Source organism: Populus trichocarpa, chromosome 4, assembly GCF_000002775.5.
Source record: "Populus trichocarpa isolate Nisqually-1 chromosome 4, P.trichocarpa_v4.1, whole genome shotgun sequence".
NCBI lineage: Eukaryota > Viridiplantae > Streptophyta > Magnoliopsida > Malpighiales > Salicaceae > Populus > Populus trichocarpa.
This window is the reverse complement of record NC_037288.2, coordinates 17,055,810-17,116,757: the sequence shown is the minus strand read 5'-3', so window position 1 is coordinate 17,116,757 and position 60,948 is coordinate 17,055,810. Positions and strand designations below refer to the sequence as shown.

General features: G+C 32.9%; 4 protein-coding genes across 6 annotated transcripts; all 4 read right to left on the bottom strand.

Moving 5' to 3' along the window:
• Positions 1-3,859: 3,859 nt before the first annotated feature.
• LOC7480605 (allene oxide synthase 3) lies at positions 3,860-5,709 on the bottom strand. The gene has a single exon (XM_002305369.4). The coding sequence runs from the start codon at positions 5,638-5,640 to the stop codon at positions 4,195-4,197; it is 1,446 nt and encodes a 481-aa protein (XP_002305405.1). The 5' UTR covers positions 5,641-5,709; the 3' UTR covers positions 3,860-4,194.
• A 3,349-nt stretch (positions 5,710-9,058) lies between these two features.
• LOC7480604 (allene oxide synthase 3) lies at positions 9,059-41,036 on the bottom strand. Its single transcript, XM_002305368.4, has 2 exons — positions 40,221-41,036; positions 9,059-9,875 (listed from the first exon to the last, which is right to left on the bottom strand). Exons 1-2 carry the CDS (start codon positions 41,034-41,036, stop codon positions 9,261-9,263), a joined length of 1,431 nt encoding a protein of 476 aa, XP_002305404.4. The 3' UTR covers positions 9,059-9,260.
• Positions 30,028-33,241, bottom strand: LOC112327304 (uncharacterized). Of its 2 annotated transcripts, XM_024599853.2 has the most exons (7): positions 33,074-33,241; positions 32,789-32,954; positions 32,597-32,655; positions 31,755-31,873; positions 31,125-31,362; positions 30,786-30,909; positions 30,028-30,405 (listed from the first exon to the last, which is right to left on the bottom strand). In XM_024599853.2, the coding sequence occupies exons 1-7, from the start codon at positions 33,131-33,133 to the stop codon at positions 30,329-30,331; spliced, it is 843 nt and encodes a 280-aa protein (XP_024455621.1). In that variant the 5' UTR covers positions 33,134-33,241; the 3' UTR covers positions 30,028-30,328. The 2 variants fall into 2 exon arrangements, with proteins under 2 accessions (XP_024455621.1, XP_052308061.1); XM_052452101.1 differs by lacking the exon at positions 31,755-31,873 and having other exon boundaries at positions 31,125-31,352.
• On the bottom strand, positions 30,028-58,174 carry LOC7461186 (uncharacterized). Of its 2 annotated transcripts, XR_008058983.1 has the most exons (8): positions 58,007-58,174; positions 57,722-57,887; positions 57,529-57,587; positions 56,686-56,804; positions 56,055-56,292; positions 55,716-55,839; positions 55,083-55,335; positions 30,028-30,151 (listed from the first exon to the last, which is right to left on the bottom strand). XR_008058983.1 is itself a non-coding variant. In XM_002305367.4 (7 exons), exons 1-7 carry the CDS (start codon positions 58,064-58,066, stop codon positions 55,259-55,261), a joined length of 843 nt encoding a protein of 280 aa, XP_002305403.1. In that variant the 5' UTR covers positions 58,067-58,174; the 3' UTR covers positions 54,958-55,258. The 2 variants fall into 2 exon arrangements, 1 of the variants encoding a protein (XP_002305403.1); XM_002305367.4 differs by lacking the exon at positions 30,028-30,151 and having other exon boundaries at positions 54,958-55,335.
• Between the last annotated feature and the right edge of the window lie 2,774 nt (positions 58,175-60,948).

The window sequence follows — 60,948 nt, the reverse complement described above, 5'->3', positions numbered from 1 at the left end:
AATATTTCTTTTGAGATAATATTTCTGATATGTCTGGCCTTGCATAATATTTTATTTTATTTTATTTTATTCACTCAGTTTCATATATATTTCTATTTCTGTTATCTTTTATTGGTTGTAAGAAATAAATTTGGTAGATACAAACAAGTAAATATCTCATTTTACGAGATTAAATATTTTGAACTACATGTACCTCTTAATTTGTCTAGTTTCTCTTTTAGTTATTGTTAACAATAAGTTTTTGTTTATTTACATTGATAATTATCTATTGGTTTGATTAGATGCTTGGATAAATTTTTTGATTTACACTTTAAATTTTTTATGTAAAAAAAAATATCAAAATAGTCTATTTATCTATTTTTTTAAAAAAAAAATTACAACTCACAATAAAGCACGAGTCAAATATATATTGTTTTTTCAATTGTCATCGTCACTGTTTGTTTAGCCTGTGATGGTGTACAAGAGAAAAAAGACTTTATTTCCCAAGATAAATTGGGAAATAAGCACATAAAATTAAAATACATTGCGAAATAACATGGAAATAAAAAGTTTTAGCGAAATAGCATGCTTTTGGATATCGTGATTGAAACCGTGATATTTATTAACTTTCTATGAGAGATTTTATTTTTTTCTGATGTCATTTCTCTAATGATTAAAGAGGAGTATAAATAATTGACTTTGCACAATGTATGTTTTCATTTCATATTATGTGCTTCTCTTTATACCTTGATAGCACATAGAAAAAAAAAACTTTTGTTGGAAAGCTAGAATCTTGGAATAAATGGGGCTAAAAATTAAGTAATTATCCATCATCTCATGATATAATTCTATGTTTCTCATAGATAATTAATAAATGTCACAATTCGGAACTATGATATCCAAAAGTGCACTATTTAGCCAAAATTTGTTTGTTTTTTAATCATTTTACCATTTATATTTATTTTATGTGCTAATTTTTCATTTTATTGTCACTGTGTGTTTGGCCTGCGATTGTGTGTATGACATAAGAAACACTTTATTTATGAGGATAAATTGGGATTAACACATAAAAATAAAATAAATAGTGAAATGACATGAAAGCAAATTTTTTTAATAAAATAATATACTTTTGAATCCACGATATTTATTAATTTTGCATGGGAGACTTTATTTTCTTTTGAAGCCATTTCTCCCATGATTAAAGTTGAGTATAAATAATTAACTTTGCAAGATGTATGTTTTTTTTTTTCTCTTGTATCAGTTCACTATGTATTTTAATTTTACGTGATAATTTCCCATTTTATCGGATTTCCCGGCTCTAATTGATCTTTGCGACTTTACATGAAATATTTTAACCCTTTTTTTTTTTTATATAACTTTTTGGATGCAGAAGACGTGAAAGCAATGTTCCTACACCCTACAATCCCAGCTACAGTTCCATTTTAATAATGTCAGTGGCTACTGTCTGTGGTGTGCAAATCTGAAATCTCTGGAAGAAATATTCTGTAGCTTTATCAACACGAGCTAGCTCAGCATTTGAAGTCAAAGCCGCCTCAGAGTCTTCCCTTGTTGATTTTAAAAAATGCCTTTTAAATCAACAAGATAACGTTTGATGGGAGATAATTCTTCCATGGTCTGCGCTTTGGCCTATGAGCTCCGCTAATTAACTTCTTCTGTTGAAAAAAACTAGACCAACCCAAAGCTTTGTTAGGTATCAGACTGCCAGCCACGTTCTTCTACTTCATAAAGAAGAAATCAGATTTTTTAGATATTAATGGTGGCGAAAGCGAGACTTCCATTAGTCGCAGAATTCTATCAGACTTCATGAAGGATTTACTCGAACATGCAATTCAGAGGTTTCCGGTGGTTTGTAGCTGTTAGACATTTTTTTCTTTCTTTCTTCCTTTCACTCTTCCAGCAAAAATGCATGTTTGTTTTCTTTTCTTCTTTTTTAATTTTAGTTTTTATGTTTTTTATTGCTTATTTTAGTTCTTGATTTTTTTGGAAAAGTTTTTGATGTTTTCATCTTAGTCCTTAAATTACAATTTGTCATATATTATTGTTTTCAAGTCGGTCCTTATTCTTTTGATTTCTGATTTTTTTTGGTTTTTTTTATTAAAGCTTTATTGTTTTCAATTTCATCCTTTAATCAAAGTTTATGTTATTTTATTTTTTTCAACTTAACCCTCATTCTTTTGATATATATTTTTTTCTTTTGTTAAAGATTTTTTCTTTTCAATTTAACCCTTAAATGTTAAGTTTTTTGTGCGCTCTAATTTATTTTTTATTTTTATTTTTACACTCATTCTTTTAATTGTAGTTTTTTCTGATATAAATGTTTTCTTGGTTTCATCATTTGGCGTTTGGTTTATTGAGAATTGAGTTTCATGATTTTTTCATTTCTCGTGCCACCGATCTAATAGCACGAGTCACAAGTTTTAAGAATTGATACAAATAGAGATTGTTTTTTTTTTCTGTTTTTTTTTATGGTTTTATCATTCTATATTATTTAAAAAAAGATTGGTTTTATTGTTATCTTCAATTTCTTATCTATCGGTTTATCCCGGTCTCATGACCTAGGTCACATGTTTTCTAGAGCTTTTTTATATAGGGGTTTTTTTTATTCGTTTCGTGTTTAATTTTTGAAGAATTTTTTTATACAGATAAGCTTTATTTTATAAAAAAATATTTCTTTTGAAAAAATATTTCTGATATGTCCGGCCTTGCATAATATTTTTTTCCTTTTATTTTATTCACTTAGTTTCATATATATTTCTATTTCTGTTATATTTTATTGGTTTGAATAAATAAATTTGGTAGATATAAACGGGTAAATATCTCATTTTACGAGATTAAATATCTTGATTTACATCTACATCTTAATTTGTCTAGTTTTTATTTTAGTTATTGTTAATGATTTTTTTTGTTTATTTATATTGATAATTATCGATTGGTTTGATTAAATGCTTGGATAAACTTTTCGATTTACACTTTGAATTTTTTATATAAAAAGCACAAGTCAAAAATCTATTCTTTTATTAATTATTGTCGTCCCTGTGTGTTTAGCCTATGATAGTGCATAAGAGAAAAAAAAAAGCTTGATTTCTCATGATAAATTAAAAAATTAGCACATAAAATTAAAATAAATGGTTCCATTTGAATGCATGAGACGTGAAAGCATAAAATTAAATTAAAAAAAGTTTTAATTATTTTTTTCTCATTGTAATTCCCTGTAAATACTGAGGGAATATTTATGTTTGTAAAATCCATCGGTAATTTATCAATGAAAATATTCTCTCGATATTTCTATTTGTATTTATCGATTTTCTGGTAGTTAATCCTAGCTATAGTTCCATTTTAATAATGTCACTTGCTACTGTTTTTGGTGTGCAAATCTCTGGAAGAAATATACTGTAGCTTTATAAACACGAGCATCCGCATTTGAAGTCAAAGCCGCCTCAGATTCCATTGTTGATTTTAAAAAAATGCCTTTTCAAATCACCAAGATAACTGTTTGATGGGCGATAATTCTTCCATGGTTTGCGCTTTGGCCTATGAGTTCCGCTAATTAATTTCTTTTGTTGGAAAAAACTAGGTAAACCCACAGCTTTGTTAGGTATCAGACTGCCAGCTAGCCACGTTCTTCTCCTTCATAAAGAAGAAATGATTGGTTCATCATTTTGATAAGGTTTTTTACATATTAATGGTGGCGAAAGCCAGACTTCCATTAGTCGCAGAATTCTTTCAGACTTCATGAAGGATTTATTCGAACATGCAATCCAGAGGTTTCCTGGTGCAGAATCTGTATGGAAAGCCAATACTTATTTGCCTATTAAGAGATATGCCACTGCCACGCAAGAACAGCTAAAAGATTCAAGAATGCACACGAGAAAATGGAAATTCAAATAGCATGAAGAAAGGGTATACAAACTTTGAACGACGACAATACACTACAAACCAACGTCAGATTTGTGCACAAAAGGAAGAGCTATTAGAAAATGATACACTCCGACTTGTATGAAACTGTGACATATATAAAAATGATTATTATATATAACGATGAGGCTTTCAAGCGAGTGGAGGAATAGTTTATTTGAAATACTTTGATGATTCGCCCAAAGCCAATGTAGTGGGTATTAGCCACCAAAAAGGAAGGGCAGCTATCGAAGCAGCCCGCAAAATAGAACTTGACAAGAGGCAGCTGGGTGACCATCGTCAAATGCTGGTGGCTTTACCCAGCGAGGTTAAAGTCACGGATGATCCAATCGGCAAAACTGCCGTCTCCACGGTAAACGTGTCGTAACGTAGGAAGAACTCCACCAACAGTAGCCTAGACAGAAGCACTACCATATCCTTCCCTGGACATTGCTTATCCTCCACCGTTGGATCCACAGTCTCACGCCCATTTGACCAATAAACATACTTCAATAACTTCTCTCCCTCCCCCACAAACCTATGCCCCACAAACTCCTCAGCATCATCAAAAACCTCAGGATCCTTCGTGGCGAACGGCTGATATCCAAAGATCATTTCACCTTTCTTGATCTTATAGGCCGCGTGATGACTTTCGACCACAATATCTTCCTTGGCCTTAGCGTACTGGAATGGAACCGGAGGTTCAATCCTGAAAGCTTCATAAACAACAGATTTTGTCAAAACCATCTTATCCATCGCTTGGATAGTGACCCCACCTTCTTCTTTAACAACGGTCCTGATTTCATCTGCGAGCTGACGGTGCAGCTTTTCTCCCGACAGGCCAACCCATTTGATCAAAGCAGGAAACCAGACTTTTAAGCCTCCATAAGTACTAAAGCAAGCGAGAAACACAAGATTATGGCAAGCTTCCTCTCTTGTAACCCCGAAACTCTCAGCTTTGTCCAAAATGGGACCCGAAGACGCATAAAACACATCGTAAAGCTTATAGTAATCAGATTTTACTAAGAAAAATGGTAATTTAAATGTATGCAGCAATAGATCATCAACATATTTCAAGAACTTAGGTAACCCTAGGGTAAAAAGTGGTCCGAGTTGTAGAGCCAGCCATTTATCAGCAATGGCTGGTCCCTTCGACCCAATCGCGGTCTCAGACGGGTCTTTACCGCAAAAGAGACGAAAAATGTAGTTGAAAGACATGACCTGACAAACGTTGTTGAAATTTGCTTTCTTTTGAGACGCTATGCCATCCTCAATGCTGATGAACAGTTGTGACAAGCAGGTTCTAAAGAGAGGAATAAACTCACTGTGCTTGGACGCAAGCACAGACATAAAGTAGGATTTGAGAGCGGTATGTTTGGTCTCAGAAGGGTCAAGATAGGCACAAACACGGTATCCTCCAGAGTAGGACAAGGAAGGCAAGAAAGTGCCATCAAGAACGTTGTACTTTTCAACTTTAGAAGTGTCAAAGAGGATCGGAAATGAAATTGCGTCAAGGACAGCAATAACTTTGGGGTTCTTGGCAATGAAAGGGCCGGGAGGCATGTTGGTTTTGATGACCGTGGAGTTGTGCTTTTGGATGCGTGTTTTAAAGAACTCATCTTTACCTTGGTTATAGAAATAGTCTAGACGATCTCTAATTGCACCGAAGAAAGGGGTGCCATAATCACCAGGGATTGGCTTCATCGGGAGTTTTGATTCAGAAGAGGAAGAAGAAGAAGGAGACATCTTTCGATTACTATTTGCGTTTGGATTTTCTTCTGGTTCGTGGTGAATCAAGGGATTGCCATGTATCAATATATATTAGCTTAAAACATTCTTGTGATTAATTATTGTTATCAAGAAAATTCATTAATTAATGCTAGTTGCATATTTGTTGAATTAAAAATGCACTTGCTTTTCAACGCGATTTGATTCATCTGCTTATTAAATGCTTAAAAATTTAAAGCACACACTCATTATTCAACTACATCATGGGGGCGATGATGGTTGTGGGGCACAGAACATGTCACGCAAGGTAGTAACGGATTTACATGAGGAAAAATAATAAAACAAATTCAATCCTGTACAGTTGCGTGTGGCCTTTAGAACGAATTGAAGGAACAGAAGACTAGATAAATTAGCTTGGGTAAGGTGGGCTGGATTATTTATTTATTTCTATAATATAAAAAATATTCAAATATTGTTATATGTTTACAATAAAAAAATATAATTAATATATATTTGATAATATTTTTTTTTAAATATTGATACGATAATATATTGAATGTTATAGATTTCAAATGATGTATTGAATCGACCTGGGCTCACCAATCAAATCTGCGATTTGTGTAATAAGACCGTAATAACTTCATAGAAAGCAAATAAAAAAAATTGAAACTCAATTTCTAATCAACCGAATGTTGAAAGACAAAATTGAAAAAAATAAAAAAGAAAGAAAAAACTATCCGAATCAACCGGAGTTAATCTGTCAAATCTGCAACCCGGGTCATGAGATCGAGATAACCCCATAAAAAAAATTAAAAACAATTATGAAGCTTGATTTTCAATTAACCAAATATTAACGGGTAGAATAAAAAAATACCAATTAAAAAAAGGATCAAACGAAAATAACCCTAGTCAGGCCACACAAACCTGTTAAATTCTTGACCTAAGTCATAAAACCATAATAACTTCATAAAAGGAAAATAAAAAAAGTTATGAATATCAATTTTCAATAGACCCAATGTTAAAAGTTGAAATCAAGAAAAAAAAAACTAAATTTATGAGACCGAGATAATTCCATAAAAAAAAATTAAAAAAATTGCAAAGCCCGATTCCCAAACAACCTAATATTGAAGGATAAAATTGAAAAAAAATAAAAAAGATTGACTAATTTGAGGGTGAAATTGAAAAAAAAATCAGTAAAAAAAAATTAAAATAATGAACTAAGTCAATCCGTCAAACTTGCAATCCGGGTTATGAAATTATGATAACCCCTTAGAAAAAAAATAAAAGCCAATTAGAAAAGGATAAAAAATGAATAAGGTAAACTTGCTAAACTCGCGATTCAAGTCTTGGGTTTAGAATAACCCCATGGAATATAAAAAAAATTACAAAATCTAATTTCCAACCAATTCAATATTCAAGAATGAAATTAAAAAAATTAATTAGAAAAGATAGCGAAAAAAATAATCTAAGGCAACCTGGGTTGACATGACTTGTGGTTTAGATCAAGAGATCAAGATAAGTTAAAAAAAAAAAAAATTTACTTGGCCTCACTTCTAACTAATTTAATATCAAGAAGAAATCTTTAAAACTAGCATATTATGAAATATAATTTTTAAAATAATTTAATTAATATAGAATGATGAGATAAAAAAAAATTAACGTAAAAAGCAAAAACAAAAAAGAAAAGAAAAAAACTCAAAACAAGTACTGTTTTATGGGTGTGGTTACTAGATCTTTTATATTTTATTAATTTTGTTTGTTTATTTAGCCATCCAAGTCACTGATTAATCAGAATTAATTAGATATCTTTATCCAAATACCCAAATCGTTAACATGTCTTATTCCTGGTATTTAATTTCTTATAATTAATTAGATGAGCTTAAAAATCTTTGGATAAATTGAAAATTAATTAAGTTCTGTTTTTTTTAGCAAATAAGTTAAAGCAATGATCATCATCTTCATCGATCCTGTATTTCATCCAAACCCACAAAACTAATATAATCAAAATTAAGTTATAATTAATCAGAGATTTGCTCTATCTGTGATCTCAGGTTCGAGCCCTGTAGTTGCTTATATGATGGCCATTAGAGACTTACATTGTCGTTAACTTCAGGGCCCGTGGAATTAGTCGAGGTGCGCGCAAGCTAGTCCGGACACCCATATTAAACTAAAACAAAAAAAAATTAAGTTGTAGGTAATTCCAACCAGATTCTTGGTTATTTCGAGATCGTAGAGAGTAATTAGAGAACCAACCTCGCTTGCAAGGGTGATCGGAGGCTGCTTTCGAGAGTTCATGATTCTATTGAAGCACTAAACTATTCGTGTTTTAAAATAAAAATATTTAGTAAAATAATTAATGTGTTAGAAACGTGATTAAATTCTTTTTAAAGTGTTATTATTTTATCAAATCTTTTAATTTATTATAATATTTTTTTTTAAATCCAAATCTTGTCCTATCCAACTCCAATATAAAATATAGGCTTCCCACCAAGACCTGGTTTCTGCGTTCCTCCATGTCGGCAGCCGCCCAAGAAGTTCTTCTCCTTCCTCCTTCTTCACCAGCCGCCCAACACTTAATAGATTAATGCAAATATGATTTCTCATGTTGGTTTTATTTTTCTTTGGCACAGAACAAGAGGATTTATTAAAACTGAAAAAAAAGGAAGAAAAAACTAGGATTAGCATTGACCCGCTATGTCCAACCCACGCAGATATTTGACATTTGCAGGTCGGGTCGGTTTTTCATGTTTTCGGGTCGGATATATTTTTCAGTCCAACCCGACCCGTGCACTGCTAAATTATGAGACTGTGGAGCCCACCCCTAGTCTATGATACGTTGTGTCTCTCAGCGTTGTTAATAGAAAGGCTAAATCCAAAGCATACCTTCTAGAAGTTGCATGATAAATCGTGAAGTTTGAATGGAAGCCAAACTTTTAGACTAGCTTGCCTATAGCTACAACTTTTTATTTTAGAATTTCCATGTTGTTTGTTTTAAAAATATTTTAAAAAAATTAAAATTTTTTATTATTTTTACTTTAAATTAATATTTTTTTGATTTTTTAAATTATTTTAATACGTTGATATCAAAAATAATTTTTAAAAAATAAAAAAAAATATTATTTTGATATATTTTTGAGTGAAAAACACTTTAAAATACTACCGCAACCACTCTACTAGCAGATAGGCTTTTAAAAACATGATTTTTGAAGGTTTTTTTGTTTTTATAAAAATAATATATTTTTTAAAAATTTATTTTAAAATTATGAAATATAATTTCAACAGGCATGGAATCACATCACAAAACAAACAGGCTCTACAAAAAAAAAAGAAAAAAAAAGAGGCAACAATTAGTCTGCATGCAAAGAAACGGAGGCTACATCACGAACACCTCACTACGCACAAGAGATTAAGATTCAGAAATGGAACTGGAACTTAATTGGTGGATTCATGCCTTCTCTTTTTTATTTTAAGAAACTGAAACTAAAATTAAAATAAATTAACAAACCAACAAATTAGATTTCCTCGAAAGCAATCGTGCAGGACAAGCACTGGGTTTATAAAAAAAAAAAAAACTATTTTTTTACTATTTAGGATACTGTGAGAAGAGGCAAATATTTCAATACTTAGCTTCACCAAGTTCAAGTGCTTGTGGCCTTGATCAATGAAGTTAATGTCACTGATGATCCAAACGGTAACACAGCCGTCTCCACAGTAAACGTGTCATATCGGAGGAAAAGCTCCACCACCAATAGCCTAGACAAGAGCACCACTAGATCTTTCCCAGGACATTGCTTATTCCCCACAGTTGGATCCTCCGTCTCCCGCCCGTTTGACCAATAAACATACTTCAATAGATTCTCTCCTTCTCCCACAAACCTATGCCCCACAAACTCCTCAGGATGATAAAAAATCTTAGGATCCTTTGTAGCGAACGGCTGGTATCCAAAGATCATCTCACCTTTCTTGATCTCATAAGCAGCATCATGACTGTTGATCACAATATCCTCCTTAGCCTTCCCGTATTGGAATGGGACCCCGGGTTCAATCCTCAAGGCTTCAAAAACTACTGATTTGGTCAAAGTCATCTTTTCCAGGGCTTGGAAAGTGACCCCACCTTCCTCTTTAACAACGGTCCTGATTTCATTAGCAAGTTGCCTGTGTAACTTCTCTCCTGCTTTGCCAACCCACTTGATCAAAGTAGGAAACCAAGCTTTCATGCCACCATAAGCGTTAAAACCAGCAACAAACACTAGGTTATGGCAAGCTTCATCTCTGTCAATTCCAAAACTCTCAGCTTTGTCTAGAAACGAACTCGAAGACGCATAAAATGCATCATAAAGCTTCTTATAATCAGACTTTACTAAGAAAAATGGTATTGGAAATGTGTGCATCAAAAGATCTTCAAAATGTTTCAAAAACTTTGGAAATCCTATGGTTGCAAGTGGAGCAAGTTGTAAGCCGACCCATTTATCTACAATGGCAGGTCCTTCCGATCCAAGCTTTGTTTCAGAGGGATCTTTTTCGCAAAATAGACGAAAAACAAAGTTGAAAGACATTGCATCACTGGAGTCATTGAAATTTGCTGTCCTTTTAGAACCCATTTCATCTTCAATGTCGATGAACATTTGAGACAAGCAAGTCCTAAAAAGGGGGACGAAGTCCTTGTGCTTGGATGCGAGGACAGACATGAAAAAGGATTTGAGAGAGGTGTGATTAGGCTCAGAAGGATCAAGATACGCACAAACTCGGTATCCTCCAGTGAAAGACAAGGAGGGTAAGTAAGTGCCATCAAGAACGTTAAATTTTTCAATTTTGGAAGTGTCAAAGAGGATTGGGAATGATATTGCATCAAGTACAGCAATGACTTTCGGATTTTGAGCAATAAAAGGGCCAGGAGGCATATTGGTTTTGAAAACTGTGGATTGGTATTTTTCAACACGGGAGCTGAAGAACTCATCTTTCCCTTGGTTATAGAAATAGTCTAGACGATCTTTGATGGCACCAAAGAAAGGGAGGCCATAGCTACCAGGTATAGGTTTCAATGGGACTGCTGATTGAGGAGGAAACATTTTCAGCTTGAGTTTGTTGCTCTTAATTTGTGTGGCAGTTTAGTGAGGAATATTAGTTGATTTCACCATTGATCCATGCATGTCTATTTATACTATCTACAATGTTTACTTGTCAGCTTGAGTTTACGTTCGATACTCGTTATGTGCACAGTTCTTGACTAGTAATTGAGACATGATTTCTTCAGGCCTATATAAATTTCTACCTTATCTAAAATTCACGTGATTATTTATCATTTGTAGTCCCAATATAATGACCAGTTTTTCATGATAGAAACATGAGATTTCGAGTTCAAATGCGAGACTTTTACGTAGTGAAGTTAAATTACAAGTGAAGTAAAATTTTGCCTCTCGTACGTAGGCTGACTTGATCAAGCTTTAAAAAAAGTGAAGTTAGATTTTGCCTCTCCTAGGCTGACTTGATCAAGGGTTACGAATCATTTATCTTCATAAAATTATTAAATATAAATGAAAATACCAATAAAAAAAATATTATTGGTAAATTATAGTGATATTTATCAATAAAAAATCACGTTACTGTTTTCATCGGTGAATGCTAAGGAAATAACCGATGGAATTCAAAGAATAAAAATAATTAGACAGATATTCCCTTGTTAATCCCATCAGCAAATCTGACGTATCAATATTACCGACAGACTTACATATGATAATTTACCGTAGTTAATTCTCGTTGGTGAATCCGTCAGTAATATTAAAGTTATAACTAGTAGCACGACCCCTACTCTCCATTTTCCCTATTTATTCTTCTTCTTCTTCTTTCTTTTTGTAGAAAACAACACCCCTCATCTCTTATTTTGCTAGAAATCTAGCTCCTATTATCACAAATTCAGCCACTCCAACACTCAGTCTGTCAGTATCCCTGTCTTGGTTCATTTTTTTTTTAAGATTTGCCACATCAAGTACGCAAACCTACATTCTTTTTTGTAACTCATTTTTCTTATGTTATTTTTTTGGTATTTGTTTTTACAGTATATGTAGTTTGTTTGCATGTTTACTTATTTTATAGTTTTTTTATAAAGAAATTTGTTGTACGAATGTATAATTTGTACATGTTAGGGTTTATTTGAGATTTTAAAAAATTATATTTGTTTGTCATTTGATGAAATTGAATTTGATTTTGTAACTTAGGTGTGTTATAATGAAATAAATAATGGGTTATTTAATGGTTATGTTTCACATTTTGTGAATTTTATTTTAAATTTTAAATTTTAAAATTTTTATAAACTTGGAGAAACTTATTTTTTTTTGGAGAAAATTGATAATGACTAAAGGGTACTATTAAAATAGATTGAATAAGTTTGATTTAAACCAATGATAGCTAATTAGTTGGGTATTGATAATTTGTTTAATTCACATTATTAATTAATACATGTTGTCATCAATATTGTATATAGGTTTTATATAAGTAATGGATCATCTTTCTTGGATGTATCAAGTTTCACCTGAAGGGTTGTGCATGATGGATTATTATAGTGGGGTTAAGGGTTTTATTAATTATGCACTATCTAATTTGAAGAATATTAGTCGAGGCAATGTTAGATATCCATGTAAGAGGTGTAATAATAAAAAGTTTCTCGATCCAGCTATTAGTACGATGCATCTTCTACAAAAAAGGCTCATGGAAAAATAGTTGTGTTGGTTTGCACACAGAGAACCTATGTTCCTTATGATACCATGGTAGAAAGGATAGTTAGCTCAACTTCTAGATCTAGCAACGTACATGAAGTTGTAGATGATGGATGCAATGAGAATGAATCATGGTTATGCAAGTAAATGTTCAAGTGTAGATAAAGAACCAAACGTAAATGCAGTTAGATTTTTTGAACTTTTGAAAGAATCCGACGAACTATTATGGGATGAGAACAAATCACAGTAAATTTTGGTTGTTGCATATGTGTTCACCATTAAGTCAAATCATGGGGTGAGTGATATTGATAAGGACAAAATCATTGAATGGATAAGAAACATTTTACCTAAAGGGAATAGATTAAAAGAGAACTTATATGTTGCTAAATCCATTATGAATCCCCTTGGTCTAGGATACTAGAAAACAAACATGTGTCCAAACTTTTGCATGCTGTACTATCATGAAAATACAGATTTTATCGAGTGAAAAACATATAGGCATGCTCGGTATAAAAAAAAAACTGGTAAGGGAAGGACTTTTGTCGTACATAGAAATCTGAGATACTTCTTAATCACTTCTACATTGCAAAAGTTATTTATGTCTCTAAAGACTACTATGCACATGACATGATATCATTCACATGATACGATGGATGAAGTCATAGTACACCTTTCCAGTGGTGAAGCTTAGAGGTAGTTTAATAGGGTGCATCCTCAGTTTTTAATGGAACCATAAAACATACATCTTGGATTATGTACAAATGAATTTAATCCATTGAGGTCATTTGTTGCATCCTATTTTTATTGGTCGATAATACTCATAGATTACAACTTGCCATCAAAGATATGTATGAAGTCGAAGTTTATGCTCTTATCTATAGTCATACCCAATCTTAATAATCTAGGTAGTAATATAGATGTTTGTCTTTGACAATTGATTGATGAGTTGAATCAGTTGTGGTCATACAAAACTTTGACGAATGATGACTCAACGAAACAAAATTTTCAGATGAAGACAACTTTAATGTGAACTATCAATGATTTTCCTGTGTATAAGATGGTTTCTAGTTAGAGCACGCAATTAGCTTGTCTATATTGTATGAAAAATAATAAGGTTTTCACCTTAACAAATGATGGTAAAACATCTTTTTTTTTTTTATTGACACCAGAGGTTCTTGCCAACCAATTATAAGTATATAAAGAACAAGAAGGAATTCTTTAAAGGTAGAGTTGAAAAGGATATTGCATCTAAGATACCATCAGATTTCTTGGATTCTATCATTTTTTTTTTAATCTCCTTTAGATTTAGGCTAATGGGAAAATAAAAAGAGTTTTAGAAAGAAAGTGAGAGAAAAAGAGAAAGAGTTGTGTTTAACTAATTTGACAAAAAAATATATAGGGTATGAGTTTTTCACAATAGCACTAGACACAATAAGGATTACTACATTAAAATTACTATTTTACCCTTGAGTGGGAAAATAGGAGCCTTGGTGGTGGGGTAATTTGATATTTTCTAGAGGTTCATTAGTCATTAAAAGTTTGTTCAGGGGATGTTAATCCTTTTTGATTTTTTTTACACAGTGAAATAACATTTTTATCCCCAAGATTAACAAAATTTAGATCTGTTGAGCATAGGTTTATTTTCAAAGACTTTAAAACAACAAAATACTTCTTTATCACATGGTAAAAAAAAGTAGAGTTATTGACCAAGTGTTTTTTTTTCCTTATTAGAATACAATAAAAGTATGTATTTTCCATTAAAAAAGACAAAAAATAAGGTATGTGTTTAAGGATGTTTTTGTCCTTTCACACATGACTTTTTTTTATGTAATTTCCAGGGTTATAAGGGATATTTTGATAGTTTTACTTTTGGATGGCATATACGACATCACCAGGTAGACTAACTTGACCTTTCATCATGTATTTGGAAGTTCCACAGTGTCCAATTCCTTCTTATATGGCGTGTGACAACTGCTGATGTGCGGTTTGTCGCCAATGACCATTTCTTTTTTATCCCCATCTTTTCTCTCTCCTACCAAAAAAAGTACACGACTGTCCTCTTTGTTTTTGATATTCAACTTCAGTCCTTTTATAAGAGTTTTGTTTGTTTTCCCTTCAATTAGAATTTCTCATGTTTTTTTTTCATTTCGGTCCTTATTCTTTTAATTTTAATTTTTTTTCCTTGGCTTTTTTGTTAAAGTTTTATTGGTTTTCAATTCAATCATTCAATCAAAGTTTATATTGTTTTAATTTTCCAATTTGACCCTCATTCTTTTGATTTGTTTTTCCTTTTGTTAAAATTATATTCATTTCAATTTAACCCTCCAATTGAAAAATTTTGTTTGCCCTCTAATTTAATTTTTATTTTTATTTTCATCCTTATTCTTTTAATTACAATTTTATTTTAGATCCTTTTGTTTTATACAGATGAACTTTATTTTTCAAAATAAAAAATACTTATTTTTAAATAATATTTCTGATATGTTCGACCTTATATAATATTTTTAGAGTGTGAGTTTATTCAATTAGTTTTGGTTTTGTTTGTGTTTCTATTATATTTTAATTATTTAAATAAATAAGTTCAGTAAATATAACTGGATAAACGACTCATTTTGTGTGATTAAATATCTTGATCTTCTTTCATCTCTTATATTTTTTTTAATTTCTCTTTTAGTTATTGTGAACAATTTTATTTTCCATTTATTTACATAGATGATTATCTATTTATTTAATTAGATATTTGCATAGAATCTTTGATTTACATATTGAATTTTTATATATATAAAAAAACACATTGAAATATTTTGCTTTCTCTGTATTTCTTTTGAAAAAAATCAAAAGTCATGATGAAGCCGGGTTAAATAACTAGTGTATTATACATGTTGTAAAGATAGAAAAGGCAATAAAAACTAAAACGAGAGAATCACAATGATTAATGAGAAAAAGGAAGGATTAATTCTACATTCATAATTTGTTTATAATTTTTATAGCCCCTTTTATCCCATCAACATGAATTTTTATATTTTTATCAAAGAATTTTTTTTTATATTGTAATTTTATCAATTACAATACTAAATTTAACGTCGATGTTCATTCCCAAGAAAACTCATCAACCACTCTATGAACCAAACTTATATTTTATTTCTTTATTTTAATTACATGCATTTATTACCACTTAATAAATTAAGCAACATCTAAATTAATTTTTAAGACAAATGACACTTAATAAAAAGCTTTTTTTTGATTAATTACTAAATTGTTTCTCAAAAAAATAAAACACCACACAAATCACCTACACCCCTGCATATTTAATAGTTATCTAATATTTATTTTATTAATTGATTGTGCATATTTAATAAATATCTAATATTTATTTTATTAATTGATTGTAGTTCTCGATAAAAACAACTTGGTAACCCTCTTATATAAATTTGATATACCAATTTAAAATTCAAAGAATCCAAGTGTTAATGGTATGTTTTCATCAAATTTCAACTATTATCCTACTCAAGAACATTATTAATAATAATGTTTCAAAACTCAATATGCTCAGGAATGAGGTTTTTTGAGTGTTTAGACATTAGATAATTACACGTTCACGTCAATATTTCATTCTCTAGAGTTCACAAAGTTGGTGGTTGGTGGTAGAAGGTCTAAAACCTATAAAACAGTCCTTTGTGATAGGGGTTTAGGGACTATCCGATGATAAAGTTAGTGATTTTAATAAGGAATTGAAATAAATAAGAGAATAAGCTTTAAATTCTAAGAACAAAAGTGTTTGTTTTTAATTTTGTATGATAAATTCTATAAGAATTAAAGTACAAATACTTAGAGAATGGAAATTATGAACCATTTACCCAAGTAGTTTAGGGAGTATATATAGCCCATGAACCTTATCATATGAACCATTTAACCAAGTGGTTTAGGGGGTATATATAGCCCATGAACCTTATCATGTTGCTTGAATGAAGGAGTTTGAGTGTTATTTCTTTCTGATAGCAACAGTGAGAGATATATATATCTCTTACATAATATTAATGTTGATGGAAATATGGTGGCCTTTATAAGACTTTTATACATCTAGAGGTATACAGAGATGATTATTATTGACTTTTAACATATCATGTTAAAAGTTATAAGAATAAATAAACAAGGCCTCATGATATGAACCTAATGATCAAATGGTCACGCAACCTATAATTAAAATTGAGTTATGACCTCGAAAAGTTGAAAGAGGTCTGATAGGAGTATGATAGAATGAAAACTTATCCTAGGACACCAATACTATTGGAATGAAGTTGAATAGTGCCATGAAGCTAGTTAATCTTCAATAACTCAGATTCAGTTCATTGAAGAGCTAAATAATGCAAAAATCTCTCTCGCACGTTAAACTGAAAGTTCAAAAGCATTATTCATCAAAGGTTTTGAAATTTAGGCTTTACATGTGTTTAAATAATTTTCAGTTAAGAAATTAACCCTAGGGAATTGATCCACTTACAAAACTGACCCAAACCTTTTTAGTAAGCTCAAACCCTGATCCAAATAAGCCTTAGATCTTAACTGAAAATCAAAGTATTAATTTTGCTCAAACATAGAAATAATAATGAAAACAACAAGTCTTGATAGTGGGTTATTGATGCTATATAAAATAGAAAGAAAAATAAGATAAAACATCTTAATTCCCTAGCTTAAATAACTCTTGGCTGAGATTCACCTTCCTAGATACTCTAGGATTGCTTAGCCAACTTTTAAAGTCCTTTAGATGCTAGGAAATCTGATCTGAAAAGAAATTTAATTGTTGAAGTCTTCTTTCCTTGTAGGACTAGGATTTCCCTTTAGAACATGAAAAACAATCTTAGAAATTAATTTTGTTTGTAGTCTCTCGTCACTTTTCTTCCTTGACTAGAAGAATCAAATCTTTAGCATTAAATAATCTTTTCAAGTCTAAAATTCAGATCTGACGACCCTTTTTAGTTGTTTTGTATGACTAGGAAACTTCCTCCTTTATTGCTAAATATTATCCTAAATAATAGGGACAATAATGAACAAATTTCTCTTTCAGTTTTAGAAGAATATTTTGTTGATCCTTGTAATAAAAAGGATCCCAATATTTTAATAAATCCAAGCCAACTTTGGACCCCATGTGGCCCAAACCCATACTTATTAATTTAACCTAAATCAGACCATATATAAGCTCCCAACAAGCCTGCTTTGCTGCCCAAATCAAACCCACACATGGGTTGACCTAATTTGGCCGAATAAACCATCAAAGAGATTGGACCGAACCCATCATCATGCACAAACCAAGGTTGGCTAAAACAAGCTAAATTCCAAGGAAAAACACAATCTTGGTTGAATGGCCTCCTTATCAAACCCAAGCACAAAATCAAAGGCCCTTTATAAGAAATCCATGACTGAACCATATCACTTTGTTTCCCAATATGAGGCCTATAACGATCATCAATTGCATACCTTTTTGGACTTGGAATGATGCAAAACCTAAGGGTTATAGGTCTGACATCTCGCCAGACTCATATGTACTTGAGCTCAGTACATAACTGAACACAAGGATGTTGGGTCTGGCAGCTTGCCAGACCTATATGTACTTAGACTCAGCACATATATAAAACCCAAGGATGTTGGGTCTAATACCTTGCCAGACCTATATGTACTTGGGTTCAGCACGTAGGTGAATCCAAGGATGTTGGGTTTTGTAGCTCGTCAGATCCTTACATACCTGGGCTATGCAAGTAGCTGAACCAAATGATGTTGGGTCTGACAGCTCGCTAGACCCACATGTGCTTGGGCTCAACCCGTGGCTGAACCCAAGGATATTGGATCAGGCAGCTCGTCAAACCCACATGTACTAAGGCTTAACGTGTAGCTGAACGCAAAGATATTGAATCTGGCAAATTCACCATACCTATATGTATTTGGGCTCAACACGTGGTTGAGCCCAAGAATATTGGGTCTGACAGTTTTCCAAACCCATATTTGTTTGGGTTTAGCGCGTAGCTGATCTAAAAAACGTTGGGTCTAGCAGCTCGCCAAACCGATATGTACTTGGACTCAGAGTGTAGCTGAACCCAAGGATGTTGGGTCTGGCAGCTCGCTAGATCCATATGTACTTGGGCTTAGAGTGTAGCCGAACCCAAGGATATTGGGTCTGACAACTCACCAGACCCATATGTATGTAGGCTTAGCACACATTTGAACCCAAGAAGGTTGGGTTTGGCAGCTAGCCATACCCATTTTGCATTTGAACTCAACACATAACTGGACCCAAGATATTAGGTCTAACAACTCGTCAGATCCATATTTACTTTGGTTTAGCATGTAGCTGAACTAAGAAATATTAGGTATGACAATTCACTAGACTCGTATATATGTACATGAGTTCAACATGGAGTTGAACCCAAGAATATTGGATCTGGAAGTAGTCAAACCTATATCATCTAGGTTTGGTATTCTGCTCAACTTAGATATATTGTATTATCACCCTATTTTTGATTTTTTAAAATATAAACTTAGATAAAAAATAAAATATATTGATCCATCAATTAATATCCTTAAATAAAATTTAGTTGGAAAGATTGCAAGCTCTTCTTATCATCTTATCCTCCATTAATTTCATTATTTGCTTTTTAGGAATGACGATTCTGCAGAAATTATTTGGACAGATGAGTATAATTTAGACCGATGGTTATGATTGGTGGTTTTGCAGAAAATAATTATTTACAATTCTTAAAACTTGTATATACAATTTCATTTATGGTTCTTCGTCAACAATGAAATGCACGTGACAACAAGAAACAGGAACTGCGTACTAAGCTTTATAATTAACGACTTTAACACCTTTCATCTTATGTAGGCCTCTATTTTATTACATCTCCAGACCTCCATTAAAAGAGCTATGTTATGGGTATGAACTCCGATGCTAATTTATAAATGGTCCCCAGAAAATGAATACATATGAATGCCCATAGGCGAGTGGCCGCTATATAGCTAGCAACATTGCGTCCTCTCCTCTCTTTTGGTGGCCCAGTGGCTATAAATTTATAATAGCCTAATAAAAGTCCGCCAACTATTCCCATGGGTTTTACCTTTTCCCTTCCCAGCCTAACAAGTAAACAATTTGCCGACAAACCTCTGTAAACGTTTGCTGACAATTCAAGCAATTAGTGTGCAAGAACGAATTAAAAACGTGTTCGAAATGAAACATCATATCATATAAATGTCGAACTTTTCAACCCAAACAAGCTTGTGTCGTTTCATTTGTTGTTGGCATTTAATTATCTAGCGATTAAATCAATTAGCTGTTACATTGGACTAAAGCAACTTCATCCTTCAACTTTTCCAAGATAAGCTTTCAACGGGTTTTGAAGCTGGGTTAGTTACGTAACGAGATCGAGGCAGTATTTCCTGAATCTCTAAATCTCCAACCTCACTCTTTCCAAAACTTGCTTGAACGTAGAATTCTCCCCTAATGAAAATTCCATGGTTTAATTATCAGACTTGTTTGGAAACCCTCGAAAATAACTTCTCTTAGGAGTGCAGCATAGTATTTACGAAATATCCAAATCATTATCTTCTCAAAAGGGAATAAAAATTCCAAATTATAATGTTTATCAGACAACAGAGACAAAAACAAACCCAGTATTATAGAGATGAATTAATGGACACCAATTAAAGTATACACGCCAACAAGCGTGACTGCCTAAGTGTTGAGGGTGATTGTACTTATTTTCTCAATTGTTATTGCTTAAAAAAAAAGGGAATCCAGAATCTAATGTGAAGTGAAGATATTCAACCTTGAAATACGTACGCAGACTAATGTTGTGGTCAAAGCCTGCGAATTTAAGGAATAGCAGCCTTATCATAGAACGAAAGAGATTTTGGACAAGCTTACAGACAAGTCCAGTTTGATGGCACAAGTTATACATACAGTGGCACAAGTTCTCTTGTCATATAACGCCCAATGTATGGTTCAGATGGAGGAATAAATGCTTCAAAGCACAAGCTGGCAAATAGAACACAACCACTTGTGAACACACAACATGGACATTTCTTCTTTTTGAATTTGAATGTTCAAATATGAATCAATTGAATCATGCTTCGACTAAAACTTAGTGCCATTCAAATATGAATCAATTGAATCATGCTTCGACTAAAACTTAGTGCCAAACTCATGTAATGATATCTGAATAAATCGTGGAAAAACTTCACATAGAAATATTTACTTTTCCTAATTGATGAGATCTGAATCTAAGTTGTACCTGTAAAACAAGTTTCTTATGGAACAAGAAACACTCTGATATTTAAATCAATATTTGATTTTGTTTTATCAAGTGACAAGCATGTAAAAATTTAAAAAGATGAAAATGGTATTTTTTGTGTGTAGAGAAGATATGTGTGTTTTTTGTTTCGTTGAGAGTGTTCTCCGTATAGTGTTGTTCAGATGAATCCTTCCTTTATCTCTCTCAAAATCTGAGAACATATAGCTTGTAAAGTATTTGGAAAATATCTAGAAAATATGTAAAAAAATATATGGAGAAATATATATGAAAAATACTATTCATGAATAGTACCATGCATATTACTATTCATGAATAGTAAACCGACGTGAGCTAAAAATAGCTCGGTCAGAATGGAGTTTGCGCTTGGTTGGGCCTAGTTGATGAGATTTGAATCTAAGTTGTATCTGTAAAATAAGTCCTTCGTTAAACAAGGAACACACTTATACTTAAGTCAGTATTTGATATTTTTTTTATCAAATGACAAACAGATTTAAGAAGATGAAAATTGTATTTTTTATGTGTAAAGAAGATATGTGTGTTTTTTTTTTGTCCCGTTGAGAGTTTTATATATAGTGTTGTTTAGATAAAGCACCCCCTATCTCTCTCAAAATCCGAGAACATATAGCTTTAAAATATTTGGAAAATATCTAGAAAAATATAAAAAAATATATACAAAGAAATACAAATGAAAAATACTATTCATGAATAATACCTTGCATATTACTACTATTCATGAATAGTAAACCAAGGTAAGCTAAAAATAGCTCGGGCAGATCGAAGCTCGAGCTCAGTTGGGCCTTGACCTTATTAAGCTTAGTGGAGCTTGGTTGAGCCTGATTAAGGAGAGAGGGAGAGAGAGAGAGGGTAGTTTAGTTGGGTTATGGCCCAACCAAGACAAAAAAAAAAGTTTGGTTCGAGCTTCAGGTGAAGCTCAGTTAGGCTGCCCAACCTAGCTTGAGGTGAAGCTCAGCCTGTCATGATCCCAACCTAGCTTCATATTTGAATCGGTTGGTCATCTAACCGAGTTTTGACATTCTTGTTCTTTTTTTGTATTATAATTTGCCTCTAAAAGTCTTGTAAACATACATGTTTGGAAGACTTTAACGAGCTAGATAGTGGTAAAAAAATACTTATAATATAGGCTTGCATTAAAATGTTATCTTATGAGCATGTCTTTGAATGTTTTTCATATTTTTTGAAAATTTATGAGAGATCATATCAATGTTTAATGGAGAAATATCCATGATCTTTTTGAAGATAATAGTAACAGGTACCCAAAGACGGTGATCTTTAGGACCTAGAGACATGTTGTCACAGGGACCTGGAGACAATGGTCACTAAGAACTGAAGATAAGTGGTCACGAAGACCTGGAGATAGTGGTCACTGAGACCTAGAGACAAATGGTTATGGGGGAGAAAATTGGTAGCGGGAACCTGGCGCCTACTAAAGACTATTGAAGACTTCTCCATAGGGATTTTATGAAGACCCTTCGTGCTTGGAGACATGAAGATGATATTTATATATCTTAAAAGATGAAGGATATACAATTTAAGAGATTTATCTTATCTAGAGTACAACATCACTAGGATGATTTCTTGTTTGTTCATATTATATCTCCTCCTTTGTAAGTTCTTGAAGGTACCCTTTGGAGATCTATCTTTCTATATCTTTTGTGAGTGCATGATACTTTTTTATGTCGTGTTCATGATCATGATGAAAGAGATAGAACTTGTTGGGGTTCCTTGTGCAAAATCAAAACCAAAAGTTTTATCTCTAGCAATAATTTAAGATGGTGTTTGGATATGCTGGTGCGGCTGCGGTTGAAAAAAAAGCAGTGTCACAGATGTTTGGTTAACCATGAACAACAGTTTGTTTTTATGTGGGTCCCAGTTAAAACTGCGGTTCAATTGCAAAAAGTGAAAACCAATTACACATTGCTTTTCATGCGTTTCTCCTCTCTCTCATCACCGATAATTTTACAATTACTTTCCCAACTGTCCTCTGTCCCTCTTTCAATTTCCCAACGGTCACAAAAAAACCCAACAAATTGATGGTGGAAGGTTGTTGTAGATCAATAACACCCAGTTTCAACATTTCCCTAAACTGTTCCTTCATGCGTTTCACCTCTCTCTCACCACCGAAACTTTCCCAGTAACCACTGTCAATTACGGTCCTCACAACGTCACAATTTTTTTTCTTGTTTCGGTTGCAGATCAATGTATAATTGATGAACTAAAACCCCAATTTCCTTCCCCAAACTGTTCTCCTCTCTCTTCTCTTGCTACAACCCCATTTCTATTTTGCCCTAAAACCACCAACGCCGGAGCAAGCTTCTTCCCCTCTGTCCATTCTTTCCAAACGAAGATCGAAAACACAAACCTTCACCGATCTGTCCCTCCATTGTTACAATTGCAGAAAACCCCCAAGAGATCCGTGCTGGGAAAGGTCCACGAGCGAGATACCAGTAAGTATTGTGCGTTCCCCTTGTCAATTTTGTTTCACATGTTGCTCAAAATCTAATTTCTGTAATGGGTCTCTATTGTTGTTGTTTTTGCAGAACAAAGCTGCAGCACCGTGGTGGTTTGCAGAACAAAGACAGAGACTGAGGTCAGTTCCTGCCTTATCTCCATCTTCATTTTTGTTTTTTTAGATGAAAAATTGCATGTCTGTGCTGCTGCATGCTCTATTACTATTAACACTGCAATTGTTGAATTGATCTATAAATTTCATTGCTGTTGCTGCTTGTGTTCTATTTACTGTGCCTTCATCAATTTTTTTGAATTTATAGCAAATTTCATTGCTTCTTCTGCTTGTCCTCTGCTTTGCATGTGTTTTTAATTTTTTTTCTACTTGAAAACCTGCATTTCTGTGATGCTTCTATGTACTGTGTTATCCATGTTAATTTTGTAGTAATTGTAGCTCAAAATCTATTTTATCTTCTGGGTCTCCATTGTATCTGTTTGCAGGACAAAGCTGCAGAACCGTGCTGGTTTGGACACCTAAAGAGATAGACTGAGGTAAGTTCCTGCCTTATCTCCATCTTCATTTTCAATTGTTAAGATGAAAAATTGCATGTCTGTGTACCTGCATGATCAATTATTGTGTGTTTTGCAATTGATAAATTCCATAGCTGTTGCTGATTGTCTTCTGTTTACTATGCCTTCGTCATTTGTTTTGAATTTAAAAGAGTTTAATTGCTTCCATATACTGCTTGTCTGCTGTTCTTTGTTCTGGTTTTGTTTTTTTATGTCTACTGGATTATTTGCTTACAGGAAACAATGTGATGCTTTGAAATTTCATTTATTTGTTGTTCTTCATGGTCTGATATGTTTGCTATGCACATTGATATTGTTTCTGTTTGAGCAACCGTTGATGCCTTTACTGTGCGTGTGTTTATTGTAATCGTAATGAGTGCCCTGTTAGCATGTCGTGTAGGATTACTTTTATTTCTACTTGTGCAGTCAAAGTCAGAATTTTGAGTTTCCTTTTTTTTTTTGTGTTTGCATGCTGCGAAAGAAAGCTGGGTTTCTTTGAATGTAGAAATAGATTCTGTTCTGTTTGTTTTTTTCCCTCTGTTTTTAGCTTCCAAACAGCATGATGGCAATGAAGTGTTGCTTGATAATTCAAACATGTCGGTATTGAGCCGTCTTTGAAGAATAAATTTGACCGAATGTATTCCAACATTGTCGCAACTGGAGCGTATGCATGGGCTCCTTCATCAGGTGTACCTGTTGGTAGTGATGTCGATCCCGATACAAGCAATGCCGACATTGGGTATGATGGTTTGAAAGAGGGCAGCGGTGATTCGGAGGAAGATGTGATTCCAGATTTCCAGACTGACATGGCTCGAATGGTTGGAGGGATAAATATATCTAGCAGCAGCAACACAAAAAGCGGTGGCAAAAGAAAAGAATGAGATCATTATGATGTGCGAGGTGGAAAGAAGAAAACAGCTGGAATTGATGTTCAGCTGCTGTCAAGGTGCAATCATCTACTTGAGAGTATGTCGACCAAGAGTGATTCAACTTCTTTGAATATGGATCGCGAGGTGATGGCTGAGTTGCACTCAATTCCTGGAGTTTCAATTGAAGATGAGTTTCATGACTTCGCTATGGAATATCTCAGTTTAAGAAGGAAAAGAGAAATATGGGCCAATATGGGTGATAAGCAATAGAAGTTGAGATGGTTGCAACGAATGTATGCACGAACTAAACGTGCTTAGCTGACATGGTATGATTTAAGTTTCTTAACTGTTAATCAATTAACTATGTTCAAGTGCTTTCGATATTTATACATGTTTATTTTTTTGTTGCAGAGTAATGGGATGCCGGTTTTTAAAAGAGTAGTTTCCATTTGCCGAAGTTTGTCCGAGACATTGTATTATTCCACATTTCATGTTAAGAGATATGAGCATATCCGTTTGCGGTAATTTATGTACTATTATATTTATTAAACTGCTTTTCGGGAGTTAACAGACTTGTATGAGAAATTGCTGGTTGTAATGTTGTATTTTATCTACGAATTACAATGTTCAATGGTTAATGTTAAATGGTTGACCCTTTAATGGAATTGGTTGTTAATTTACCTTAACTGTTTTGTTCCCTGTATTTTTTTCTTTACTGTCGCGAGGTCTGATGCGAATAATAATACATGCTGCTAGTGTTTCTTTCCTTAGTTGTATTTTTTTCCATTGGGTAGCTACTGTGAGCTTGTGATGTCTGAAAAGAAACCCCTTTTGCAGTTTACTGTTGCTGTTTTTTTCTTTGCTGCCGTGAGGTCTAATGGGACTAATGTTGTTGGTGTTTCTTCCTTTTCTGAAAGCTTGGTCTTGCTGCTGGTTTTTAACTTTTAACTCTGGTTTGAAAGACTACATGTCAGGATGGTGTACATATATGAGCTGTAAAAGTAACATTATATGCTACTTTTACAGCATATACATACATGTGAATGTACTTATGTTGAAAGCTAAAAAATTGTAAAATAGACGTAAAGAGCATTGAAATTTTTCTATATAAAAAGGAATGTTTGCATCATATTTTTCACTAAACTAGCTTTCTTCATAACAAGCTTCTCAAACCTCTCAATTGCATTTTATACAAGCAAGTAGAATACTTCTTTTTTGTTGGCTTTACAGGTATGGAAAAAACTTATGTTGCACCAACTCTTTGATAGTTTTTTTATTGAATGATATTTAATTATTTAAAGTTTTTTATTAACAACATATAATTTTTTTCTTGTTTACATGTAATCGAAGTTATGGATGATCCACGATTTAATGACATATTTAATGAAGATTTCGATGGTAATTACGATAATGTAATGAACCGCATTGTAGACCAAATTAATTATCCTAGTTGTGAAGGTAGTGGTGCTTCAGTTGATGGTGCCGGAGATGATAGTAATGGAAATGACTCCGACGACAGTAATGATGATGATGATGATGATGATGACGATGACAACGTTGACGATGACAGTGATGGTGACGATGCATTTATTATAAGGAGGCATTTTGATAGGAAAAAATTAATTATATGCACACCTGGAGCTATAAACATGTATTATATTAATTATATGTATAAAGAACCATGTATGGTTTCCTATAACACATGAATGCATTGGTTGTCGGAGGTTTTAAGAGGTCATTGGAAACGAAGTGTTAACATGTTCAGGATGGACGCAACCACTTTGTTGAGTTTGTGCACCGAATTAGAAACGCACCATGGCTTAAAACCGTCAAGAAGAATGAGCGTTATTGAAAAGATGGCAATGTTTCTATTTACAATAGCAGTTGGGGCGTCAAATAAACAAGTGCAGGAAAGATTCCAGCATTCAGGTGAAACTATTAGTAGATGTGTTAAAGAAGTGCTTAAATCATTATATTTGTTTGCTGTGGAAGTCATAAAACCAGTAGATCCACAATTTACGAGCACACCAAGAGAAATTGCTATGAATCCAAGATTTATGCCACATTTCAAGGTAAGATGAAATTTTTTTATATAATTAAGTAGTTTAATTAAGTTGTTTAGAGGAGTATGAAATATGTTATAAATGTTTATGAGTATTATAAATGTTTTTGTGGCATGTAGAATTGTGTCAGTGCAATTGATGGAACACATGTTCGTGCCTGCATACCATCTGCAAATCAAATTCCATTTATTGGAAGAAAAGGTGTACCAACACAAAATGTCATGGCCGCTTGTAGTTTCGACATGCAATTCATGTTCGTGTGGGCAGGATGGGAAGGCAGTACACACGATACGCGTATTTTTCTTGAGGCTATTGACAATAGCAATATCAAATTTCCAAAACCTCCGGAAGGTTGTGATTTTGACTAAATTGAAGATTTGGTAATTGAAGGAATATAATTTTTTTCCAGTTTTGTTTAAAATTACCATGTTGTTATTTTTTGCAGGAAAATACTATTTGGTTGATGCTGGATATCCAAACGAGTATGGGTATTTGGGTCCCTACAAAGGCGAGAGGTATCACTTCCAAGAATTTAGGTGTCGTGGACAACCAAGTGGTCGGAAAGAAGTGTTTAATCATGCACACTCGTCACTACGTAATGTGATCGAACGTTCTTTTAGGGTATGGAAACAGAGGTGGAAAATTTTGCAAAACATGCCTGCTTATCCATACAAGACACAAGTTGAGATTGTAGTTGCATCAATGGCACTACATAACTATATTAGAAGGGGTTCGCAAGATGATGCAGTTTTTTCTGACTATGATCGTAACCCCAATTTAATTCCAGATGACTTTTTACCTGATATTGTTCAGGCTTCGGCCGTTCAAGGCTCACAGAGGCCTTCACGTATGGATTTTGTACGCGATGGAAATGCAAATAGTTTAATGGAATAATAAAGGAGTACATTAATGTATAAGGATTTTTCATTTTGTTATGTAATCATAATTACAAAACACCTATGTTTTGGAATTATATATATGTGTTTATATATGTCCTTTTAATTAATTCAAATCAAATATAAAATACAAAGCATATTAACCAAAAACAAGAAATTATTTTTTTTTAACCATAGTTTTACCAAACACAAAACTGTTTTTTTTTCGACCACAATTTCAACCATAGTGTTTTAACCAAACACAAGAAACTGTTTTTTTTAAACCACAACTTCAACCACAATTTTAACCAAACACCAATTTTTTTTGAAATCAACCTCACAAAAAACACTTTTTATTAAACTGTTTTTTTCACACCACAACCATAAAAGCTACCACAATACCAAACACGCTCTAAGACATACTTTGAAAGATCCATTTAGTTTTCTTGCCTATCATATTTGCTTCGGTTATAGGTTAGCCTCTTCATGCAAGATAATTTGATTTTCGAACACAAGACGTGCCTATTCTCTCTAGTTTTTTTTTTTAGTACCAAAGACAACAAGCCAGCAAATATTAGATTTACTGTGTATAGATGCTGTCAGGCGATTGTATGGTCATATACCTCGTATACTATATATTTTGATAATTAGAATCTATAGAATAGGGTTTTCTAATCATTACACACACACACACACACACACACACACATATATATATATATATATATATATATATATATATATATATATATATATATATTCAATTGTATTTGTTATTCATTAGTGAGTGGGAAACACATTTTCAGCATTCTCTAAAACAAAATCCCCCAGTAGAAGATAAGATTACTGCATTTTCTACAAAGAACACCTTTCATTAATCTGTGTATAAATTTGGAGGTACACTAACGCACCTAATCCATTAATTTGACAAGTAACTGATGAATCTTGGTAGCTATATATTGACTTTAAAATTAGAAATGAGTGATTTACAAGCAATGATATTGATTCTTCAACCTGACAAAAGCAAACGAAATATTCCAATTTCATGTGGACCTCCGTATTCCCCTTGGTTTTTCTTGTTTTCATGAACCACGATCCCCCTGGGTTAGCTTGTCGCGGTTGCCCCTTTCTTCTCTTACAAGAATTACCAGTAATTACAGTGCGGAGAGAGACGTGAAGTTACTTGCATATGCATCACATTGCGACATCGATTATCTTCGGGGCGATCTTTTGCCATTGGCTCGCCTACGAGAGCTGACAAGAATCGAACGTCTTCATTTTTCATTTTGCAAAACTAAGATGTTCGTCGGCAACACTGTTGTTTAAAAGTAGCTCAGTACTGTCCCTACAAATTCGTTAGTTTTCTATATATGCTAGCAATGAATTCTTAATTAGTTTTCATTTTAAAGACAAGAGTTGTGTCCCTGTTCAATGTAGTTTATTGTGCCAACCTAGCTACTACTGATCGACTAATCAGCCCCAATATTTCATTATGAAAGCAAACCGCCTAGAATTCAATCAACTGGGCTTAACCTCAAGAGACTCGTGATTCTTTTATATGTAGAACGACTTGAAATTCACAAGTCTGTCTCAAGTTTCCTGCTTTGTAATTGATCAAGATCATATATTATAACAATAATTTGCTGAAGGCGCTCAAGAAACCCTTTGCGCTTTTTCGATACAAACGCATAAACAAGGCATTTGGGAAAATTTAAATCTAAGAAACATATTTTTATTGTGAAATTATATGATAATAAGTTTACGTATTCACACTCAGACTGCATGCATATAATAGGGACGTGGAGTAGCAGCAGAAATAATAATAATTAAAAAAAGTAGAAAAATAGAAATAGAAACATTTTTTTAGAAGCACTGTGCACATAGATTTTCTTTCATTCAATAAACATATTTTCTTGATTTTTCATGAAAACATCTTTTTAAAATAAATTATAAAAATAAACATAGAAACAAAATTAAAAGAAAACTACCACTTCTCTTGGTTACAAGTTAATCACCTACCAACAAAGGGTAGCTTAACTGGTCAGATCTTTAGTTTGCTCTTCAATGATCATAAATTTGAGTCCCCTCAAGGCTACTACTGAAAGCTTATATGATTGTTAACTTTAGAGCCCGTAAAATTAGTCGAGATACACGCAAGTTTATCCAGACACCCAAGTTAATAATAATAATAATAATTAACCACCTACTAAACATTTGCAAGCATCCCATAGTGTTTAGAAGTGGAGTAAAAATAATTTTTTATAATATTTTTTATTTTAAATATATTAAAATATTTTTTTTATTTTTTAAAATTCATTTTTAATATCAACACAACAAAATAAAAAAAATTTTAAAAATTAATTTTAAAAAATCAAAATTTAATTTTTTTAAAAAAAAAAACAGATTCAACTTCAAAGGCCATTGGGGCTTACAGTCGGTCCTGTTCTTAGAGCCGAGGGGGACATTTCATCACTTCGAATGCTCAGGTGAACCAACGGAATCAGACTGAACTGGAAGTGCCAAAATCTATCAGTCACTGCCGAGACAGCTAATTCGTGAACATATTAAAAGTTTGCTTCAAAATAATGAATTTTGACATCCAAAATTTCCACCCTTCTTGAACAAAGTCAACATTTAAACACAGAAGGAACTGGAGTTCAAAGTACTCCATGCCACCTCCTCTAGATTCTGCCCTACATTTTTCCTCGTCAGATTTTTTTGCCCGATCCCTCTTTTGGGATATATATGAAACAGATATGGCCCGACAAACTAGAAAACAGACTGACAAGAGTGCCTAAAATCCAGTGCAGCATCATTGACAATATCACTTCATGTTGTATGGTTTAATCAAGCCTAAAACATTGACAAATCTGGGGGTGGTCCATACACAGTCCTCCAAGAAAATGGGATGAGCCATTTACCACCTTCTCCTGAAAGAAAACATTACACCAGTCTGTATAAATGCCTGACCTCCTAATAAACAACTTGCTGCCTTAAACAATCAGGGCTGTCATAAAATATGGCCTGTACTTGAAGTTGTGCAACTGCTAGATAAATGATTTTTTTTTCTCAAGACAAAAATATAGAGGGAATTATAAAACGTATGAAAATGATGTCGGATAGCCTCATATCACAGTGAGAATTGATGCTATTAATTGCTGGAAAACAATATTCAGCTAAAATAGTGTTCGATCATTGAAATGCAAAAGCATTTCAACGTGTAGCCTGGATGAAACTGTAAAATACATCACCCATCTGAAGCAAAATATTCTAAAACGTTAATAGGTTGATGTGAATAGTAAGAACTCACCATGGGAGTTATCGATACTCAGCCCCAAAAGTTTGCTTGTTGCCTCAGCCAAACTAAAAGCTTCAGGTGTGTTATCCCCTTCAGAGCAGTAACACAGTAAACATGTAACTTTTATCCCTTTTGCCTGAGTTCAAAAACCCAAAAGCTTATACAAGTCAGATTTATTTTTTGATCCATGTGCATTGAACATTGTGGTTAGGAACTTAAATGTTACTCGAAGCAGAAACTACTCTTAAAACATGAATCCAGTTTGAAAGCTAAATAGAGCATGCCATGGAGTGTGTCTTAAGGGTGTTAACACATGGGGACTCGTTCATCATGCTTCTTGAAAATTATTACCTTGAAACAAGAAAAAAGGGCAGCAAAAGGCAAACTTGGGTAGTAATCCTCGTCTTCTGGTTCATCTTCAAATGGTAGGTTGTCTTCCTGCCTGGCATTTCCTTCAGCTAAAGAGCTAAGATATTTCCAAGACCTTTGATCAGGATTATATTCCTGCCATTTTTTCCACCCCAGCCGTTCACAACAATCATCTGTTCCATCAGTATTGGTGCTAGATAGGTAAAATATCTGCATGCCACTGAAGATAGCTAAATGATTAGACGACAGCAGAGTCTATCTAGCTCATTGCTTCGGTGTAAGCAAGTTTGAATATTTTCTCCGCTAACAGTTGCTCCATCAGTAAGCTCCCATTTATGTACTTCTCCAGCCTAAAACAGTTTTTATCCATTTCGAAAAGGACCAAGTTTCAGAAATTTTCAATAGTAGGGAGAACTTGAAAATAACAAGACTGAAGGGTCCCTCATCAAGTAAAACAAAGATATAGGGGTTATTTGGCCAGATATTCAATAATGTTTAGATGCTTTGAGTACAGGCTTACTGTTAAAAATGTCATACCAATTAAAGAACTTTAAAGATTATAAATAACAGCTAAGCATCGATTGAAGAAACCACGATTAGTGATTTGAATACCTTGATGTATCAATCTTTTGCAATCTCATAAACTCTAAGCTAGAAAGCACCAAAACATGATTCATTCCAGTAGCAACAGCAAAATGGGCTAGGTTCCTAGCAAATTCGACCATCATCCCCTGTTTAAAGAAATTTGTCCCCATTACTAATTTCCAAAAAAAGCAAATGGTTCTTATATTGAAAGTTCATCAAATTCACAAATGAAACCAACTTCTCATGCATGGTTAAAAGTGTTATCCAAAATCAGTGGCGATTCAAAGACATGAAAGATATGAAAGCCGTGGAAAACTCTGATTAGAATTCCCATTAGGTTCCAGCGACTCATCAATACATCCAATCAGGCTTGTGAGAGCGTTCCAAAGGGGAATAAAAACTGATTGTGAATGAAAAAATCCTTTCAGCTGGGCTTTCAGTAGTTTCCAGTTTTGTATAGCAAACTGAAAACGCATAAAAATCAAAGCATGGAACTACTTTACCTAACTTGCATGGCATAACATTTAAACTATCAGTTCATATTTCATCTGCGGGACTGTAGTTTCCACTGTTCAAGTACACACAATTCCCTTGACATGAGTTTCGGTTTCAGACACATGAGTTCAAAATGTCCACCCTTCCATAAAACTCATTTATTCAACATTACATAATCCATTACAATTCCCACATATTTACCAGCTTTGCAACTTTTTTGCTACATATCATCAACTTTACTAGCTCCAGGAATCAACAAATAACATTCACCCAAACAAACACATTCTTACGCTCACCAAAACGACATCCAATCCCACATCCAAATTCACATAAATAATTATTAGAAAGAAAGGAAAAGACAAGAATCCCACTACCTTAACAACCGGAGATCGTTGTTGCACGAGCGCCACCCCATTATTCCTCGAATCATAAGCTGCGGAAAGCAATAAGCCAAAAAGAAAAAAAAAAATCAATTCAATGCCTCCAACAACATCAACACGCACATACACAAAACCAAAAATTAAACTGACAATAAAAAAATCCAAAAAAAAGAGGCAATTAACAACCTTCAAGAGGAAGAGCAAGCTCGCCGCACGGAGTGGGACCATAAGCATCGTTACCAACACAAGGCAAGATATAAGGATCATCCAAATACCCAATTCTTTCAGCTCTTGTTGATGATACTAACAAATCAACTGCTAACTGCCCAACATTACCTATTGATAATGCAGGCTAAAAACCCACAAAAAATCGCAAGATAAAACATAAAATTAAGCATGTAATGACATCATTAATAACAAAAACCCTGAAAATATTAAAACTTTATGAGAAAGCTTGCAACTTTAACATACCAGAATCAGAGTTGAGGTTTCCTTGTTAAGGCATTTTCCTTCTTCGATTATGAATTCCATTTTCCTGTTCTTTTCAAGAAACTAAATTTGGGTTTCTTTTTTTAATGCAAATAATGCTTCCAGTTCTTGCTGCTTTTATGTAGCCAAAGAGTGGTCTTCTTGCGACTTGAAGAACAAGATAGAAGTTTGGGCTACAATTTTAATATTTCGCCCATCTGTTTGTCAAGGGCCGATGGAAAACATGACCCAAGTTGCCAACATTAAGCCTTTCAGTTTATGGGCCTGATACCGAGGTTTCGGCTTTTCTCCTCCTGAAATCATTGGCAACGACAAGAATTGTACAGTATCGGCTGGCATTTTCCTGCCTGCGTGATATGGTCAACAGTGTTCTCCTGTCAAAGGATTTCCACCTCTCCATATCCCTGCTTGCCTGCAATTTTCTTTTCTTCTTTAAATTTGATACGTTTAGGTGTCGTATATAACAACAAACTGTTTTCCAGCCAAGATAGTTGCCGATGCACAAACCTTTTTGAATTCGAACAACATGAAAATTTAACGTTACTATCACAATATTGTAATATATACATGTGTGTTCGAACTTGTTTCTCAAAGCTTCTCGGTCGCAACTATTGATGTAATTAAGCAGTAAACCATTAAGGAACTTTAACCTATCCTAAAAACTATCCATGTTTGAAATGATTTTGCTCATTTTTGGTATCCATGAGACACCATAACGATTATAATTAATACTTGAGATTTCAAAATTTATGCCATGTAAGCTCAAGTCCTAGATGGGATGGGGTCGAGGATTTATACAAAATATATGTAGCTCAAAAACTATTAGAAGTGTTTTTCATTGAGAAATATCTCTATATTTGAAGAATTGTTCTGGTGATAAGATGAGACATCGATTATAAAAGTGATATGACATGAACTAATAACACAGTAATATTGTATGAAGACGTCTGAGCAGTGTTAACAGGGGTCACTATCTGCAAGTATTATCAACTCTGTTGTTATTGATGAAGTCGTGGAGAAACTTAACAAACCATATAAATTTTATCTGACCGAGGAATTTTGAGCCTAAAATATACATATGAAACAAGTCTCTTGTGGAACGAAAGATATTACAATACTTAAATTAGTATTTGAGTTTTTATTTCCAAGTGACAAGCAGATACAAACTCTAAAAGATAAAAATGATGTTTTTATTTTAAAAAAGATATGTGTGTTCTCTATATTGTTGAGTGTGTTTTTTGTGTAGTGAAGAGATAATAAGTGTAGTGTAGTGTAGTGCTGTTCATATTAATCATCTTTCTTTATCTCTCTCTCTCTCTCTTAAAATGTATATATAGCTAAGAAAATATCTATAAAAAATCTGGAGAAATATATGGAGAAACACAAGTAAAAAATAATATTCATGAACAGTACATGCATACTACTATTCATGAATAATGTCATGCATATTACTATTCATGAATAAACTGAGGAGTCAAGATGAACAAATAATAACTCGATCAAACCAGAACTTAAGCTCAGTTTGGACATGGCACAATAAATTTTAAGGTGAAGCTCAGATGGGCATTCCAACCAAACTTCAACATTCTATTTCTTTTTTTTTATATTATTAAATATTTGATTCATAATATTTATTGATTATAAAAAAAAATATTAGATTCAGAAACAACATCTCCTTAATTATGATCACATAACCAAGTGTTTTTTTATTTGAATAATAAAATGGTGTTTGTAACTAATCGAGAACAAGTCATAGTTTTTTATTTCTAGTGTTTAGGAACACGCTTTAAATTATGTTTTTTAAAAAATTAAAAAAAAAAATTCTGTTTTAAATTCATTTTTTTATGTTTTTATATCGTTTTGATGTGCTAATGTCAAAATAATTTTTTAAAAATAAAAAATACTATTTTAATGTATTTCCGAGTGAAAAATACTTTAAACCACCACCGCTACTACACTTTCAAACACCGCTAAAAATCAATAATCAACAATAGAACACACTAGATTTAATGCAATTTGTGTTGTCAGATGACACGTGAACAAATAAAATATAAAACGCTAGAATTAATGTCAAATACATTATAAACAATAATCATCAAACATGCCAAAAGCCTTTGAACAAGTTTATCCAAAGTTATAATAATAATAAACATTACAAGACTTGAAACAATGTACTAAAAATTAAGCAAACCAAAAAAATCTCCATTCCCATCATATCATTGTAGCTACGAGTCAGCTTGTTTGTCTTCAGATGCTGGTTATTCTTTCACGAACTAAAGAGGTACAAGTGTAGATGCAAAAAAATCTACATGATTATTAGCAAGGACACCACTTGTCTGATCCCCATACCAATCTTGTTAGTTCAGAAGCACTAGATTCTTGAGCATATTCCAGTTTGTGCTACAAAAGAAAGCCATCTGTACAGCACGAGGATGGCCTACCATTTTACTATCTTCTGTGAACTCTAGAGTTGCTTGCTTTGAATTTGGGATATTTTGCAAGTTCTTGTGCTAGCTGCTTTGACAATAATCAATTATGGAAGCCCTATATCGGTCCCTAATATACCAGAGCACAAATTTCTGAGATGAGTTAGAAAACTGGAGTTAAGCATCACCGTTTATTCCGTCGGTAAAATCTGTTAGTAAACTGTTCATCATGTCAATTACAAAGAGAATCACCAACAAAAAATTCTGTCAGTATTTTTCAGAAAGCTCTAGAACTGTTCACTTCCCAATTGCACTGTTAAATATTAATATTTAATTATCCGTCAGTAAAACGTCCCAATAAAAAACCTAGAATTCCTAATTTCACAACAGACGAACCTCATTTCTTCTTCTTCCTCTTCTTCTTCTTTCCTATATGTAAAAAATCAACATCCCTTCTTCTCTCCTCAACTCCTTCTCTTCTTCCTCATGCTCATGTATGTCTTTTTCTCCTTTCTTCTTTTCTCTTCTTAGTTTTTTTTTTTTTAATAAATATACTTTACGAATTTTATTTTTTTTCTTCTCAGCTTCACTTGCAACTACATTAAGATAATATTTTTTTTATCATGTTTTTTTTCACTATATTTGTTTTTTAATTTTATTTTTTAATTTTTTTGTTCTTAATAATTTTATGAATGTTGTTTTAGGATTTTTTTTTTCCATATGAGATCAATTTTAGTTGATTTATTTTTAGCAATCACAACTTTATTTTTTTAATATGAATTTTTTTTAGTTGAATTTATTTTTTTGTGTTATTTATTTGTTGCAAATTTGTTTGAGTTATTATTTTTTTTTTCCCAAGCAACTTGGTTTTGAGTATTATAGAGTGTTGATTTGTATTAATTTAATTATGATAACTCATTAGAAAAAAAAATATGAAGTCCAATTAGAAAAGGTCAAAAAATGAATAAGGTAAACTTGTTAAACTCGCAATTCAGGTCTTGGATTTATAATAACCCCATGAAATATAAAAAAAATTACAAATTCTAATTTCAAACCAATTAAAAATTCAAGGATAAAATTAAAAAAATTAATTAAAAAAGATAGAAAAAAAAATTCAAAGCAACTTGGGTTAACATGACTTGTGGCTTAGGTCAAGAGATGAAGATAAGTTTATAAAACAAAATAAAAAATTTGTAAAGCCTCACTTCTAACTAATTTAATATTAAATGTTGAAATTAAAAATAAAGACAAAATCTTTAAAACTAGTAAATAACCTAACAAAATGAAAATAAAATAAAAAAGGCTATGAAATACAATTTCTTAAATAATTTAATTAATATAGAATGATGAGAAAAAAAAAACTAAACGTAAAAAGAAAAAACAAAAAAGAAAAGAAAAAACTCAAAATAAGTTTTTTATGGGTGTGGTTACTAGATCTTTTATATTTTATTAATTTTGTTCGTTTATTTAGCCATCCAAGTCACTAAGTAATCAGAATTAATTAGATATCTTTATCCAAATACCCAAATCGTCAACATGTCTTATTCCTGGTATTTACTTTCTTATAATTAATTAGATGAGCTTAAAAATCTTTGGATAAATTGAAAATTAAGTTGTGTTTTCTTAGCAAATAAGTTAAAGCAATGATCATCGATCATCTTCATTGATCCTGTATTTCATCAAAACCCACAAAACTAATAGAATCAAAAGTTATAGGTAATTTCAACCTGATTCTTAGTTATTTCGAGATCGATCGTGGAGAGTAATTAGAGAACCAACCTCGCTTGCAAGAGTGATCCGAGGCTGCTTTCGAGAGTTCATGATTCTATTGAAGCACTAAATTATTCGTGTTTTAAAATAAAAATATTTAGTAAAACAATTAATATGTTAGAAACGTGATTAAATTCTTTTTAAAATGTTTTTTTTTTTAAATCCAAATCTTGTCCTATCCAACTCCAATATAAAATATAGGCTTCCCACCAAGACCTGATTTCTGCGTTCCTCCATGTCGGCAGCCGCCCAAGAAGTTCTTCTCCTTGGTCCTTCTTCTTCACTAGCCGTTTTTATTTAATATAATGAATTTTCTCTCCCAAAGTCTTTTATTGTTTTGGTTTACTTTTCTTCCTAAATATTTAATAAATGAATGCAAATATGATTTCTCATGTTGGTTTTATTTTTCTTTGGCACAGAACAAGAGGATTTATTAAAACTGAAAAAAAAAAAAAAAAACTAGGATTAGCATTGACCCGCTATGTCCAACCCACGCAGATATTTGACATTTGCAGGTCGGGTCGGTTTTTCATGTTGAAAAAGCTGTGATGTCGGGTCGGATATATATTTCAGTCCAACCCGACCCGTGCACTGCTAAATTATGAGACTGTGGAGCCCACCCCTAGTCTATCATACGTTGTGTCTCTCAGCGTTGTTAATAGACAGGCTAAATCCGAAGCATACCTTCTAGAAGTTGCATGATAAATCGTGAAGTTTGAATGTAAGCCAAACTTTTAGACTAGCTTGCCTATAGCTACAACTTTTTATTTTAGAATTTCCATCTTGTTTGTTTTAAAAATATTTTAAAAAAATTAAAATTTTTTATTATTTTTATTTTAAATTAATATTTTTTTAATTTTTTTAATTATTTTAATATGCTGATATCAAAAATAATTTTTAAAAAATAAAAAAAAATATTATTTTGAAGTATTTTTGAGTGAAAAACACTTTAAAACACTACCGCAACCACTCTACTAGCAGATAGGCTTTTAAAAACATGATTTTTGAAGGTTTTTTTGTTTTTATAAAAATAATATATTTTTAAATTGTGCTTAAAAGAAGTTGATTTTAAATTTTAATTATTTGTAGTGTTATTTATATATATATTTTAATTATCTTTCCTAGGTAGTTTTTGTTTTTAAACCCTTATTTTATATCTTTCACTATATCCTGCATCATATTTTATTGTTTTTCCTTTAATTTCCAACCTTCCACACCACACACACACACACACACACACACATTGATGTCCCTAATTTGCCCTATAAATATGGCCCTATAGAATGCTGTTCACCTCACACCACTAGGAAGCTCATAATCTTCTTGCTTCCACTAGTTTGATAATTTTGCTAATTGTAAGTCTCCCTCTCCCTCTTCCTCTCCCTCTCCCTTTTACCATACTTTCTCTCAGTGCTCTTTCTAGGAGTGCCACAAATGGGATTAAAACGATCTTTTTATATGTATGTATGTATGTATGTATGTATGTGTAGGGTATTTATCTTGTTCATAACTCAGGTTCTTTTTTACTGTCACTGTTGAAAAAAGAGAGTTCTTTTCTCTAATTATGAATTGTCGCATTTGGAGATTGGCTTTTGATCTTTTTCAAGATTAGATCAAATTTAATTATATGTTTAAATGAATAAATTAAAATAATTTATTTTTGGTTGATAATTTTGCATGGACGTGGTTGTTTTTATTTACAGACAAAAAGACTTGGAACACTGATCATGGATTCTCTGCGATTCCATCAAGCAACTGCCTCAAATATTGGTGGCTTCAATGACAAGAACAATGCAGGAAAGATGGTGGATCTGAACCTGAAACTAGGTTTAGCAAATCATTATGAATTAAATCATCAAATAAAACTAAGTGATTTATTCAATATTCCAGTAGTCCCCGTGACGACTCCTAGCCTTGCCAACTTCAACTTCAACGGCCCCAACACCAGTGATGAGGTATATATATATTTATCTCTAGTTAAATTTCTCATAAAAATATATTGGGAAAAAAATCATATTCTCCCTTAATTAGTTAATCTAAAAAAAAACGGAGGCTACATCACGAACACCTCTCTACGCACAAGAGATTAAGATTCAGGAATGGAACTGGAACTTAATTGGTGGATTCATGCCTTCTCTTTTTTATTTTAAGAAACTGAAACTAAAATTAAAATAAATTAACAAACCAACAAATTAGATTTCCTCGAAAGCAATCGTGCAGGACAAGCACTGGGTTTATAAAAAAAAAAAAAACTATTTTTTTACTATTTAGGATACTGTGAGAAGAGGCAAATATTTCAATACTTAGCTTCACCAAGTTCAAGTGCTTGTGGCCTTGATCAATGAAGTTAATGTCACTGATGATCCAAACGGTAACACAGCCGTCTCCACAGTAAACGTGTCATATCGGAGGAAAAGCTCCACCACCAATAGCCTAGACAAGAGCACCACTAGATCTTTCCCAGGACATTGCTTATTCCCCACAGTTGGATCCTCCGTCTCCCGCCCGTTTGACCAATAAACATACTTCAATAGATTCTCTCCTTCTCCCACAAACCTATGCCCCACAAACTCCTCAGGATGATAAAAATCTTAGGATCCTTTGTAGCGAACGGCTGGTATCCAAAGATCATCTCACCTTTCTTGATCTCATAAGCAGCATCATGACTGTTGATCACAATATCCTCCTTAGCCTTCCCGTATTGGAATGGGACCCCGGGTTCAATCCTCAAGGCTTCAAAAACTACTGATTTGGTCAAAGTCATCTTTTCCAGGGCTTGGAAAGTGACCCCACCTTCCTCTTTAACAACGGTCCTGATTTCATTAGCAAGTTGCCTGTGTAACTTCTCTCCTGCTTTGCCAACCCACTTGATCAAAGTAGGAAACCAAGCTTTCATGCCACCATAAGCGTTTAAAACCAGCAACAAACACTAGGTTATGGCAAGCTTCATCTCTGTCAATTCCAAAACTCTCAGCTTTGTCTAGAACCGAACTCGAAGACGCATAAAATGCATCATAAAGCTTCTTATAATCAGACTTTACTAAGAAAAATGGTATTGGAAATGTGTGCATCAGAAGATCTTCAAAATGTTTCAAAAACTTTGGAAATCCTATGGTTGCAAGTGGAGCAAGTTGTAAGCCGACCCATTTATCTACAATGGCAGGTCCTTCCGATCCAAGCTTTGTTTCAGAGGGATCTTTTTCGCAAAATAGACGAAAAACAAAGTTGAAAGACATTGCATCACTGGAGTCATTGAAATTTGCTGTCCTTTTAGAACCCATTTCATCTTCAATGTCGATGAACATTTGAGACAAGCAAGTCCTAAAAAGGGGGACGAAGTCCTTGTGCTTGGATGCGAGGACAGACATGAAAAAGGATTTGAGAGAGGTGTGATTAGGCTCAGAAGGATCAAGATACGCACAAACTCGGTATCCTCCAGTGAAAGACAAGGAGGGTAAGTAAGTGCCATCAAGAACGTTAAATTTTTCAATTTTGGAAGTGTCAAAGAGGATTGGGAATGATATTGCATCAAGTACAGCAATGACTTTCGGATTTTGAGCAATAAAAGGGCCAGGAGGCATATTGGTTTTGAAAACTGTGGATTGGTATTTTTCAACACGGGAGCTGAAGAACTCATCTTTCCCTTGGTTATAGAAATAGTCTAGACGATCTTTGATGGCACCAAAGAAAGGGAGGCCATAGCTACCAGGTATAGGTTTCAATGGGACTGCTGATTGAGGAGGAAACATTTTCAGCTTGAGTTTGTTGCTCTTAATTTGTGTGGCAGTTTAGTGAGGAATATTAGTTGATTTCACCATTGATCCATGCATGTCTATTTATACTATCTACAATGTTTACTTGTCAGCTTGAGTTTACGTTCGATACTCGTTATGTGCACAGTTCTTGACTAGTAATTGAGACATGATTTCTTCAGGCCTATATAAATTTCTACCTTATCTAAAATTCACGTGATTATTTATCATTTGTAGTCCCAATATAATGACCAGTTTTTCATGATAGAAACATGAGATTTCGAGTTCAAATGCGAGACTTTTACGTAGTGAAGTTAAATTACAAGTGAAGTCAAATTTTCCCTCTCGTACGTAGGCTGACTTGATCAAGCTTTAAAAAAGTGAAGTTAGATTTTGCCTCTCCTAGGCTGACTTGATCAGAATCATTTATCTCCATAAAATTATTAAATATAAATGAAAATACCAATAAAAAAAATATTATTGGTAAATTATAGTGATATTTATCAATAAAAAATCACGTTATTGTTTTCATCGGTGAATGCTAAGGGAATAACCGATGAAATTCAAAGAATAAAAATAATTAGACAGATATTCCCTTGTTAATCCCATCAGCAAATCTGACGTATCAATATTACCGACAGACTTACATATGATAATTTACCGTAGTTAATTCTCGTTGGTGAATCCGTCAGTAATATTAAAGTTATAACCAGTAGCACGACCCCTACTCTCCATTTTCCCTATTTATTCTTCTTCTTCTTCTTCTTCTTCTTTTTTTTTTTTTGTAGAAAACAACACCCCTCATCTCTTATTTTGCTAGAAATCTAGCTCATATTATCACAAATTCAGCCACTCTAACACTCAGTCTGTCAGTATCCCTGTCTTGGGTCATTTTTTTTTTTTAAGATTTGCCACATCAAGTACGCAAACCTACATTTTGTTTTTGTAACTCATTTTTCTTATGTTATTTTTTTGGTATTTGTTTTTACAATATATGTAGTTTGTTTGCATGTTTACTTATTTTATAGCTTTTTTATAAAGAAATTTGTTGTACGAATGTATAATTTGTACATGTTAGGGTTTATTTGAGATTTTGAAAAATTATATTTGTTTGTCATTTGATGAAATTAAATTTGATTTTGTAACTTAGGTGTGTTATAATGAAATAAATAATGGGTTATTTAATGGTTATGTTTCACATTTTGTGAATTTTATTTTAAATTTTAAATTTTAAAATTTTTATAAACTTGGAGAAACTTATTTTTTTTTTTTGGAGAAAATTGATAATGACTAAAGGGTACTATTAAAATAGATTGAATAAGTTTGATTTGAACCAATGATAGCTAATTAGTTGGGTATTGATAATTTGTTTAGTTCACATTATTAATTAATACATGTTGTCATTAATATTATATATAGGTTTTATATAAGTAATGGATCATCTTTCTTGGATGTATCAAGTTTCACCTGAAGGGTTGTGCATGATGAATTATTATAGTGGGGTTAAGGGTTTTATTAATTATACACTATCTAATTTGAAGAATATTAGTCGAGGCAATGTTAGATATCCATGTAAGAGGTGTAATAATAAAAAGTTTCTCGATCAAGCTATTAGTACGATGCATCTTCTACAAAAAAGGCTCATGGAAAAATAGTTGTGTTGGTTTGCACACGGAGAACCTATGTTCCTTATGATACCATGGTAGAAAGGATAGTTAGCTCAACTTCTAGTTCTAGCAACGTGCATGAAGTTGTAGATGATGGATGCAATGAGAATGAATCATGGTTATGCAAGTAAATGTTCAAGTGTAGATGAAGAACCAAACGTAAATGCAGCTAGGTTTTTTGAACTTTTGAAAGAATCCGACGAACTATTATGGGATGAGAACAAATCACAGTAAATTATTGGTTGTTGCATATGTGTTCACCATTAAGTCAAATCATGGGGTAAGTGATATTGATAAGGACAAAATCATTGAATGGATAAGAAACATTTTACCTAAAGGGAATAGATTAAAAGAGAACTTATATGTTGCTAAATCCATTATGAATCCCCTTGGTCTAGGATACTAGAAAACTAACATGTGTCCAAACTTTTGCATGCTGTACTATCATGAAAATACAGATTTTATCGAGTGAAAAACATATAGGCATGCTCGGTATAAAAACAAAACTGGTAGGGGAAGGACTTTTGTCGTACATAGAAAACTGAGATACTTCTTAATCACTCCTACATTGCAAAAGTTATTTATGTCTCTAAAGACTGCTATGCACATGACATGATATCATTCACATGATACGATGGATGAAGTCATAGTACACCTTTCCAGTGGTGAAGCTTAGAGGTAGTTTAATAGGGTGCATCCTCAGTTTTTAATGGAACCATAAAACATACATCTTGGGTTATGTACAAATGAATTCAATCCATTGAGGTCATTTGTTGCATCCTATTCTTATTGGTCGATAATACTCATAGTTTACAACTTGCCATCATAGATATGTATGAAGTCGAAGTTTATGCTCTTATCTATAGTCATACCCAATCCTAATAATCTAGGTAGTAATATAGATGTTTGTCTTTGACAATTGATTGATGAGTTGAATCAGTTGTGGTCATACAAAACTTTGACGAATGATGACTCAACGAAACAAAATTTTCAGATGAAGACAACTTTAATGTGGACTATCAATGATTTTCCTGTGTATAAGATGATTTCTAGTTAGAGCACGCAATTAGCTTGTCCATATTGTATGAAAAATAATAAGGTTTTCACCTTAACAAATGATGGTAAAACATCTTCTTCTTTTTTATTGACACTAGAGGTTCTTGCCAACCAATTATAAGTATATAAAGAACAAGAAGGAATTCTTTAAAGGTAGAGTTGAAAAGGATATTGTACCTAAGATACCATCAGATTTCTTGGATTCTATCATTTTTTTTTTATCTCCTTTAGATTTAGGCTAATGGGAAAATAAAAAGAGTTTTAGAAAGAAAGTGAGAGAAAAAGAGAAAGAGTTGTGTTTAACTAATTTGATAAAAAAAATATATAGGGTATGAGTTTTTCACAATAGCACTAGACACAATATGGATTACTACACTAAAATTACTATTTTACCCTTGAGTGGGAAAATAGGAGCCTTGGTGGTGGGGTAATTTGATATTTTCTAGAGGTTCATTAGTCATTCAAAGTTTGTTCAGGGGATGTTAGTCCTTTCTAATTTTTTTTACACAGTGAAATAACATTTTTATCCCCAAGATTAACAAAATTTAGATATGTTGAGCAAAGGTTTATTTTCAAAGACTTTAAAACAACAAAATACTTCTTTATCACATGGTAAAAAAAAGTAGAGTTATTGACCAAGTGTTTTTTTTCCCTTATTAGAATACAATAAAAGTATGTATTTTCCATTAAAAAAGACAAAAAATAAGGTATGTGTTTAAGGATGTTTTTGTCCTTTCACACATGACTTTTTTTTATGTAATTTCCAGGGTCATAAAGGATATTTTGATAGTTTTACTTTTGGATGGCGTATGCGACATCACCAGGTAGACTAACTTGACCTTTCATCATGTATTTGGAAGTTCCACAGTGTCCAATTCCTTCTTATATGGCGTGTGACAACTGATGATGTGCGGTTTGTCGCCAATGGTCATTTCTTCTTTATCCCCATCTTTTCTCTCTCCTACCAAAAAAAGTACACGACTGTCTTCTTTGTTTTTGATATTCAACTTTAGCCCTTTTATAAGAGTTTTGTTTGTTTTCCCTTCAATTAGAATTTCTCATGTTTTTTTTTTATTTCAGTCCTTATTCTTTTAATTTTAATTTTTTTTCCTTGGTTTTTTTGTTAAAGTTTTATTGGTTTTCAATTTAATCATTCAATCAAAGTTTATATTGTTTTAATTTTCCAATTTGACCCTCATTCTTTTGATTTGTTTTTCCTTTTGTTAAAATTATATTCATTTCAATTTAACCCTCCAATTGAAAAATTTTGTTTGCCCTCTAATTTAATTTTTATTTTGATTTTCACCCTTATTCTTTTAATTACAATTTTATTTTAGATCCTTTTGTTTTATACAGATGAACTTTATTTTTCAAAATAAAAAATATTTATTTTTAAATAATATTTCTGATATGTTCGACCTTATATAATATTTTTAGAGTGTGAGTTTATTCAATTAGTTTTGGTTTTGTTTGTGTTTCTATTATATTTTAATTATTTAAATAAATCAGTTCAGTAAATATAACTGGATAAACGATTCATTTTGTGTGATTAAATATCTTGATCTTCTTTCATCTCTTATTTTTTTTAATTTCTCTTTTAGTTATTGTGAACAATTTTTTTTCCCATTTATTTACATAGATGATTATCTATTTATTTAATTAGATATTTGCATAGAATCTTTGATTTACATATTGAATTTTTTTATATATAAAAAAACACATTGAAATATTTTGCTTTCTCTGTATTTCTTTTGAAAAAAAATCAAAAGTCATGATGAAACCGGGTTAAATAATTAGTGTATTATACATGTTGTAAAGATAGAAAAGGCAATAAAAACTAAAACGAGAGAATCACAATGATTAATGAGAAAAGGAAGGATTAATTCTACATTCATAATTTGTTTATAATTTTTATAGCCCCTTTTATCCCATCAACATGAATTTTTATATTTTTATCAAAGAAATTTTTTTTATATATTGTAATTTTATCAATTACAATACTAAATTTAACGTTGATGTTCATTTCCAAGAAAACTCATCAACCACTCTATGAACCAAACTTATATTTTATTTCTTCATTTTAATTGCATGCATTTATTACCACTTAATAAATTAAGCAACATCTAAATTAATTTTTAAGACAAATGACACTTAATAAAAAGCCTTTTTTTGATTAATTACTAAATTGTTTCTCAAAAAAATAAAACACCACACAAATCACCTACACCCCTGCATATTTAATAGATATCTAATATTTATTTTATTAATTGATTGTACATATTTAATAAATATCTAATATTTATTTTATTAATTGATTATAGTTCTTGATAAAAACAACTTGGTAACCCTCTTATATAAATTTGATATACCAATTTAAAATTCAAAGAATCCAAGTGTTAATGGTATGTTTTCATCAAATTTCAACTATTATCCTACTCAAAAACATTATTAATAATAATGTTTCAAAACTCAATATGCTCAGGAATGAGGTTTTTTGAGTGTTTATACATTAGATAATTACACGTTCACGTCAATATTTCATTCTCTAGAGTTCACAAAGTTGGTGGTTGATGGTAGAAGGTCTAAAACCTATAAAACAGTCCTTTGTGGTAGGGGTTTAGGGACTATCCGATGATAAAGTTAGTGATTTTAATAAGAAATTGAAATAAATAAGAGAATAAGCTTTAAATTCTAAGAACAAGAGTGTTTGTTTTTATTTTTGTATGATAAATTCTATAAGAATTAAAGTACAAATACTTAGAGAATGGAAATTATGAACCATTTACCCAAGTAGTTTAGGGGGTATATATAGCCCATGAACCTTATCATATGAACCATTTACCCAAGTGGTTCAGGGGGTATATATAGCCCATGAACCTTATCATGTTGCTTGAATGAAGGAGTTTGAGTGTTATTTCTTTCTGATAACAACAGTGAGAGATATATATATCTCTTACATAATATTAATGTTGATGGAAATATGGTGGCCTTTATAAGACTTTTATACATCTAGAGGTATAGAGAGATGATTATTATTGACTTTTAACATATCATGTTAAAAGTTATAAGAATAAATAAACAAGGCCTCGTGATATGAACCTAATGATCAAATGGTCACGCAACCTATAATCAAAATTGAGATATGATCTCGAAAAGTTGAAAGAGGTTTGATAGGAGTATGATACAATGGAAACTTATCCTAGGACACCAATACTATTGGAATGAATTTGAATAGTGCCATGAAGCTAGTTAATCTTCAATAACTCAGATTCAGTTCATTGAAGAGCTAAATAATGCAAAAATCTCTCTCGCACGTTAAACTGAAAGTTCAAAAGCATTATTCATCAAAGGTTTTGAAATTTAGGCTTTACATGTGTTTAAATAATTTTCAGTTAAGAAATTAACCCTAGGGAATTGATCCACTTACAAAACTGACCCAAACCTTTTTAGTAAGCTCAAACCCTGATCCAAATAAGCCTTAGATCTTAACTGAAAATCAAAGTATTAATTTTGCTCAAACATAGAAATAATAATGAAAACAACAAGTCTTGATAGTGGGTTATTGATGCTATATAAATTAGAAAGAAAAATAAGATAAAATATCTTAATTCCCTAGCTTAAATAATTCTTGGATGAGATTTACCTTCCTAGATACTCTAGGATTGCTTAGCCAACTTTTAAAGTCCTTTAGATGCTAGGAAATCTGATCTGAAAAGAAATATAATTGTTGAAGTCTTCTTTCCTTGTAGGACTAGGATTTCCCTTTAGAACATGAAAAACAATCTTAGAAATTAATTTTGTTTGTAGTCTCTCATCAATTTTCTTCCTTGACTAGAAGAATCAAATCTTTAGCATTAAATAATCCTTTCAAGTCTAAAATTCAGATCTGACGACCCTTTTTAGTTGTTTTGTATGACTAGGAAACTTCCTCCTTTATTGTTAAATATTATCCTAAATAATAGGGACAATAATGAACAAATTTCTCTTTCAATTTTAGAAGAATATTTTGTTGATCCTTGTAATAAAAAGGATCCCAATATTTTAATAAACCCAAGCCAACTTTGGACCCCATTTGGCCCAAACCCATACTTATTAATTTAACCCAAATCAGACCATATATAAGCTCCCAACAAGCCTGCTTTGCTGCCCAAATCAAACCCACACATGGGTTGACCTAATTTGGCCGAATAAACCATCAAAGAGATTGGACCGAACCCATCATCATGCACAAACCAAGGTTGGCTAAAACAAGCTAAATTCCAAGGAAAAACACAATCTTGGTTTAATGGCCTTCTTATCAAACCCAAGCACAAAATCAAAGGCCCTTTATAAGAAATCCATGACTGAACCATATCACTTTGTTTCCCAATATGAGGCCTATAACGATCATCAATTAAATCAATTGCATACTTTTTGAACTTGGAATGATGCAAAATCTAAGGGTGATGGGTCTGACATCTCGCCAGACCCATATGTACTTGAGCTCAGTACATAACTGAACACAAGGATGTTGGGTCTGGCAGCTTGCCAGACCTATATGTACTTAGACTCAGCACATATATAAAACCCAAGGATGTTGGGTCTAATACCTTGCCAGACCTATATGTACTTGGGTTCAGCACGTAGTTGAATCCAAGGATGTTGGGTTTTGTAGCTCGTCAGATCCTTACATACTTGGGCTATGCAAGTAGATGAACCAAATGATGTTGCGTCTGACAGCTCGCTAGACCCACATGTGCTTGGGCTCAACCCGTGGCTGAACCCAAGGATGTTGGATCAGACAGCTCGTCAAACCCACATGTACTTAGGCTTAGCGTGTAGCTGAACCCAAAGATATTGAATCTGGCAAATTCACCATACTTATATGTATTTGGGCTCAACACGTGGTTGAGCCCAAGAATATTGGGTCTGACAGTTTTCCAGACCCATATTTGTTTGGGTTTAGCGCGTAGCTGATCTAAAAAACGTTGGGTCTAGCAGCTCGCCAAACCGATATGTACTTGGACTCAGAGTGTAGCTGAACCCAAGGATATTGGGTCTGGCAACTCGCTAGATTCATATGTACTTGAGCTTAGAGTGTAGCCGAACCCAAGGTTATTGAGTCTGACAACTCACCAGACCCATATGTATGTAGGCTTAGCACGCATTTGAATCCAAGAAGGTTGGGTTTGGCAGCTAGCCATACCCATTTTGCATTTGAACTCAACACATAACTGGACCCAAGATATTAGATCTAACAACTTGTCAGATCCATATTTACTTTGATTTAGCATGTAGCTGAACTAGGAAATATTAGGTATGACAATTCACTAGACTCGTATATATGTACATGAGTTCAACATGGAGTTGAACCAAAAAATATTGGATCTGGAAGTAGTCAAACCTATATCATCTAGATTTGGTATTCTGCTCAACTTAGATATATTATATTATCATCCTATTTTTGATTTTTTAAAATATAAACTTAGATAAAAAATAAAATATATTGATCCATCAATTAATATCCTTAAATAAAATTTAGTTGGAAAGATTGCAAGCTCTTCTTATCATCTTATCCTCCATTAATTTCATTATTTGCTTTTTAGGAATGACGATTCTGCAGAAATTATTTGGACAGATGAGTATAATTTAGACCGGTGGTTATGATTGGTGGTTTTGCAGAAAATAATTGTTTACAATTCTTAAAACTTGTATATACAATTTCATTTATGGTTCTTCGTCAACAATGAAATGCACGTGACAACAAGAAACAGGAACTGCGTACTAAGCTTTATAATTAACGACTTTAACACCTTTCATCTTATGTAGGCCTCTATTTTATTACATCTCCAGACCTCCATTAAAAGAGCTATGTTATGGGTATGAACTCCGATGCTAATTTATAAATGGTCCCCAGAAAATGAATACATATGAATGCCCATAGGCGAGTGGCCGCTATATAGCTAGCAACATTGCGTCCTCTCCTCTCTTTTGGTGGCCCAGTGGCTATAAATTTATAATAGCCTAATAAAAGTCTGCCAACTATTCACATGGGTTTTACCTTTTCCCTTCCCAGCCTAACAAGTAAACAATTTGCCGACAAACCTCTATAAACGTTTGCTGACAATTCAAGCAATTAGTGTGCAAGAACGAATTAAAAACGTGTTCGAAATGAAACATCATATCATATAAATGTCGAACTTTTCAACCCAAACAAGCTTGTGTCGTTTCATTTGTTGTTGGTATTTAATTATCTAGCGATTAAATCAATTAGCTGTTACGTTGGATTAAAGCAACTTCATCCTTCAACTTTTCCAAGATAAGCTTTCAACGGGTTTTGAAGCTGGGTTAGTTAGGTAACGAGATCGAGGCAGTATTTCCTGAATCTCTAAATCTCCAACCTCACTCTTTCCAAAACTTGCTTGAACGTAGAATTCTCCCCTAATGAAAATTCCATGGTTTAATTATCAGACTTGTTTGGAAACCCTCGAAAATAACTTCTCTTAGGAGTACAACATAGTATTTACGAAATATCCAAATCATTACCTTCTCAAAAGGGGGAAAAATCCAAATTATAATGTTTATCAGACAACAGAGACAAAAACAAACCCAATATTATAGAGATGAATTAATGGACACCAATTAGAGTCTACACGCCAACAAGCGTGACTGCCTAAGTGTTGAGGGTGATTGTACTTATTTTCTCTATAATGAGAGATCCTAGACGCAAAATACTACGATCCTTTCTCAATTGTTATTGCTTAAAAAAAAAAAGGGAATCCAGAATCTAATGTGAAGTGAAGATATTCAACCTTGAAATACGTACGCAGACTAATGTTATGGTCAAAGCCTGCGAATTTAAGGAATAGCAGCCTTATCATAGAACGAAAGAGATTTTGGACAAGCTTACAGACAAGTCCAGTTTGATGGCACAAGTTATACGTACAGTGGCACAAGTTCTCTTGTCATATAACGCCCAATGTATGGTTCGGATGGAGGAATAAATGCTTCAAAGCACAAGCTGACAAATAGAACACAACCACTTGTGAACACACAACATGGACATTTCTTCATTTTGAATTTGAATGTTCAAATATGAATCGATTGAATCATGCTTCGACTAAAACTTAGTGCCATTCAAATATGAATCAATTGAATCATGCTTCGACTAAAACTTAGTGCCAAACTCATGCAATGATATCTGAATAAATCATGGAAAAACTTCACATAAAAATATTTATTTTCCCTAACTGATGAGATCTGAATCTAAGTTGTACCTGTAAAACAAGTTTCTTATGGAACAAGAGACACTCTGATGTTTAAATCAATATTTGATTTTGTTTTATCAAGTGACAAGCATGTAAAAATTTAAAAAGATGAAAATGGTATTTTTTGTGTGTAGAGAAGATATGTGTGTTTTTTGTCTCATTGAGAGTGTTCTCTAAGTAGTGTTGTTCAGACGAATACTCCCTTTATCTCTCTCAAAATCTGAGAACATATAGCTTGTAAAGTATTTGGAAAATATCTAGAAAATATGTAAAAAAATATATGGAGAAATATATATGAAAAATACTATTCATGAATAGTACCATGCATATTACTATTCATGAATAGTAAACCGACGTGAGCTAAAAATAGCTCGGTCAGAATGGAGCTTGCACTTGGTTGGACCTAGCTGATGAGATTTGAATCTAAGTTGTACCTGTAAAATAAGTCCCTCATGAAACAAGGAACACTCTTATACTTAAGTCAGTATTTGATTTTTTTTTATCAAATGACAAACAGATTTAAAAAGATGAAAATGACATTTTTTATTTGTAAAGAAGATATGTGTGCTTTTTTTTGTCACATTGAGAGTTTTATATATAGTGTTGTTTAGATGAAGCACCTCCTATCTCTCTCAAAATCCGAGAGCATATAGCTTTAAATATCTAGAAATATCTAGAAAAATATAAAAAAATATATACAAAGAAATACAGATGAAAAATACTATTCATGAATAATACCTTGCATATTACTACTATTCATGAATAGTAAACCAAGGTGAGCTAAAAATAGCTCGGGCAGATCGAAGCTCGAGCTCAGTTGGGCCTTGACCTCATTAAGCTTAGTGGAGCTTGGTTGAGCCTGATTAAGGAGAGAGGGAGAGAGAGAGAGAGAGAGAGGATAGTTTAGTTGGGTTATGGCCCAACCAAGACAAAAAAAATAAAATTTGGTTCGAGCTTAAGGTGAAGCTCAATTAGGCTGCCCAACCTAGCTTGAGGTGAAGCTCAACCTGTCATGATCCCAACCTAGCTTCACATTTGAAAATCAGTTGGTCATCCAACCGAGTTTCGACATCCTTGTTCTTTTTCTGTATTATAATTTGCCTCTAAAAATCTTGTAAACATACATGTTTGAAAGACTTTAACGAGCTAGATAGTGGTAAAAATATACTTATAATATAGGCTTGCATTAAAATGTTATCTTATGAGCATGTCTTTGAATGTTTTTCATATATTTTGAAAATTTATGAGAGATCATATCAATGTTTAATGGAGAAATATCCATGATCTTTTTCAAGATAATAGTAACAGGTACCTAAAGACGGTGATCTTTAGGACCTAGAGACATGTTGTCACAGGGACCTGGAGACAATGGTCACTAAGACCTGGAGACAATGGTCACTAAGACCTGAAGATAAGTGGCCACGAAGACCTGGAGATAGTGATCACTGAGACCTAGAGACAAATGGTTATGGGGGAGAAAATTGGTAGCGGGAACCTGGCGACCTACTAAAGACTATTGAAGACTTCTTCATAGGGATTTTATGAAGACCCTTCGTGTTTGGAGACATGAAGATGATATTTATATATCTTAAAAGATAAAGGATATACAATTTAAGAGATTTATCTTATCTAGAGTACAACATCACTAGGATGATTTTTTGTTTGTTCATATTATATCTCCTCCTTCGTAAGTTCTTGAAGGTACCCTTTGGAGATCTATCTTTCTATATCTTTTGTGAGTGCATGATACTTGTCTATGTCGTGTTCATGATCATGATGAAAGAGATAGAACTTATTGGTTTCCCTGTGCAAAATCAAAATCAAAAGTTTTATCTCTAGTAATAATTTAAGACATACTTTGAAAGATCCATTTAGTTTTCTTGCCTATCATATTTGCTTCGGTTATGGGTTAGCCTCTTTATGCAAGATAATTTGATTTTCGAACACAAGACGTGCCTATTCTCTCTAGTTTTTTTTTTAGTACCAAAGGCAACAAGCCAGCAAATATTAGATTTACTGTGTATAGATGCTGTTAGGCGATTGTATGGTCATATACCTCGTATACTATATATTTTGATAATTAGAATCCATAGAATAGGGTTTTCTAATCATTACACACACACACACACAACACACACACACACACACACACATATTCAATTGTATTTGTTATTCATTAGTGAGTGGGAAACACATTTTCAGCGTTCTCTAAAACAAAATCCCCCAGTAGAAGATAAGATTACTACATTTTCTACAGAGAACACCTTTCATTAATCTGCGTATAAATTTGGAGGTACACTAACGCACCTAATCCATTAATTTGACAAGTAACTGATGAATCTTGACAGCTATATATTGACTTTATAATTAGAAATGAGTGATTTACAAGCAATGATATTGATTCTTCAACCTGACAAAAGCAAACGAAATATTCCAATTTCATATGGACCTCCGTATTCCCCTTGGTTCTTCTTGTTTTCGTGAACCACGATCCCCCTGGGTTAGCTTGTCGCGGTTGCCCCTTTCTTCTCTTACAAGAATTACCAGTAATTACAGTGCGGAGAGAGACGTGAAGTTACTTGCATATGCATCACATTGCGACATCGATTATCTTCGGGGCGATCTTTTGCCATCGGCTCGCCTACGAGAGCTGACAAGAATCGAACGTCTTCGTTTTTTATTTTGCAAAACTAAGATGTTCGTCGGCAACACTGTTGTTTAAAAGTAGCTCAGTACTGTCCCTACAAATTCGTTAGTTTTCTATATATGCTAGCAATGAATTATTAATTAGTTTTCATTTTAAAGACAAGAGTTGTGTCCCTGTTCAATGTAGTTTATTGTGCCAACCCAGCTACTACTGATCGACTAATCAGCCCCAATATTTCATTATGAAAGCAAACCGCCTAGAATTCAATCAACTGGGCTTAACCTCAAGAGACTCGTGATTCTTTTATATGTAGAACGACTTGAAATTCACATGTCTGTCTCAAGTTTCCTGCTTTGTAATTGATCAAGATCATATATTATAACAATAATTTGCTGAAGGTGCTCAAGAAACCTTTTGCGCTTTTTCGATACAAACGCATAAACAAGGCATTTGGGAAAATTTAAATCTAAGAAACATATTTTTATTGTGAAATTATATGATAATAAGTTTACGTATTCACACTCAGACTGCATGCATATAATAGGGACGTGGAGTAGCAGCAGAAATAATAATAATTAAAAAAAGTAGAAAAATAGAAATAGAAACATTTTTTTAGAAGCACTGTGCACATAGATTTTCTTTTATTCAATAAACATATTTTCTTGATTTTTCATGAAAACATCTTTTTAAAATAAATTAGAAAAATAAACATAGAAACAAAATTAAAAGAAAACTACCACTTCTCTTGGTTACAAGTTAATCACCTACCAACAAAGGGTAGCTTAACTGATCAGATTTTTAGTTTGCTCCTCAATGATTATAAATTTGAGTCCCCTCAAGGCTACTACTGAAAGCTTATATGATTGTTAACTTCAGGGCCCATAAAATTAGTCGAGATACGCGCAAGCTTATCCAGACACCCATGTTAATAATAATAATAATAATAATAATTAACCACCTACTAAATATTTGCAAGCATCCCATAGTGTTTAGAAGTGGAGTAAAATAATTTTTTATAATATTTTTTATTTTAAATATATTAAAATATTTTTTTATTTTTTAAAATTCATTTTTAATATGAACACAACAAAATAAAAAAAAATTTAAAATTAATTTTAAAAAATCAAAATTTATTTTTTAAAAAAAAAACAGATTCAACTTTAAAGGCCATTGGGGCTTACAGTCGGTCCTGTTCTTCGAGCCGAGGGGGACATTTCATCACTTCGAATGCTCAGGTGAACCAACGGAATCAGACTGAACTGGAAGTGCCAAAATCTATCAGTCACTGCCGAGACAGCTAATTCGTGAACATATTAAAAGTTTGCTTCAAAATAATGAATTTTGACATCCAAAATTTCCACCCTTCTTGAGTTCAAGTCAACATTTAAACACAGAAGGAACTGGAGTTCAAAGTACTCCATGCCACCCCCTCTAGATTCTGCCCTACATTTTTCCTCGTCAGATTTTTTTGCCCGATCCCTCTTTTGGGATATATATGAAACAGATATGGCCCGACAAACTGGAAAACAGACTGACAAGAGTGCCTAAAATCCAGTGCAGCATATTGACAATATCACTTCATGTTGTATGGTTTAATCAAGCCTAAAACATTGACAAATCTGGGGGTGGTCCATACACAGTCCTCCAAGAAAATGGGATGAGCCATTTACCACCTTCTCCTGAAAGAAAACATTACACCAGTCAGTATAAATGCCTGACCTCCTAATAAACAACTTGCTGCCTTAAACAATCAGGGCTGTCATAAAATATGGCCTGTACTTGAAGTTGTGCAACTGCTAGATAAATGATTTTTTTTTCTCAAGACAAAAATATAGAGGGAATTATAAAACGTATGAAAATGATGTTGGATAGCCTCATATCACAGTGAGAATTGATGCTATTAATTGCTGGAAAACAATATTCAGCTAAAATAGTGTTCGATCATTGAAATGCAAAAGCATTTCAACGTGTAGCCTGGATGAAACTGTAAAATACATCACCCATCTGAAGCAAAATATTCTAAAACGTTAATAGGTTGATGTGAATAGTAAGAACTCACCATGGGAGTTATCGATACTCAGCCCCAAAAGTTTGCTTGTTGCCTCAGCCAAACTAAAAGCTTCAGGTGTGTTATCCCCTTCAGAGCAGTAACACAGTAAACATGTAACTTTTATCCCTTTTGCCTGAGTTCAAAAACCCAAAAGCTTATACAAGTCAGATTTATTTTTTGATCCATGTGCATTGAACATTGTGGTTAGGAACTTAAATGTTACTCGAAGCAGAAACTAATCTTAAAACATGAATCCAGTTTGAAAGCTAAATAGAGCATGCCATGGAGTGTGTCTTAAGGGTGTTCACACATGGGGACTGGTTCATCATGCTTCTTGAAAATTATTACCTTGAAACAAGAAAAAAGGGCAGCAAAAGGCAAACTTGGGTAGTAATCCTCGTCTTCTGGTTCATCTTCAAATGGTAGGTTGTCTTCCTGCCTGGCATTTCCTTCAGCTAAAGAGCTAAGATATTTCCAAGACCTTTGATCAGGATTATATTCCTGCCATTTTTTCCACCCCAGCCGTTCACAACAATCATCTGTTCCATCAGTATTGGTGCTAGATAGGTAAAATATCTGCATGCCACTGAAGATAGCTAAATGATTAGACGACAGCAGAGTCTATCTAGCTCATTGCTTCGGTGTAAGCAAGTTTGAATATTTTCTCCGCTAACAGTTGCTCCATCAGTAAGCTCCCATTTATGTACTTCTCCAGCCTAAAACAGTTTTTATCCATTTCTAAAAGGACCAAGTTTCAGAAATTTTCAATAGTAGGGAGAACTTGAAAATAACAAGACTTAAGGGTCCCTCATCAAGTAAAACAAAGATATAGGGGGTTATTTGGCCAGATATTCAATAATGTTTAGATGCTTTGAGTACAGGCTTACTGTTAAAAATGTCATACCAATTAAAGAACTTTAAAGATTATAAATAACAGCTAAGCATCGATTGAAGAAACCACGATTAGTGATTTGAATACCTTGATGTATCAATCTTTTGCAATCTCATAAACTCTAAGCTAGAAAGCACCAAAACATGATTCATTCCAGTAGCAACAGCAAAATCGGCTAGGTTCCTAGCAAATTCGACCATCATCCCCTGTTTAAAGAAATTTGTCCCCATTACTAATTTCCAAAAAAAGCAAATGGTTATTATATTGAAAGTTCATCAAATTCACAAATGAAACCAACTTCTCATGCATGGTTAAAAGTGTTATCCAAAATCAGTGGCGATTCAAAGACATGAAAGATATGAAAGCCGTGGAAAACTCTGATTAGAATTCCCATTAGGTTCCAGCGACTCATCAATACATCCAATCAGGCTTGTGAGAGCGTTCCAAAGGGGAATAAAAACTGATTGTGAATGAAAAAATCCTTTCAGCTGGGCTTTCAGTAGTTTCCAGTTTTGTATAGCAAACTGAAAACGCATAAAAATCAAAGCATGGAACTACTTTACCTAACTTGCATGGCATAACATTTAAACTATCAGTTCATATTTCATCTGCGGGACTGTAGTTTCCACTGTTCAAGTACACACAATTCCCTTGACATGAGTTTCGGTTTCAGACACATGAGTTCAAAATGTCCACCCTTCCATAAAACTCATTTATTCAACATTACATAATCCATTACAATTCCCACATATTTTACCAGCTTTGCAACTTTTTTGCTACATATCATCAACTTTACTAGCTCCAGGAATCAACAAATAACATTCACCCAAACAAACACATTCTTACGCTCACCAAAACGACATCCAATCCCACATCCAAATTCACATAAATAATTATTAGAAAGAAAGGAAAAGACAAGAATCCCACTACCTTAACAACCGGAGATCGTTGTTGCACGAGCGCCACCCCATTATTCCTCGAATCATAAGCTGCGGAAAGCAATAAGCCAAAAAGAAAAAAAAAAAATCAATTCAATGCCTCCAACAACATCAACACGCACATACACAAAACCAAAAATTAAACTGACAATAAAAAAATCCAAAAAAAAGAGGCAATTAACAACCTTCAAGAGGAAGAGCAAGCTCGCCGCACGGAGTGGGACCATAAGCATCGTTACCAACACAAGGCAAGATATAAGGATCATCCAAATACCCAATTCTTTCAGCTCTTGTTGATGATACTAACAAATCAACTGCTAACTGCCCAACATTACCTATTGATAATGCAGGCTAAAAACCCACAAAAAATCGCAAGATAAAACATAAAATTAAGCATGTAATGACATCATTAATAACAAAAACCCTGAAAATATTAAAACTTTATGAGAAAGCTTGCAACTTTAACATACCAGAATCAGAGTTGAGGTTTCCTTGTTAAGGCATTTTCCTTCTTCGATTATGAATTCCATTTTCCTGTTCTTTTCAAGAAACTAAATTTGGGTTTCTTTTTTTAATGCAAATAATGCTTCCAGTTCTTGCTGCTTTTATGTAGCCAAAGAGTGGTCTTCTTGCGACTTGAAGAACAAGATAGAAGTTTGGGCTACAATTTTAATATTTCGCCCATCTGTTTGTCAAGGGCCGATGGAAAACATGACCCAAGTTGCCAACATTAAGCCTTTCAGTTTATGGGCCTGATACCGAGGTTTCGGCTTTTCTCCTCCTGAAATCATTGGCAACGACAAGAATTGTACAGTATCGGCTGGCATTTTCCTGCCTGCGTGATATGGTCAACAGTGTTCTCCTGTCAAAGGATTTCCACCTCTCCATATCCCTGCTTGCCTGCAATTTTCTTTTCTTCTTTAAATTTGATACGTTTAGGTGTCGTATATAACAACAAACTGTTTTCCAGCCAAGATAGTTGCCGATGCACAAACCTTTTTGAATTCGAACAACATGAAAATTTAACGTTACTATCACAATATTGTAATATATACATGTGTGTTCGAACTTGTTTCTCAAAGCTTCTCGGTCGCAACTATTGATGTAATTAAGCAGTAAACCATTAAGGAACTTTAACCTATCCTAAAAACTATCCATGTTTGAAATGATTTTGCTCATTTTTGGTATCCATGAGACACCATAACGATTATAATTAATACTTGAGATTTCAAAATTTATGCCATGTAAGCTCAAGTCCTAGATGGGATGGGGTCGAGGATTTATGCAAAATATATGTAGCTCAAAAACTATTAGAAGTTTTTTTCATTGAGAAATATCTCTATATTTGAAGAATTGTCTGGTGATAAGATGAGACATCGATTATAAAAGTGATATGACATGAACTAATAACACAGTAATATTGTATGAAGACATCTGAGCAGTGTTAACAGGAGCCACTATCTGCAAGTATTATCAACTCTGTTGTTATTGATGAAGTCGTGGAGAAACTTCACAAACCATATAAATTTTATCTGACCGAGGAATTTTGAGCCTAAAATATACATATGAAACAAGTCTCTTGTGGAACGAAAGATATTACAATACTTAAATTAGTATTTGAGTTTTTATTTCCAAGTGACAAGCAGATACAAACTCTAAAAGATAAAAATGATGTTTTTATTTAAAAAAGAGATATGTGTGTTCTCTATATTGTTGAGTGTGTTTTTTGTGTAGTGAAGAGATAATAAGTGTAGTGTAGTGTAGTGCTGTTCATATTAATCATCTTTCTTTATCTCTCTCTCTCTCTCTTAAAATGTATATATAGCTAAGAAAATATCTATAAAAAATCTGGAGAAATATATGGAGAAACACAAGTAAAAAATAATATTCATGAACAGTACATGCATACTACTATTCATGAATAATGTCATGCATATTACTATTCATGAATAGTAAACTGAGGAGTCAAGATGAGCAAATAATAACTCGATCAAACCAGAACTTAAGCTCAGTTTGGACATGGCACAATAAATTTTAAGGTGAAGCTCGGATGGGCATTCCAACCAAACTTCAACATTCTATTTCTTTTTTATATATTATTAAATATTTGATTCATAATATTTATTGATTATAAAAAAAAATATTAGATTCAGAAACAACATCTCCTTAATTATGATCACATAACCAAGTTTTTTTTTATTTGAATAATAAAGTGGTGTTTGTAACTAATCGAGAACAAGTCATAGTTTTTTATTTCTAGTGTTTAGGAACACGCTTTAAATTATGTTTTTTAAAAAATTAAAAAAAAATTCTGTTTTAAATTAATTTTTTTATGTTTTTATATCGTTTTGATGTGCTAATGTCAAAATAATTTTTTAAAAATAAAAAATACTATTTTAATGTATTTCCGAGTGAAAAATACTTTAAACCACAACCGCTACTACACTTTCAAACACCGCTAAAAATCAATCATCAACAATAGAACACACTAGATTTAATGCAATTTGTGTTGTCAGATGACACGTGAACAAATAAAATATAAAACGCTAGAATTAATGTCAAATACATGATAAACAATAATCATCAAACATGCCAAAAGCCTTTGAACAAGTTTATCCAAAGTTATAATAATAATAAACATTACAAGACTTGAAACAATGTACTAGAAATTAAGCAAACCAAAAAAATCTCCATTCCCATCATATCATTGTAGCTACGAGTCAGCTTGTTTGCCTTCAGATGCTGGTTATTCTTTCACGAACTAAAAGGGTCCAAGTGTAGATGCAAAAAAATCTACATGATTGTTAGCAAGGAGATCACTTGTCTGATCCCCATACCAATCTTGTTAGTTCAGAAGCACTAGATTCTTGACCATATTCCAGTTTGTGCTACAAAAGAAAGCCATCTGTACAGCACGAGGATGGCCTACCATTTTACTATCTTCTGTGAACTCTAGAGTTGCTTGCTTTGAATTTGGGATATTTTGCAAGTTCTTGTGCTAGCTGCTTTGACAATAATCAATTATGGAAGCCCTATATCGGTCCCTAATATACCAAAGCACAAATTTCTGAGATGATTTAGAAAACTGGAGTTAAGCATCAACATTTATTCCGTCGGTAAAATCTGTTAGTAAACTGTTCATCATGTCAATTACAAAGAGAATCACCAACAAAAAATTCTGTCAGTATTTTTCAGAGAGCTCTGAAACTGTTCACTTTCCAATTGCATTGTTAAATATTAATATTTAATTATCCGTCAGTAAAACATCCTAATAAAAAACCTAGAATTCCTAATTTCACAACAGACGAACCTCCTTTCTTCTTCTTCCTCTTCTTCTTCTTTCCTATATGTAAAAAAAATCAACATCCCTTCTTCTCTCCTTAACTCCTTCTCTTCTTCCTCATGCTCATGT

What these genes read in the sequence shown, in the direction of transcription:
- LOC7480605 (XM_002305369.4), bottom strand. Translation starts at nt 5,640, where the DNA reads ATGTCTCCTTCTTCTTCTTCCTCTTCTGAATCAAAACTCCCGATGAAG.
- LOC7480604 (XM_002305368.4), bottom strand. Translation starts at nt 41,036, where the DNA reads ATGTTTCCTCCTCAATCAGCAGTCCCATTGAAACCTATACCTGGTAGC. An exon ending in GAGATGAAGCTTGCCATAAC is followed by an intron (nt 9,876 to 40,220) that starts CTAGTGTTTGTT and finishes GCTTGCCATAAC; the next exon opens with CTAGTGTTTGTTGCTGGTTT.
- LOC7461186 (XM_002305367.4), bottom strand. Translation starts at nt 58,066, where the DNA reads ATGGAATTCATAATCGAAGAAGGAAAATGCCTTAACAAGGAAACCTCA. An exon ending in AAACCTCAACTCTGATTCTG is followed by an intron (nt 57,888 to 58,006) that starts GTATGTTAAAGT and finishes GTGGGTTTTTAG; the next exon opens with CCTGCATTATCAATAGGTAA. An exon ending in AACGATCTCCGGTTGTTAAG is followed by an intron (nt 56,805 to 57,528) that starts GTAGTGGGATTC and finishes TTCTTTAAACAG; the next exon opens with GGGATGATGGTCGAATTTGC.
- LOC112327304 (XM_024599853.2), bottom strand. Translation starts at nt 33,133, where the DNA reads ATGGAATTCATAATCGAAGAAGGAAAATGCCTTAACAAGGAAACCTCA. An exon ending in AACGATCTCCGGTTGTTAAG is followed by an intron (nt 31,874 to 32,596) that starts GTAGTGGGATTC and finishes TTCTTTAAACAG; the next exon opens with GGGATGATGGTCGAATTTGC. An exon ending in CAAAAGATTGATACATCAAG is followed by an intron (nt 31,363 to 31,754) that starts GTATTCAAATCA and finishes AGCTATCTTCAG; the next exon opens with TGGCATGCAGATATTTTACC.